The sequence below is a fragment of the Salvelinus namaycush genome, unplaced genomic scaffold, assembly GCF_016432855.1.
Source record: "Salvelinus namaycush isolate Seneca unplaced genomic scaffold, SaNama_1.0 Scaffold131, whole genome shotgun sequence".
Taxonomy (NCBI): domain Eukaryota; kingdom Metazoa; phylum Chordata; class Actinopteri; order Salmoniformes; family Salmonidae; genus Salvelinus; species Salvelinus namaycush.
Window position 1 is genome coordinate 1 of NW_024058020.1, and position 62,500 is coordinate 62,500.

General features: G+C 45.3%; 4 protein-coding genes across 7 annotated transcripts in view; 1 reads left to right on the forward strand and 3 right to left on the reverse strand.

Annotated features, from left to right (window-relative positions):
• Positions 1-7,129: 7,129 nt before the first annotated feature.
• Positions 7,130-31,444, reverse strand: LOC120036343 (nuclear distribution protein nudE homolog 1-like). 2 transcript variants are annotated; one of them, XM_038982825.1, is made up of 9 exons: positions 28,513-31,444; positions 26,868-27,015; positions 26,367-26,520; positions 14,884-15,032; positions 13,794-13,930; positions 11,136-11,384; positions 10,944-11,029; positions 8,307-8,458; positions 7,130-7,178 (listed from the first exon to the last, which is right to left on the reverse strand). In XM_038982825.1, the coding sequence occupies exons 2-9, from the start codon at positions 26,951-26,953 to the stop codon at positions 7,130-7,132; spliced, it is 1,062 nt and encodes a 353-aa protein (XP_038838753.1). In that variant the 5' UTR covers positions 26,954-27,015; positions 28,513-31,444. The 2 variants fall into 2 exon arrangements, with proteins under 2 accessions (XP_038838753.1, XP_038838754.1); XM_038982826.1 differs by having other exon boundaries at positions 28,509-31,444.
• A 1,623-nt stretch (positions 31,445-33,067) lies between these two features.
• On the reverse strand, positions 33,068-43,012 carry LOC120036328. The gene is made up of 6 exons (XM_038982804.1): positions 42,805-43,012; positions 39,409-39,575; positions 37,441-37,551; positions 37,067-37,219; positions 36,414-36,974; positions 33,068-33,619 (listed from the first exon to the last, which is right to left on the reverse strand). Exons 1-6 carry the CDS (start codon positions 42,920-42,922, stop codon positions 33,503-33,505), a joined length of 1,227 nt encoding a protein of 408 aa, XP_038838732.1. The 5' UTR covers positions 42,923-43,012; the 3' UTR covers positions 33,068-33,502.
• On the forward strand, positions 42,102-50,394 carry LOC120036329. 3 transcript variants are annotated; one of them, XM_038982806.1, is made up of 6 exons: positions 47,511-47,688; positions 47,879-48,045; positions 48,336-48,446; positions 48,616-48,768; positions 48,873-49,475; positions 49,559-50,394. In XM_038982806.1, the coding sequence occupies exons 1-5, from the start codon at positions 47,571-47,573 to the stop codon at positions 49,470-49,472; spliced, it is 1,149 nt and encodes a 382-aa protein (XP_038838734.1). In that variant the 5' UTR covers positions 47,511-47,570; the 3' UTR covers positions 49,473-49,475; positions 49,559-50,394. The 3 variants fall into 3 exon arrangements, 2 of the variants coding, with proteins under 2 accessions (XP_038838734.1, XP_038838733.1); XR_005474468.1 differs by lacking the exon at positions 47,511-47,688 and adding an exon at positions 42,102-42,636 and having other exon boundaries at positions 48,873-50,394; XM_038982805.1 differs by having other exon boundaries at positions 47,512-47,688; positions 48,873-50,394.
• Positions 50,395-61,543: 11,149 nt separating this feature from the next.
• Positions 61,544-62,500, reverse strand: part of LOC120036341 (mpv17-like protein) — a 6,166-nt gene continuing 5,209 nt past the window's right edge. Inside the window, exon 4 of the mRNA XM_038982824.1 lies at positions 61,544-62,500. This exon is cut by the window's right edge and continues 1,002 nt beyond it. The gene's annotated coding sequence lies outside the window, so the exon portion shown is untranslated.

Below are 62,500 nucleotides of genomic sequence, written 5' to 3' on the forward strand. Positions count from 1 at the left end.
ACTGGGAGCCGGAGGAGCAGAGCTGGGAATTGAAGGGAATGGTGGGAATTCTGAGAACACAAACAACGTTCCAGAAGAGGACGAGCCTCTGTTCTCGTCCACCCCGTCTCCGGAGGACATCAACGGAACCCTGCCGGAAGAGTAGAGGGACAAAGTCTCACCCCTCCTTTTAAACACTGTCCATCCTTCTTCCTGTCCTTCCCTGACTTCCCTCAATACATCTTTCCATTTCCTGTCCTTTATCCCTCCCTCGTTCCCTCCTTCCATTCCTCCTTTTATCTTTCCCTCCTTCCACTCCTCCCTCGTTCCCTCTCCTTCCATTCCTCCTTTTATCTTTCCCTCCTTCCACTCCTCCCTCGTTCCCTCTCCTTCCATTCCTCCTTTTATCTTTCCCTCCTTCCACTCCTCCCTCGTTCCCTCTCCTTCCATTACTCCTTTTATCTTTCCACTCCTCCCTTCTACCCTCCCCTTCCATCCCTACTAAAATTCTTATACCCCGCCCCCTTTTAATGCATCACCTGCCTGTGACAATAGCTTTGATTGTGTCACCAAAATGTCAAAGTATGAGCTGTTTTAAACTGAATTTATATCTTATTTCAGATGTCATAATATATATCTGAAGTTATATCTTATTGCAGATGTCATAATATATATCTGAAGTTATAGTTTATTTCAGATGTCATAATATATATCTGAAGTTATCTTATTGCAGATGTCATAATATATATCTGAAGTTATAGTTTATTTCAGATGTCATAATATATATCTGAAGTTCTTATTGCAGATGTCATAATATATATCTGAAGTTATATCTTATTGCAGATGTCATAATATATATCTGAAGTTATATCTTATTTCAGATGTCATAATATATATCTGAAATTATCTGATTGCAGATGTCATAATATATATCTGAAGTTCTTATTGCAGATGTCATAATATATATCTGAAGTTATCTTATTGCACTTAGACACAAAATATTGTTTTTCTCTCTATGCATATTTATTTTATTATATTTTCAAACAGTGGCTATATGTTTGAAGAAACGAATTCTTTAATCTGGGAATTTAATGTGAATTGATATAGAGTAAACCCATGGACAATACTTTCTAGAGATAGATTTAATCAGATATCAGGCTGTGTGCTGTGTGCTGTGTCTTTCATTCATAATGAGTTCCTTACTGACGCACACACACACACTACAGTCCTACTACTACTACTGCTATGATCTACGTTGATTTTAGGTTCACAAAATTATATTGCTACAATCATACTAGCCTCATCCCAGATCTGTTTGTGCCATCATGTCAACAGACAGACTGGTAGCCCGGCTACAATAGTCTACAGAACACAGACAGACTGGTGCCCGGCTACAATAGTCTACAGGACACAGACAGACTGGTGCCCAGGCTACAATAGTCTACAGGACACAGACAGACTGGTGCCCAGGCTACAATAGTCTACAGGACACAGACAGACTGGTGCCCAGGCTACAGGACACAGACAGACTGGTGCCCAGCTACAATAGGACACAGACAGACTGGTGCCCAGCTACAATAGTCTACAGGACACAGACAGACTGGTGCCCAGGCTACAGGACACAGACAGACTGGTGCCCAGGCTACAGGACACAGACAGACTGGTGCCCAGGCTACAATAGTCTACAGGACACAGACAGACTGGTAGCCCGGCTACAATAGTCTACAGGACACAGACAGACTGGTAGCCCGGCTACAATAGTCTACAGGACACAGACAGACTGGTGCCCAGGCTACAATAGTCTACAGGACACAGACAGACTGGTGCCCAGGCTACAATAGTCTACAGGACACAGACAGACTGGTGCCCAGCTACAATAGGACACAGACAGACTGGTGCCCAGCTACAATAGTCTACAGGACACAGACAGACTGGTGCCCAGGCTACAGGACACAGACAGACTGGTGCCCAGGCTACAGGACACAGACAGACTGGTGCCCAGGCTACAGGACACAGACAGACTGGTGCCCAGGCTACAGGACACAGACAGACTGGTGCCCAGGCTACAATAGTCTACAGGACACAGACTGGTGCCCAGGCTACAGGACACAGACAGACTGGTAGCCCGGCTACAATAGTCTACAGGACACAGACAGACTGGTAGCCCGGCTACAATAGTCTACAGGACACAGACAGACTGGTGCCCAGGCTACAGGACACAGACAGACTGGTACCCAGGCTACAATAGTCTACATGGATTTTAGTACCACTCAGTGTCAAGGGTTATTAGGCTGAATTGTTTGTGAAAACACCTAAATATATATTTTAAATGCTATAAACTATTTTCAATCACCACAATCGTGTGTTCTTGTCTGTGGATTTTGTTCAACAGCAACAACAAAAAAGACATCTCTTTCACCAAGTCAGTTTTATTGAGGACAGTTGGGTCAGAGACACATTTAACCAAACATGACTTATTAGATACAGGAAGAGGCATCCCAGGATGAAAAACATATTTAATGGAAAAGCTAAATGTGTATATTTTAGTACAGAAGCTTGTGAGTGGCTACACAAAGCAACAACATGACATCTCATTGGGTGTCCATCTCTGTGACTTCCTGATTCAGAGAAACAAGACACACCCCATCCATACAGGGAGGTTTTTAAAGCTAGAAATGTTTCAAATGATAGTTTCATACATTCTACCCCCTGAGCAACAAGCAGTAACACGTAGACAGCATCCACTCCCATTTTAAACACACAGAACATTATATTTTATTACATCCTATATTATTATTAGTACCATTCAGGGAAAAAGTAAGAACCCAAAGCAAGTGAATCAACCCTTACATGTATTTTGTAACATAAAACACTTCCCCCTTCATCACAGAACAAGGTTACTTTCAGGGTTAGGCTCAGTTCCATTTCAATTCAGTCAATCCTGGAAGTAAACTGACGTTCCAATTACAAATGTCTCAATTTAAAAGTGTATTTCAGTTTACTTCCTAAATACTCCTGGATGGCAAAAGTACTGAACTGAACAGCCAACTAATAATATTCTTCTCTTTCACTTTTCCTCATTTCCAAACCCAGTTTATTTTTAAAGAAGCACCTAGCTCTGGGCAGTAGGTAAATCTGTAAGGATTGGATAGGTATAAACATGGTGAATACTTCACCTAGCCTAATCAGAGGACAAGGTGGAGGTGTTATTTACCATATTGCGTTGCTACTCCCATCTATCCAACCGTTTCAGATCTACTACATTTGCCCGAGGACCTAGGAGGGTAGTTGGGGCTAAATATTAGTTTGTTTGGCATTAAGTCTATGACACTATATCATTGGCTAGAACTGAATGGGCTGAGGTGTATTACCGGTACCTGAGCAGTAGAAAGAGACCTATTTAATAAGGTCAGACCACACAGGTCCCAGCTACACAGAGAGACATCTTTAATAAGGTCAGACCACACTGAGGTCCCAGCTACACAGAGACCTCTTTAATAAGGTCAGACCACACTGAGGTCCCAGCTACACAGAGACCTCTTTAATAAGGTCAGACCACACTGAGGTCCCAGCTACACAGAGACCTCTTTAATAAGGTCAGACCACACTGAGGTCCCAGCTACACAGAGACCTCTTTAATAAGGTCAGACCACACTGAGGTCCCAGCTACACAGAGAGACATCTTTAATAAGGTCAGACCACACTGAGGTCCCAGCTACACAGAGACATCTTTAATAAGGTCAGACCACACTGAGGTCCCAGCTACACAGACATCTTTAATAAGGTCAGACCACACTGAGGTCCCAGCTACACAGAGACCTCTTTAATAAGGTCAGACCACACTGAGGTCTCAGAGTAAGGCACAAAGCTTCACCCAACAGGGTATAAACGACTACGTGCTGTTCATCAACATACGTATGACAGTATTTGAGTGCATCCATAAATGTATAGTACCCTACTTTTGACTGGCTCCTACGACTGAGTAGTCTGCCCTTACTTTTAACTGGGGGAAAAAGAAGGGCCCTATATAGGGAATGGGTTGGTATTTAAGACACAAGCCTGTCATCACAGAATGAACCAACCAATACATAGGGGTGAGAATGATCAACCAGGTATTCAAACCCACATACCCAGGCCATTGAGTGCCTTTAGAGACTGTGTTAGCCCACTGAGTTAAAGCCAAGGCATTACCCTAGGGAGCTAACGCGAGTCTTCAGATCTCAGGCAAGGTTATTCACCATGCAGGGATTGTAACCCCAGTGGTTTACCCTTGGGGGTAATTGGCCCATCCACAGGGACTACTTGAGAAGACTCATGAGACCACAGGCTTACTGGTCAAAGACTCATGAGATCACAGGCTTACTGGTCAAAGACTCATGAGACCACATGTGTAACAGTATAACTTTAAACCGTCCCCTCGCCCCGACACGGGCGCGAACCAGGGACCTTCTGCACACATCAACAACGGTCGCCCACGAAGCATCGTTACCCATCGCGCCACAAAGGCCGCGGGCCTTGCAGAGCAAGGGGAAACCCTACTTCAGGTCTCAGAGCAAGTGACGTAACCGATTGAAATGCTATTAGCGCGTACCCGCTAACTAGCTAGCCATTTCACATCCGTTACACATGCTTACTGGTCAAAGACTCATGAGGGGGTATAGGGCAGAGCATGGAGTACATTACATGGTGGTGTTCTGTACAGGTTGTGAACCACTGGTTTATCCTAGCCAAATAACTTCTGTTACACTTGCGCCTGCAATATACAATGTCTTAAACACTTGTCATCTTGAATGTGTTAAAAACCCTGAGATTCCAAACCACAGTGGCATTCATAGGGTTGAAAAATTCAATTCCGGTAACTAAAAAAAAAAAAAAAAAAGGATTTCCAGAATTCCTGGTTGGAATGTTGTATTTCTTGTTTATTCCTGCTTGATTCTGTGAATCTTCTAACCCTGATTTATGGAAAATGTGGGAACTTTGAGAAAGTTAGCGGAATTTTGCAGCCCTAGTCCTTCACAGGTAAGGCCGTTGCATAACAAAAATACATCTTGACTCCCCTCTGTGCAACATACGTGGCTGTCTGAGTTCATATCCAAATATCAACATGTCCACGTACAACTATAAAATACGGCTTCAATCTCCACGTGGATTACTCATGGATTGTTCATTCATTCAAGACTTCTACTGGTAAGAAAATCCTACTGTATTGCTATAGTTTAAACACATTATAGTTCGAGAAGGCATCATTAACTTTGGTAATCTAACTCTGTTATAATATCAGCCTAGCCATGTTGAAGATCTCTATCAGCCTAGCCATGTTGAAGCTCTCTATCAGCCTAGCCATGTTGAAGCTCTCTATCAGCCTAGCCATGTTGAAGCTCTAAAGGTGAGCGCAGACTAGCGTTCAGTCAGGTTTCTACCAGGCTGACATGCCACCATCAGTAGCACCCTCAACACCATAGACTAGGATAGACGGCTCTTGTTCCACGAAGCCGGTTTAAGCATGGGCAGAGCGAGCCATTGAGGACTTTCACCATTTTGAAGTAGACAAGTGGCTGGTACTTGATATCGGTCAGGAAAGGATTACAGAATTCCATCCAGGTCAGTAGGACTGATCAGCCAATGAATTATACTATACTAACATTACATAACTGCAGGTGCCAGTAAATCACCAACCTTGTCTTTATACCTGTTCAGACAACACCCTCCAGGGGGCAGTAAATCACCAACCTTGTCTTTATACCCGTTCAGACAACACCCTCCAGGTGTCAGTAAATCACCAACCTTGTCTTTATACCTGTTCAGACAACACCCTCCAGGGGGCAGTAAATCACCAACCTTTGCTTTACCGTTGAAGAAGAAATTGACTACTTTAAAATTGAAAAATCACTCAATGGCACTGCCCATGCTGTCACAGAAGCCCTCTCTATGCCGAACACATTCCTCAACCTAACCAATCACCCACAGATCTAGGATCAGATTACCCTAACCCCAATCCCCACCCTTAACCATTAGAGGGACAACATCTGATCCTGGACCTGCAGTAAAAAAGTGCAAAGTATATCTATTCCTTACCAAACCTTCTACGCCAACTTTCCTTCTGCCTCCTGACTAGTCCCAAGATGTCCTGTTTTTCCCAGAAATCCTGGCTGAAGGATTCCAGATTCCCTGCTTACTACACCCTGATTCTGGGAATCTTCCAACCAGGATTTCTGTAAAAACAGGGTATTTTTTGGGAAAGTTACCTGAATTTAGCAACCCTACTCCTGACCATCTTAACCCTCCTTCCACTTCCTGTCCTTAACCAGTAGGTGTCACTGTTCACAGTATTATTATTCAAACATTGGTAGACAAAACAAGGGGGTGTATTCAAGTGAAGTAAAATATATTTTTAAATATAATCATCATTATTGTGTGGATAAACATTCATTCCAGTAAGACTTCTTCCTCCATAAAACAACAAAAGGAACAAAAACAGAACACATCAAATGTAACAACAAAACACGTGCCGTCCTGTAGCGAGACACTGTGGTTACGTCTCAAATGGCACCCTATTCCCTACATAGTGCACTACTTTTGACCAGAGACCTATAGACCCAGGTCGCACCCTGTTCCCTAGATAGTGCACTACTTTTGACCAGAAATGGGTCCGCTACAGGTTAGTCCCAACAGGAAGTGCCAGAGCCATAAGCCCCGCTCCTAGAAGCTTCGCTCAGTGCTCGATAAGAGACCCCCAGGGCAAAGCATCCTGGGTAAAGCGCAGAGGAAGGAGTACCGTTGATCCGTGACGTCATCAAAGCTCCTCAATGGCGCTCTAGAAAAGTTGATATCAACACTGACGTTCCATGACGTTCCATTGCATTAAAGGGTGAGGTTCTGTCTCAATGACATTCTAGAACAGTTCTAGAACTCTAGACTCACATCCGTGATGTCCAGTGATCTGGTCCATTCCATTCCAGAGTGAGAGCTGTACGCAAGCACATTAAACCCCATTGAAAGCTGAAAGCTGGGATACAAGCCTGGTGACCTAGGGAGACTGTGCTGGGCAGGGACATATTACCACCATTCGGTGTCTAGTGAATACGACCCTGATAGATATGTAGGGAGGGGTTGATGAGGTGTGGGGCTAGGGTGGGGGGGCGGTGGGGGTTCACAGAATAATTTTGGGTCCTGGTCCGAAGTCTAACATCTTCACCATTCTGTAACACACAACAGAAACAGATTACTTTAACAGCACACTACGACTAACAGAATGTTTCAGACTTCAAATCAGGCTATTTTCAGCCATTTTGTTCGGACTCAATCCCAGGCTATTTTCAGACTGTCCTTCCCCAATAGGCCTTGCTGTAGGTTCTTGGGTTTGACTTGTGTTAGGATAAGGATCATCATTGTTCATTAATATCATGTAGCCTACCTAATCAGCTTTATATTTGTTCATTAGGTTGTAGGCTACGACTAATGGAATATTTTTTTTTAATGTATTGGTCTTCAGTGTCCATTTCATTCTCTGATGGGCCGTCGTGTGCCGGGCTGTCAGGTTCCAGTTTAATGTAATACACACTAAACAGATCAGAATGTAGATCCCTGACAGAGTAAATGTCTGTTACAAACTAAACAGATCAGAATGTAGATCCCTGACACACTAAATAGATCAGAATGTAGATCCCTGACACACTAAATAGATCAGAATGTAGATCCCTGACACACTAAACAGATCAGAATGTAGATCCCTGACAGAGTAAATGTCTGTTACAAACTAAACAGATCAGAATGTAGATCCCTGACACACTAAACAGATCAGAATGTAGATCCCTGACAGAGTAAATGTCTGTTACAAACTAAACAGATCAGAATGTAGATCCCTGACGGAGTAAATGTTTGTTACAAACTAAACAGATCAGAATGTAGATCCCTGACACACTAAACAGATCAGAATGTAGATCCCTGACGGAGTAAATGTTTGTTACAAACTAAACAGATCAGAATGTAGATCCCTGACACACTAAACAGATCAGAATGTAGATCCCTGACGGAGTAAATGTTTGTTACAAACTAAACAGATCAGAATGTAGATCCCTGACGGAGTAAATGTCTGTTACAAACTAAACAGATCAGAATGTAGATCCCCGACAGAGTAAATGTCTGTTTACATTACTTGATTCAATTGTAGATAGGCTATGAAATGGTCAAGTCATTGGTTAAGTAACAAATGGCACCCTATTCTCGAGTGCACTACTATTAACCAGGGCCTATAGGGATTAGGGTGCCATTTGAGATGCAGTCATTATTGAGCTAGTCGTAGAGCTAGCTATAGTTGATCCCCTCACCCTTTCTCGTAGAGTCCGTTGGAGGTGGATGGTGTGTCAGAAGAAGTGCCTCTCTGGATGGGTGGCTCCCCCTGTCCCCCAGAGGGGGTACTGCAACCAGGAGACTGTTCATAGACAAACTCCCTACAGGACGCGAGTTTAGACTCCAGGTTCTGAAACCACAGGCATGGATGGATGGATGGATACAGGCGCAGGCCGCAGACACACAGTTATGTGTTTGTGATATCGTGATCAGAGGGGGAGACAGAACAGTATTGTGATATACATGAATGTGTTGTGATCAGAGGGGGAGACAGAACAGTATTGTGATATACATGAATGTGTTGTGATCAGAGAGGAAGATAGAACAGTGTACCCCAAGTCCCCCTTATTTAATGTCACTTGAATATAGGCTATTCAATAAAACACCAGCTTGATTTTGGTTGAATTTGAACATTTTGTTGTTTTGAAGCTCATTTCAAGTCATTCTACGTAGTTTAACAAAACTCAGGGAGGCTATTTAATGATAATAGATTTAGAAAATAAAAGTCTAGACCTGATTGCCCCAAATGTTACTCCGCTACCAATTATGTTTTATTAGAATTATTTATATTAACCCTCAATTTAATTACGCATACTCTTTTACAGAAAGTGATTCGATCAATTGATAGCGACAGTCACATTGTATCAGATGACTTTCCCAACCAAAGTCCAATTTCTCTGACTCCTCCACTTTAGAAGGTCGTAGCTCAGCTTCTGAATGTCATAGCGACAAACCAATATATACACCCATGTACATCAGGGCCACATCTTCTTCTGCCATTTTACTGCCTGTTGCTAGCCTAAAGCATTTCACTGCCTGTTGCTAGCCTAAAGCATTTCACTGCCTGTTGCTAGCCCAAAGCATTTCACTGCTAGCCCAAAGCATTTTACTGCTTGCTGCTAGCCCAAAGCATTTTACTGCTTGCTGCTAGCCCAAAGCATTTTACTGCTTGCTGCTAGCCCAAAGCATTTTACTGCTTGCTGCTAGCCCAAAGCATTTTACTGCTTGCTGCTAGCCCAAAGCATTTTACTGCTTGCTGCTAGCCCAAAGCATTTTACTGCTTGCTGCTAGCCCAAAGCATTTTACTGCTTGCTGCTAGCCCAAAGCATTTTACTGCTTGCTGCTAGCCCAAAGCATTTTACTGCTTGCTGCTAGCCCAAAGCATTTTACTGCTTGCTGCTAGCCCAAAGCATTTTACTGCTTGCTGCTAGCCCAAAGCATTTTACTGCTTGCTGCTAGCCCAAAGCATTTTACTGCTTGCTGCTAGCCCAAAGCATTTTACTGCTTGCTGCTAGCCCAAAGCATTTTACTGCTTGCTGCTAGCCCAAAGCATTTTACTGCTTGCTGCTAGCCCAAAGCATTTTACTGCTTGCTGCTAGCCCAAAGCATTTTACTGCTTGCTGCTAGCCCAAAGCATTTTACTGCTTGCTGCTAGCCCAAAGCATTTTACTGCTTGCTGCTAGCCCAAAGCATTTTACTGCTTGCTGCTAGCCCAAAGCATTTTACTGCTTGCTGCTAGCCCAAAGCATTTTACTGCTTGCTGCTAGCCCAAAGCATTTTACTGCTTGCTGCTAGCCCAAAGCATTTTACTGCTTGCTGCTAGCCCAAAGCATTTTACTGCTTGTTGCTAGCCCAAAGCATTTTACTGCTTGTTGCTAGCCCAAAGCATTTTACTGCTTGTTGCTAGCCCAAAGCGTTTTACTGCTTGTTGCTAGCCCAAAGCATTTTACTGCTTGTTGCTAGCCCAAAGCATTTTACTGCTTGTTGCTAGCCCAAAGCATTTTACTGCTTGTTGCTAGCCCAAAGCATTTTACTGCTTGTTGCTAGCCCAAAGCATTTTACTGCTTGTTGCTAGCCCAAAGCATTTTACTGCTTGTTGCTAGGCCAAAGCATTTTACTGCTTGTTGCTAGCCCAAAGCATTTTACTGCTTGCTGCTAGCCCAAAGCATTTTACTGCCTGTTGCTAGCCCAAAGCATTTTACTGCTTGCTGCTAGCCCAAAGCATTTTACTGCCTGTTGCTAGCCCAAAGCATTTAACTGCTTGCTGCTAGCCCAAAGCATTTTACTGCTTGTTGCTAGCCCAAAGCATTGCGGATTTATGCATAATTTTAGATCTGTATAAACAAACTGCAAATTGTAAAAATAAAATTATAATAATAATTACCCCTCAAATAAAGGATGGTCCCGCGCCCCCCCACCAAATGTTGATGACCCATATGGAGGTTGGGAACCCCTAGTGTAGTTGTTGTGTAGTGTGTAGGTGGGTAGTTGGGTAGTTGTGTAGTGTGTAGGTGGGTAGTTGGGTAGTGTGTAGTGTGTGTATAGGTGGATAGTTGGGTGGTGGGTAGGTGTGTAGTGTGTGTATAGGTGGGTAGTGTGTGTATAGGTGGGTAGTTGGGTGGTGGGTAGGTGTGTAGTGTGTGTATAGGTAGGTAGTGTGTGTATAGGTGGGTAGTTGGGTGGTGGGTAGGTGTGTAGTGTGTGTATAGGTGGGTAGTGTGTGTATAGGTGGGTAGTTGGGTGGTGGGTAGGTGTGTAGTGTGTGTATAGGTGGGTAGTGTGTGTATGAGTATTAGAAGACAATCATCGCAGACCTTTAATGAACATCATCTTACCCCGACTTTCCTCAGCAGTTCTCCTACGATGTTGAGAGCTGAGATACGTGTCGACGTGGTGAGAGGAGCACCTGATAGGCCATCGCCTGAACACACCCACAATCATAAAAGAGCTTTACATCTCCTGGTGTGATCCGGGAATTTAATGAGTAGACACATTCTACACATGAACACAAACACGGGGGCACTCACCTCTGCTGTAAGAGGGTGGGGGGGTGGTGAAGGGGCTTGCTGAGGGGTGGGGGGGTCTGGAGGGAGTGGAGAGGAGGGATGGAGGGAGAGCAGGAGGGGCGGTATGGAGGGATGAGGGCGGTCGTGTGGATGAATGGGAGGTATGGAGGGATGTTTTGTCCTCCGTCTTGTCTGAGGAAGAGTCTTTGGTGACAGTGAAGGACGGTCGTCTTTCCTGCTTCTGTTGGACAGCCAACTCCTGTCTTAGATCTAAGACACACATAGAGAGACAGTAAGAAAGCCTGTCCCTTTAAGAGTGACTGATGATGTCATAGCTAGCACAGCTCTGAGGGATCATTCCATCCCTGGTTCAGCCCCCTGCGCCTGTGGAGAGGAACCTCCGGCTTGGAACATTATTATTTCTAATTAATCACACACACAGAACCACCAGTTAACCAGACCAACGGGACCGCCAGTTAACCAGACCAACGGGACCGCCAGTTAACCAGACCAACGGGACCGCCAGTTAACCAGACCACCGGGACCGCCAGTTAACCAGACCACCGGGACCGCCAGTTAACCAGACCACCGGGACCGCCAGTTAACCAGACCACCGGGACCGCCAGTTAACCAGACCACCGGGACCGCCAGTTAACCAGACCACCGGGACCGCCAGTTAACCAGACCACCGGGACCGCCAGTTAACCAGACCACCAGTTAACCAGACCAACGGGACCGCCAGTTAACCAGACCAACGGGACCGCCAGTTAACCAGACCAACGGGACCGCCAGTTAACCAGACCAACGGGACCGCCAGTTAACCAGGCCAACGGGACCGCCAGTTAACCAGACCAACGGGACCGCCAGTTAACCAGGCCAACGGGACCGCCAGTTAACCAGACCAACGGGACCGCCAGTTAACCAGACCAACAGGACCGCCAGTTAACCAGACCAACAGGACCGCCAGTTAACCAGACCAACAGGACCGCCAGTTAACCAGACCAACAGGACCGCCAGTTAACCAGGCCAACAGGACCGCCAGTTAACCAGGCCAACAGGACCGCCAGTTAACCAGGCCAACAGGACCGCCAGTTAACCAGGCCAACAGGACCGCCAGTTAACCAGGCCAACAGGACCGCCAGTTAACCAGACCAACAGTTAACCAGACCAACAGGACCGCCAGTTACCCAGACCAACAGGACCGCCAGTTAACCAGACCAACAGGACCGCCAGTTAACCAGACCAACATGTCCGCCAGTTAACCAGGCCAACAGTTAACCAGACCAACAGGACCACCAGTTAACCAGACCAACATGTCCGCCAGTTAACCAGACCAGCAGGTCCGCCAGTTAACCAGGCCAACAGTTAACCAGACCAACAGGACCACCAGTAAACCAGACCAACAGTTAACCAGACCAACAGAACCGCCAGTTAACCAGACCAGCAGGTCCGCCAGTTAACCAGGCCAACAGTTAACCAGACCAACAGGACCGCCAGTTAACCAGGCCAACAGTTAACCAGGCCAACAGTTAACCAGGCCAACAGGACCGCCAGTTAACTAGACCAACAGTTAACCAGACCAACAGAACCGGCAGTTAACCAGGCCAACAGGACCGCCAGTTAACCAGACCAACAGGACCGCCAGTTAACCAGACCAACAGGACCGCCAGTTAACCAGACCAACAGGACCGCCAGTTAACCAGGCCAACAGGACCGCCAGTTAACCAGGCCAACAGGACCGCCAGTTAACCAGGCCAACAGGACCGCCAGTTAACCAGGCCAACAGGACCGCCAGTTAACCAGACCAACAGGACCGCCAGTTAACCAGACCAACAGGACCGCCAGTTAACCAGACCAACAGGACCGCCAGTTAACCAGACCAACAGTTAACCAGACCAACAGGACCGCCAGTTAACCAGACCAACAGGACCGCCAGTTAACCAGGCCAACAGGACCGCCAGTTAACCAGGCCAACAGGACCGCCAGTTAACCAGGCCAACAGGACCGCCAGTTAACCAGACCAACAGGACCACCAGTAAACCAGACCACCAGTAAACCAGACCAACAGAACCGCCAGTTAACCAGACCAACAGAACCGCCAGTTAACCAGACCAGCAGGTCCGCCAGTTAACCAGGCCAACAGTTAACCAGACCAACAGGACCGCCAGTTAACTAGACCAACAGTTAACCAGACCAACAGAACCGGCAGTTAACCAGGCCAACAGTTAACCGGACCGCCAGTTAACCGGACCGCCAGTTAACCGGACCGCCAGTTAACCAGGCTAATGGGACCGCCAGTTAACCAGAACAGGACCATTAATTCATAACACAGAGACACATGAACACTGTCCCAGCCTGATGTCTCAGCCTGCAGCACAAGACCCACACCGCCTTACACCTACAGTTGTATATAGAGCCAGAGCTGAATGGAACGCTTTACCAATCCAGATTTCTCAGGCAAAAAGTAAAGACCATGTGACTGGACAGGAAATAGAAAGCATCAACTGACTGTTAAATGTGTTTCCTGTCAGGTATTTTAATTGTCTGTATTGTCTACTTGTTAAATGTTTGTAAAGTCTTCATTTGTAGTTGTAATGTCTTATTAATTGGTGTTGGACCCCAGGAAAATTAGCTAACATGACGGCGTTAGCTAAATGGAGATCCTAATCCTAGACACACCTCTGGCTTCATCCTTCAGTCTCTGAACTGACTCCAGTAGGTTCTCCTTCTCGTCCAGCTCACTCTCCAGGAAGGCATTCCTCTCTATCACATGGTTCATCCTCTGTTCAAAGTCCTCCAGAGACATGATGGTAGCCCTGATGGAGGGGTGACAGAGAGGAGGAAAAGATGAATAGGTAGAGTTGGTGTACATCATTTAGAACCATTCTCTACTCTACATGTAAGAATCCTGCCAGTGAGATGGTCCAGGGAGTACAGAGAGAAAAAAAGAGAGGTGCTTATGATATAGGGGTCTCTCCAGGTCTTCATTCATTAGCCTGCTCTAGTTACACCTCCCCCTCTTGGATCTCTCCAGGTCATCGTTAGCCTGCTCCAGTTACACCCCCCCCCCTCTCTCTCTTACCTCTTGGATCTCTCCAGGTCATCGTTAGCCTGCTCCAGTTACACCCCCCCCCCCCCCCCTCTCTTACCTCTTGGATCTCTCCAGGTCATCGTTAGCCTGCTCCAGTTACACCCCCCCCCCCCCCCCCTGGATCTCTTCAGGTCTTCGTTAGCCTGCTCCAGCTACTACCCCCCCCCCCCCCCCCTCTCTCTCTCTCTCTTACCTCTTGGATCTCTCCAGGTCATCGTTAGCCTGCTCCAGTTACACATCCCCCCCCCCTCTCTCTCTTACCTCTTGGATCTCTCCAGGTCATCGTTAGCCTGCTCCAGTTACACCGCCCCCCCCCCCCCCCCCCCCCTCTCTTACCTCTTGGATCTCTCCAGGTCATCGTTAGCCTGCTCCAGTTACACCCCCCCCCCCCCCCCCCCCCCCCTGGATCTCTTCAGGTCTTCGTTAGCCTGCTCCAGCTACTACCCCCCCCCCTCTCTCTCTCTCTCTCTCTTACCTCTTGGATCTCTCCAGGTCATCGTTAGCCTGCTCCAGTTACACATCCCCCCCCCCCCCCCTCTCTCTTACCTCTTGGATCTCTCCAGGTCATCGTTAGCCTGCTCCAGTTACACCCCCCCCCCCCCCCCCCTCTCTCTCTTACCTCTTGGATCTCTCCAGGTCATCGTTAGCCTGCTCCAGTTACACCCCCCTCCCTCTCACCTCTTGGATCTCTCCAGGTCATCGTTAGCCTGCTCCAGCTCTCTGATGTATTTATGGAGCTGGTCTCTGATGGCCGTGGTCTCAGCCAGGTCTTCTTCCAGAGTAGAGATCTGACGGTACACCTCCGAGTGCTGCCTTTCATACTTCTCCTGGAGGGGGTAGGGGGCAGAAGTGGTCAACAGTAGTACACGGTTGTGTTTCTCAACTCCTCCAGTACCCCAACTCCTCCAGTACCCCAACATTGTTTCTCAACTCCTCCAGTACCCCAACTCCTCCAGTACCCCAACAGAGTTTCTCAACTCCTCCAGTACCCCAACTCCTCCAGTACCCCCAACATTGTTTCTCAACTCCTCCAGTACCCCAACAGAGTTTCTCAACTCCTCCAGTACCCCAAGAGTTTCTCAACTCCTCCAGTACCCCAAGAGTTTCTCAACTCCTCCAGTACCCCAAGAGTTTCTCAACTCCTCCAGTACCCCAAGAGTTTCTCAACTCCTCCAGTACCCCAAGAGTTTCTCAACTCCTCCAGTACCCCAAGAGTTTCTCAACTCCTCCAGTACCCCAAGAGTTTCTCAACTCCTCCAGTACCCCAAGAGTTTCTCAACTCCTCCAGTACCCCAAGAGTTTCTCAACTCCTCCAGTACCCCAAGAGTTTCTCAACTCCTCCAGTACCCCAAGAGTTTCTCAACTCCTCCAGTACCCCAAGAGTTTCTCAACTCCTCCAGTACCCCAAGAGTTTCTCAACTCCTCCAGTACCCCAAGAGTTTCTCAACTCCTCCAGTACCCCAAGAGTTTCTCAACTCCTCCAGTACCCCAACATTGTTTCTCAACTCCTCCAGTACCCCAACATTGTTTCTCAACTCCTCCAGTACCCCAACATTGTTTCTCAACTCCTCCAGTACCCCAACTCCTCCAGTACCCCAACATTGTTTCTCAACTCCTCCAGTACCCCAACATTGTTTCTCAACTCCTCCAGTACCCCAACTCCTCCAGTACCCCAACTCCTCCAGTACCCCCAACAGAGTTTCTCAACTCCTCCAGTACCCCAAGAGTTTCTCAACTCCTCCAGTACCCCAAGGGTTTCTCAACTCCTCCAGTGCCCCAAGAGTTTCTCAACTCCTCCAGTACCCCAACATTGTTTCTCAACTCCTCCAGTACCCCAACATTGTTTCTCAACTCCTCCAGTACCCCAACATTGTTTCTCAACTCCTCCAGTACCCCAACATTGTTTCTCAACTCCTCCAGTACCCCAACTCCTCCAGTACCCCAACTCCTCCAGTACCCCCAACAGAGTTTCTCAACTCCTCCAGTACCCCAACAGAGTTTCTCTACTCCTCCAGTACCCCAAGAGTTTCTCAACTCCTCCAGTACCCCCAACATTGTTTCTCAACTCCTCCAGTACCCCAACTCCTCCAGTACCCCAACTCCTCCAGTACCCCAACAGAGTTTCTCAACTCCTCCAGTACCCCAATTCCTCCAGTACCCCAACAGAGTTTCTCAATTCCTCCAGTACCCCAACAGAGTTTCTCAACTCCTCCAGTACCCCAACAGAGTTGAGAAACTCATCCAGTACCCCAACAGAGTTGAGAAACTCATCCAGTACCCCAACAGAGTCTCATCTCCTCCAGTACCCCAATGTTTCTCAACTCCTCCAGTACCCCAACTCCTCCAGTACCCCCAACTTATCAACTAATCACCAAGCCCTCAATGAGTCGAATCAGGTGTGTTTGTTCGAGGCTAATCTATGCGTTTCAAATGTAGAACCTAGGAGTATGGGCCCTGTTCTATAGCAGTACACTATATGGGGAAATCAGACGCATAAATAGTATCTTTATAAGACTTAAGTCGACTCCTGTGTTGTTCACAACAGGGCGATGGTAGTGTACAACAACCACCACAGGGCGATGGTAGCGTACCACAGGGCGATGGTAGCGTACCACAGGGCGATGGTAGCGTACCACAGGGCGATGGTAGCGTACCACAGGGCGATGGTAGCGTACCACAGGGCGATGGTAGTGTACAACAACAACCACAGGGCGATGGTAGTGTACAACAACAACCACAGGGCGATGGTAGTGTACAACAACAACCACAGGGCGATGGTAGTGTACAACAACAACCACAGGGCGATGGTAGTGTACAACAACCACCACAGGGCGATGGTAGTGTACAACAACCACCACAGGGCGATGGTAGTGTACAACAACCACCACAGGGCGATGGTAGTGTACAACAACCACCACAGGGCGATGGTAGTGTACAACAACCACCACAGGGCGATGGTAGTGTACAACAACCACCACAGGGCGATGGTAGTGTACAACAACCACCACAGGGCGATGGTAGTGTACAACAACCACCACAGGGCGATGGTAGTGTACAACAACCACCACAGGGCGATGGTAGTGTACAACAACCACCACAGGGCGATGGTAGTGTACAACAACCACCACAGGGCGATGGTAGTGTACAACAACCACCACAGGGCGATGGTAGTGTACAACAACCACCACAGGGCGATGGTAGTGTACAACAACCACCACAGGGCGATGGTAGTGTACAACAACCACCACAGGGCGATGGTAGTGTACAACAACCACCACAGGGCGATGGTAGTGTACAACAACCACCACAGGGCGATGGTAGTGTACAACAACCACCACAGGGCGATGGTAGTGTACAACAACCACCACAGGGCGATGGTAGTGTACAACAACAACCACAGGGCGATGGTAGCGTACAACAACAACCACAGGGCGATGGTAGCGTACAACAACAACCACAGGGCGATGGTAGCGTACAACAACAACCACAGGGTGATGGTAGTGTACAACAACAACCACAGGGCGATGGTAGTGTACAACAACAACCACAGGGTGATGGTAGTGTACAACAACAACCACAGGGCGATGGTAGTGTACAACAACAACCACAGGGCGATGGTAGCGTACAACAACAACCACAGGGCGATGGTAGCGTACAACAACAACCACAGGGCGATGGTAGCGTACAACAACAACCACAGGGCGATGGTAGTGTACAACAACAACCACAGGGCGATGGTAGTGTACAACAACAACCACAGGGCGATGGTAGTGTACAACAACAACCACAGGGCGATGGTAGTGTACAACAACAACAACAGGGTGATGGTAGTGTACAACAACAACAACAGGGTGATGGTAGTGTACAACAACAACAACAGGGTGATGGTAGTGTACAACAACAACAGGGTGATGGTAGTGTACAACAACAACCACAGGGCGATGGTAGTGTACAACAACAACCACAGGGCGATGGTAGTGTACAACCACAACCACAGGGCGATGGTAGTGTACAACCACAACCACAGGGCGATGGTAGTGTACAACAACAACCACAGGGCGATGGTAGTGTACAACAACAACAACAGGGTGATGGTAGTGTACAACAACAACCACAGGGCGATGGTAGTGTACAACAACAACCACAGGGCGATGGTAGTGTACAACAACAACAGGGTGATGGTAGTGTACAACAACAACAACAGGGTGATGGTAGTGTACAACAACAACAGGGTGATGGTAGTGTACAACCACAACAACAGGGTGATGGTAGTGTACAACAACAACAACAGGGTGATGGTAGTGTACAACAACAACAGGGTGATGGTAGTGTACAACAACAACAGGGTGATGGTAGTGTACAACCACAACAACAGGGTGATGGTAGTGTACAACAACAACAGGGTGATGGTAGTGTACAACAACAACAACAGGGTGATGGTAGTGTACAACAACAACCACAGGGCGATGGTAGTGTACAACAACAACCACAGGGCGATGGTAGTGTACAACAACAACAACAGGGTGATGGTAGTGTACAACAACAACAGGGTGATGGTAGTGTACAACAACAACCACAGGGTGATGGTAGTGTACAACAACAACAACAACAGGGTGATGGTAGTGTACAACAACAACCACAGGGCGATGGTAGTGTACAACAACAACAACAACAGGGTGATGGTAGTGTACAACAACCACAGGGTGATGGTAGTGTACAACAACAACAACAACAGGGTGATGGTAGTGTACAACAACAACCACAGGGTGATGGTAGTGTACAACAACAACCACAGGGTGATGGTAGTGTACAACAACAACAACAACAGGGTGATGGTAGTGTACCACAACAACAACAGGGTGATGGTAGTGTACAACAACCACCACAGGGTGATGGTAGTGTACAACAACAACAACCACAGGGTGATGGTAGTGTACAACAACAACAACCACAGGGTGATGGTAGTGTACAACAACAACAACAACAGGGTGATGGTAGTGTACAACAACAACAACCACAGGGTGATGGTAGTGTACAACAACAACCACAGGGTGATGGTAGTGTACAACAACAACCACAGGGTGATGGTAGCATACAACAACCACAGGGCGATGGTAGTGTACCACAACAACAACAGGGTGATGGTAGTGTACAACAACAACAACAACAGGGTGATGGTAGTGTACAACAACAACCACAGGGTGATGGTAGTGTACAACAACAACCACAGGGTGATGGTAGTGTACAACAACAACAGGGCGATGGTAGTGTACAACAACAACAACAGGGTGATGGTAGTGTACAACAACAACAGGGTGATGGTAGTGTACAACAACAACAACAACAGGGTGATGGTAGCATACAACAACCACAGGGTGATGGTAGTGTACCACAACAACAACAGGGTGATGGTAGCATACAACAACCACAGGGTGATGGTAGTGTACAACAACAACAACAGGGTGATGGTAGCATACAACAACAACCACAGGGTGATGGTAGTGTACAACCACAACAACAGGGTGATGGTAGTGTACAACAACAACAGGGTGATGGTAGTGTACAACAACAACAGGGTGATGGTAGTGTACAACAACAACAACAGGGTGATGGTAGTGTACAACAACAACAACAACAGGGTGATGGTAGTGTACAACAACAACCACAGGGTGATGGTAGCATACAACAACCACAGGGTGATGGTAGTGTACAACAACAACAACAACAGGGTGATGGTAGTGTACAACAACAACAACCACAGGGTGATGGTAGTGTACAACAACAACCACAGGGTGATGGTAGTGTACAACAACAACCACAGGGTGATGGTAGCATACAACAACCACAGGGTGATGGTAGTGTACAACAACAACAACAACAGGGTGATGGTAGTGTACAACAACAACCACCACAGGGTGATGGTAGCATACAACAACCACAGGGTGATGGTAGTGTACAACAACAACCACAGGGTGATGGTAGTGTACAACAACAACCACAGGGTGATGGTAGTGTACAACAACAACCACAGGGTGATGGTAGTGTACAACAACAACAACAACAGGGTGATGGTAGTGTACAACAACAACCACCACAGGGTGATGGTAGTGTACAACAACAACCACAGGGTGATGGTAGTGTACAACAACAACCACAGGGTGATGGTAGTGTACAACAACAACAACCACAGGGTGATGGTAGTGTACAACAACCACCACAGGGTGATGGTAGTGTACAACAACAACCACAGGGCGATGGTAGTGTACAACAACAACCACAGGGCGATGGTAGTGTACAACAACAACCACAGGGCGATGGTAGTGTACAACAACAACCACAGGGTGATGGTAGTGTACAACAACAACAGGGTGATGGTAGTGTACAACAACAACAGGGTGATAGTTAGGCCATATTCATCAAGACAACCCAGAATATCTCTTCAGTTACACAGGGTATATGAAATATACAGTCAAGTGTTCCCAGCAAAGACAGATAACAGCCAGCAGTTCAGCCTGACAGTCTGTTAGGGAAATGACCGGATGACAAGACGAGCTCACTTAAATTTCTGCACCATCTCAATTATCTCTGCATGCAAATACTCATGTTATCCAGTAGCCATGTCAGTCTAATGGGCCTGCAGAGTCTAATCTTTGCTTCCTCAATTTCTCTCAAAGCTCATTGGAGGAGGGGATACAATGTCCCTCCCTCCTCTAATGAGCTCTGAGAGGAAACAAGAATTTTGACAGCTAGTACCTTTTTCACACACAGCCTAGGTTTGGTAAGAGATATAGACAGGATGCTATAGCTTTTGTAACTTCCTGTCTGACTCAACCGCTGGCAGCGTGCCACAGGAAGTACATCCATCAGGAAGTGAGAGTCAGACATCGTCAGCGGTTCCAAAGTGACGTCACCTCAAGCACAGCCACTAACGCCCCCGTACCTCTGATTCAGAGGGTTACATGAGGAAGACACATTTCAGTTGAATGCATTCAGTTGTACAACTGACTAGGTATCCCCCCCTTTCCCTTTACAACTGACTAGGTATCCCCCCCTTTCCCTTTACAACTGACTAGGTATCCCCCTTTCCCTTTACAACTGACTAGGTATCCCCCCCTTTCCCTTTACAACTGACTAGGTATCCCCCCCTTTCCCTTTACAACTGACTAGGTATCCCCCCCTTTCCCTTTACAACTGACTAGGTATCCCCCCCTTTCCCTTTACAACTGACTAGGTATCCCCCTTTCCCTTTACAACTGACTAGGTATCCCCCCCTTTCCCTTTCCAACTGACTAGGTATCCCCCATTCCCTTTCCCTGTACAACTGACTAGGGATCCCCCTTTCCCTTTCCAACTGACTAGGTATCCCCCTTTCCCTTTACAACTGACTAGGTATCCCCCTTTCCCTTTCCCTTTACAACTGACTAGTTATCCCCCCCTTTCCCTTTACAACTGACTAGTTATCCCTCATTCCCTTTCCCTTTACAACTGACTAGGTATCCCCCTTTCCCTTTACAACTGACTAGGTATCCCCCTTTCCCTTTCCCTTTACAACTGACTAGGTATCCCCCCCTTTCCCTTTACAACTGACTAGTTATCCCCCTTTCCCTTTACAACTGACTAGGTATCCCCCTTTCCCTTTACAACTGACTAGGTATCCCCCGTTTCCATCCACAGCTATGCAAAGTCATAACGAAGAAGAAAAACATCTAAAAAATCCTGACAGCTGTGATGGAAAGAGGAAGTTTCAGTAATAAAATAATTAAAAATACAGACAGACTCTGTCACCAATTGGATGGAAACCTACCAACCGACAGTCCCTCAATTAGCCTGTCAGCTACCTGTATTTATTTTTGGATTGTAAGGTAGTCTAGCAACCAGCTATCTAAACGTGTAGTAATCAAGGTCTAATTACTGACCGGGGGCCCCCATTGATTTTGCTAGTCAGTCTCACTCAGATATCATATTAAGAACAGCAAACATTTCTCTCCACCCAACGGCAAAATGTGTACGATAGCAAGAAATTAGCGGTAAACTGCTGATTGTTCTCTGCCTCGTGGCAAAATGAGTAAAATGACATGAAATTAGTTATAAAACTGCTGAATCTCTTCTCTGCCTCGGGAGGTCTGGAGTGCACACCTCTTGTGATGAATATAGTCCCTCATCACACACACACACACACACACACACACACACACACACACACACACACACACCCCTGTCCCATGGAGAGCTCTCTAGACCAGCAGCCTTCATATCATCCTCAGAGATAGCAGGCTCATAAACACTGGCCCAAACAGTCAGCTGGCTGATAGGAAAATACCTATTCAAATACAACTGGGACTGCAGGCGTTGCATCAGACAGACCCGGGCCACGTTCAGTAGCAAAACGTTGTCGAACATTGAAAACGGTCCCTTCCTGCCTCTGCCTGAACTGTGCTCTTTGGAATGTCTTGCCCGTAAAAGCCAAACTCAATATCCACGTTGACTCTCCCTCGTGTCACTCTGCTGCTGAGCTTGATGGACTGTCTTGACCTGAAGTTGACAGGTCAACTTGTTGATGTCCCCCCCCCCCCACCCCACCCCCCCCCCGTGGGCACATACTTGACCTGGTCATCAGTGACCCCATCAACAACATGCAGGTCTATGACCTCGGTGTGCCTGACCACAAGGTTGTCTCACTGGACTTGACATTCCTTCCCCCTCTAACCAAGTCCAAGCATCGCATACGTTGCCAGAACTAGATTTTTTTTTGGACCCAGCCAGCCTGTCAGTGGATGAAATTGTGGAGTTCTACAACCAATCCCTGACCAGTGTGCTTGACCCTTCACGCCCCCATAAAAATACAGGACATCACATTCGCTCACTCAGCTCCCTGTTAAACTCCATGTCACGAACCGGCTCCTAGCCCATAACAAAGAGGGGAACAACGTGGAGATAATAGAGTGAACTATATACAGTTAACAACGGTGTGTGTAGTCAGTTATCAGTGGTGTAAGTGAGTGGTTGCATGCACAGATGGTGATAATGATGGGTGTTGAGAGGTGCCAAAACAAACAAAACAAAACAGTCACAACCAAAAACAATAGAGTGTCTGCGTGGAGAGAGTCTCCTCAATGAATGGGGAGAAAGGTGTATTTATCCCCGGGACATACCCGGGCCCAGATGTGTCCCATTTCACTGATGACCCTCCCAGCTCCGCCCACCAACATCCTATTAAGGATAACAAGAGCAAAGAGAAAGAATTCGGCAGACAGAGTGGGAGGGTCGTCACATCCAGAACTGAAGAATACTAAATCCATTGGCTGCATCCTGGAGCGTCTCAGAAACTTGGGCCTCACCATCCTTTTAAGACCACTGGCAACAGCCCCCTTCTGAAGCCCGCCCTGGATCCAGAGGTGCTGGCCAATTACAGGCCAATATCCAACTTCTCCTTTCTAAGGTGTTGGGAAAAAAGTGGTTGATGTACAGCTTCAAGGCCATCTCAATCAGAACCACCCATTTGAGAAGTTCCAGTCACGTTTCCGGCCGGCCCACAGCACTGAAAAACGGCCCTACTCAGGGTCACCAACGACCTGCTGATGGCGGCTGATGCCAGCTCCCAGTCTCCGGATCCTCCTGGACTTGCGTGCAGCTCTTGACACGGTCGACCACCCCACCCTCCTGAAATGCCTCCGGGACACCATTGGACTGTCTGGACCAGCTCTGAGCTGGTTCCACTCCTACCGCTCAGACAGGACTGAGTACATGTCGCTAGGTGGGTCCAGGTCCCAGACCCACCACCTGCGGTGTCCCACATGGATCTGTTCTTGGACCCATCCAGTACATGCTCCGCCTTGGATTGTGTGGAATCTCCTTCCACTGCTATGCTGTTGACACCCAGCTGTAGGCGTCAACTGCCCCCAAGTCCCTGTGATGCACGTGCTCGTCTGAACACCTGCCTTGAGGAGAGATGAGGGCATGGATGCAGCAAAACGTCCTTCAACTGAACAGCAGCAAAACAGAAGCCCTACTAGTTGGCAGCCGCCACCAGGTCCAGCAGGCACCAATAACACACCTCACCATTACAGGACAGAACATCCCTCTGTCACCCCTCAGGTTCCAGTCTGGGTGTAAAGCTCCATTCCTCCCTGACCTTTGAGAGCCGCATCAAACAAAAGTGTAAAACGTCATTCTATCACCTCAAGAACATTGACTAAACTCAGTCCCACCCCCTCACTCAGTCTGATGCAGAGAAGCTGGCCCATGCCTTTATCTCCTCAAGGCTGGACTACTGCAACACACCCTTCACCTGGATCCCTGGCAGGAATCTCCAGGACAACTACAACACACCCTTCACCAGGATCCCTGGCAGGAGTCTCCAGGACTACAACACAGTCTTCACCTGGATCCCTGGCAGGAGTCTCCAGGACAACTACAACACACCCTTCACCAGGATCCCTGGCAGGAGTCTCCAGGACTACAACACAGTCTTCACCTGGATCCCTGGCAGGAGTCTCCAGGACAACTACAACACACCCTTCACCAGGATCCCTGGCAGGAGTCTCCAGGACTACTACAACACAGTCTTTACCAGGATCCCTGGCAGGAGTCACCAGGACTACTACAACACAGTCTTCACCTGGATCCCTGGCAGGAGTCTCCAGGACTACTACAACACAGTCTTCACCAGGATCCCTGGCAGGAGTCTCCAGGACTACTACAACACAGTCTTCACCAGGATCCCTGGCAGGAGTCTCCAGGACTACTACAACACAGTCTTCACCAGGATCCCTGGCAGGAGTCTCCAGGACTACTACAACACAGTCTTTACCTGGATCCCTGGCAGGAGTCTCCAGGACTACTACAACACAGTCTTTACCAGGATCCCTGGCAGGAGTCTCCAGGATCCCTGGCAGGAGTCACCAGGAGCTCCAGTACATCCAGAACAGCTCTGTCAGGATCCTGATGAGAGTGAGGAAACACCACCACATCACCTCCATCCTGGCATCTCTGTCTCAACACCATCCCCTCCATCTTGGCATCTCTGTCTCAACACCATCTCCTCCATCCTGGCAGCACTGTCTCAACACCATCTCCTCCATCCTGGCAGCTCTGTCTCAACACCATCCCCTCCATCCTGGCAGCTCTGTCTCAACACCATCACCTCCATCCTGGCAGCTCTGTCTCAACACCATCACATCACCTCCATCCTGGCAGCTCTGTCTCAACACCATCACCTCCATCCTGGCAGCTCTGTCTCAACACCATCACCTCCATCCTGGCAGCTCTGTCTCAACACCATCACCTCCATCCTGGCAGCTCTGTCTCAACACCATCACCTCACCTCCATCCTGGCAGCTCTGTCTCAACACCACCACCATCTCTGTACTGGCTCCCAGTCTCATTCCAGATTGAATTCAAAGCCCTCCTGCTGACTTCCCAGTGTATTCATAACAATGCCCCTCCTTATCTCAAGGAACTGCTCTCCCTCCATAACTCCACCCACAGGTCAAGTGATAACCTGCTCTCCCTCCATAACTCCACCATCAGGTCAAGTGATAACCTGCTCTCCCTCCATAACTCCACCATCAGGTCAAGTGATAACCTCCTCCCCCTCCATAACTCCACCCTCAGGTCAAGTGATAACCTGCTCTCCCTCCATAACTCCACCCTCAGGTCAAGTGATAACCTGCTCTCCCTCCATAACTCCACCCTCAGGTCAAGTGATAACCTGCTCTTCCACGCCCCCGGGATCAAACTCCATCCCTCGGGGGATCGGGCTGTCAGCTCAACCACCCCTAGACTCTGGAATGCCCTCACTGACCACATGAAGGCACCACAGACTCTGGGGGTTCCTTTAAAAACAGGCCCAAAGACCTTTCTCTTTTGGAAGGGTTTCTGTTAACATCTGTGCTCCTTGGTGTCCTTGTCCCTTGTAGCATCAGCGGTGTTCTTGTGTCTAGATGTGCCATTTTTTTTGTTATTTTGGGGGATTTAGATTATTCTGTATAATGAGAAGAGCTTTACAAATGTAATAAATAATAATATTATAATGAAGGGCTTGATAAGTTGAATCAGGTGTGCTAGTTGTGTAATAGTTAAAATAAATGGAAGGGCTGGGGGTCCCTGAGTAGAGGTTGGAAAACTCTGCTCTAGACTCGAGTCAAGTCAACAGTTCTTACCTTGTAGTTCTCCAGTTCCATGTGTAGCCTGTTGTTCTGTGTGATGAGTTCTCGGTTCTGTGTCTCACACTGCTTGAGTTCAGTCTCCAGTTCCACCTCGTAGTCACGACTCATCTGCTGGAACTCCTGCAGCTCCTCCTGCACCTCCTCAGCCCTGGGAGAGGTTAGGGGTCATGATGGTGGTCGTGGAGTAACAGAGGACACTACGGTTTAAGCAGTATACCTGTGGGTACCTCTGCTGGGGCCTGGCAGACTGCTCCTTTGTGTGTGTGTATATATGTGTGTATATATGTATGTATGTGTGTGTGTGTGTATATGTGTGTGTGTATATGTGTGTGTGTACCCCTGTTGGTTCTTGGCCGCCTGTTCCTTTCTCTGTGTGTGTGTGTGTGTGTGTGTGTGTGTGTATATATGTGTGTGTATATGTGTGTGTGTATATGTGTATATGTGTGTGTGTATATATGTGTGTATATGTATGTATGTGTGTGTGTGTGTGTGTACCTCTGTTGGTGCTTGGTCGCCAGTTCCTTCCAGTAGTCCACCTCCTCCTCCAGAGAGACAAACTTAAGGGACTCTGGTTCTCCCATCTCTGCCCACACCACTGGTCACTCTTCTCTCCCCGATGTCCTCTCTTACAGTTCTCCTCTCACTGAGTCAGTAAATGGAAGGAAGTAAGGCGAGAGTCAGTAAATAGGAAGTAAGGCGAGAGTCAGTAAATAGAAGGAAGTAAGGCGAGAGTCAGTAAATAGAAGGAAGTAAGGCGAGAGTCAGTAAATGGAAGGTGAGCGTCCGTTAATAGAAGGTGAGCCAGTAAATAGAAGGTGAGCGTCCGTTAATAGAAGGTGTGTCAGTAAATAGGTGCGAGTCAGTAAATAGAAGGTGAGCGTCCGTTAATAGAAGGTGACTCAGTAAATAGGTGCGAGTCAGTAAATAGAAGGTGTGTCAGTAAATAGGTGCGAGTCAGTAAATGGAAGGTGAGCGTCCGTTAATAGAAGGTGACTCAGTAAATAGGTGCGAGTCAGTAAATAGGTGCGAGTCAGTAAATAGGTGCGAGTCAGTAGGCTAAACTTAGATGATCAACAGTGTTGATACTTTTTCTTCCAAAAGAGATAAAGAGTTCTCTATTCAGCATTTCCAAGTCAACAATGTGCTTCAGGCAAGAAAGGACAGCAGAAAAGAGTTACAGGAGTTTAGTGCAAACTACAATGACATAAGTAAGCCATCACCTAGCTAGCTAAGGAGTGCACTGTCAGTGTCAACTGATGACAATAGGCTGGCTGTCAAACTATAGGAGCGCAAAGAAAAGTAGGACGGCAGGGGTTAATGAACATCAATTTGATTTATAAAGCCCTTTTTACATCAGCCGATGTCAAAGTGCTGAACAGAAACCCAGCCTAAACCCCCAAACAGCAAGCAATGCAGATGTAGAAGCACGGTGGCTAAGAAAAATTCCCTAGAAAGGCAGGAACCTAGGAAGAAACCTAGAGAGGAACCAGGCTCTGAGGGGTGGCCAGTCCTCTTCTGGCTGTGCCGGGGTGGAGATTATAACCTAGAGAGGAACCAGGCTCTGAGGGGTGGCCAGTCCTCTTCTGGCTGTGCCGGTTGGAGAGTTTAACAGTACATGAATATATCATGTTTATTCAAACAAAGCAAATAGACCAATTTGGAATATGACTTGTTTATTTTGTATCTATTGCCATTCTACTCATAACCAAAAGTCTTAAAAGCAGTGTTTGTAAGATTTAAACAATATCTGAACTTGTACATTCAAGTATTTGCTAACTGATGTTTGGTAACAAGCAAACAAGACAGCAAGCAAAAGAGACTGCACTTTGGTCAGAACACAAAAGGGGAAGTGTATTCTCGCCTTCACACCAGTGACAAGCAGTGTCAACTGGATAACGTTAGATCGCTATGCTTGCAATATGTAGTCTCTGATCAAAATAAGTAGCTATGCTCTGGCATTTATTTTCTGCCAATTTTACAATAACGCAACCAGAGTCAGAATTGACAAAACCCAGTTACAAATGTATATGTTCAGACAGCATAATTTGCCTATACAACGAACTATCGGACGAGTCTGTCATAAATTCACGTTACCATCGCGATTTAAACCCCAGTAAATTGACAGTTAATACTAACCTACCTAGGATTGCTTGCGGTGGCTAGCAGCCGGTGCTCCAACAGTGCCGAAAGATGACGGTACCTTTATAACGGAGCTACAAAACGGAACAAAAGTATCCAGCAAATGTTGTCATTCCTTGGCCGAAAGTAGTAACAAAGTTGCCACATGGAACAATGCGAAGGCTGCATATATATATCTCTTTTGTCCAAAGAAGACTCATCGCTAACCCTCCAACCACCGCGATAGTTTAACCGCTCACCATTGGTCGGCTATACTGTCAATCAAGTGTGTAGGGCGATGAATGGCCAATCGCGTTCATGATTTGCCTACGAGGTCGGTTAAATCAAATGCGCTTTAAAGCAAAGAGGAAGAGGCGAAGCGAGAGGTTTCACTCCGCACAAAATCTGTCCAAGAAAATGTTTGTATGGAGGTCAATGAGTGTCGAATTTGGTAAACAAAATATGTAATTTCTAATTTGCTACGTGAGGCTTATATGATATAATAAGGTTTTGTAATGGTTTGGTATTTACAAATGCACTGATATGAGTGAACGCACGTGGCAACTTCGGAAGAAAAAAAACTTTATATCTAGTGCTATTTTTTTTTAGGTGAGGGAGCCCCCCCCAAAAAATATGCAAAGACGTCATCATTTCCCCAATCAAAGTTTGTACCGACAGATGTAGCCTATCATTACAGGGCTCTCCAACCCTGGTGCTCTACTGTGCTGTAAGCATTCACTGCTACCCCAGTTGTAACTAGGCTGGTGCTACAGGGATCATTACAGACATTGGTTCGATTCCAGGCTTTATCACAACCGGCCATGATTGGGAGTCCCATAGGGCGGTGCGCAATTGGCCCAGCGTCGTCCTGGTTAGGGTTTGGCCGGGGTGAATGAATTTGTTCTTAACAGACTTGCCTAGTTAAATAAAGGTTAAATAAAAATAAATAAAATAGCCTGATTAATCTTATAAACCAGCAAATTATTAGAATCAGGTGCGCTAGATTAGGGTTGGAATGAAAACCAACAGGAAGGTAGCTCTCCAGAAGCAGGGATGGTGAGCCCTGTTATAGAATACGCATAAAATGCATCCTCCATTAGCAACGTCTGACTAGGCCCACACATATTGTCTCAAGAACATGTTCTATTGTTAATACCCTCAAACACCAAGTTAGACATACCCAATAAAACAAATAGGCCGTCATCACTGTCCATCGTGAATCGTAATTCTTCAGGTTTTACCGATGAAACGGCATCTGCATGCCAATCGTTTGATTGATCTCAATCCGTTTCATGGGAATATGGATTTCTACCTTCTTGAATGACTGTTTCGTGAGCGAATTACAGCAGATGGTGTTCACTAACTATTAGCCTTTCTTGTATTTTAGTTTCAATCAAAGCGTATATATCCTGCCCAGTGGCTCTTTTGAGTTTGGGCACATTATATATTTTCCCACTATTCAGCTTCAGTTAACCATCCTAAAATCTCCATAGAAATGAGGGTGTTTGTGGTGTAACAGTAACAGGCCTCTACTATGCAACGCTATTATATTTGGTTCTGTTAAGTAAAATAGGCTACTAATTAATCATTGTGATTTTGCAAGACATTGATTCCCGCTTTGATCTAACTTTAGTAAACGAGCACCTTTGTGAGAAGTGATAATCTTCTTATTTGTATTAATAAGTGATGAGCAGGACTATTAGCCGTAAAGCAGCTGATGTTGAGGGTTATTTTAAAGGATTGGAGCGCCCTTCGTGGATCTAAAAGGTCAGCGCGAAATCAATTTTTATTTGATTAGCTTGAACACATGGTTACAATATACCCTATTACAGAATAAAAGAAAAACACAGAGGTTAACTATAATCTAATTTATTTTCATAGACGTAATCATCAAATCAATTAACTAAGTAGTGAACATAAATCATTACTACCTGGAATTGCAGGAAATTCGTTTTAAAACAGCCATAAAATCCATATTTTGGTGTGGTGTATTCACGCATCTCAATAAACTAGAACCTAAATGCACTATTACCCTCCAACTTGGCCCAATTCCCATTTCCCACCCTGACATACCAAGGTAGAAATGCAGGCTACATGTGTGCAATGCAAAGGCCCATTTCGCTACACTCGCAATAACATCTGCTAACCGTGTGTATTTGACCAATAACATTTGATTTGATTTTGGAGGATCGAGAACTTTGGCCAATCAGAACGTTAAAAAACAACAACTAAATTCACCGTGTCTGCTTTGATATTCATAAAACTCCATCGACCCCTCTTGCACAGTGGAACCCAAAACGATATGTTACCACTTGGTTACAGTTACACCGTTGTCCCCGAGGACACCCAACCCAGAGTGGCCACAGCAAAGCCCAGGGAGCCTGATCCTCTCTGGAAGTTGCTGTAGCCCTGCTTGGGATATCTAGCCTATATTGGCTATTGGTTGAGATGCAGAGCCGTTACTCGTCTTTCTCGCCACCACCAGAGAGAAGACCTGTAGGCTGCTGTGCCTACGTATTTATTTGGTTGGTCATTCAATCGTTGTTCATGGAATTTTTGTCGTAATTAAATATAATATATTTCGAATCTGAATACATTTTCGGTGTATTATCGAACTGAAAAAAGTGAGGGAGTGCACCTACCTCGCCTCCTCCAGCACTACACACCTGTTATATCTGAGTTGTGCCTGTTGTCATAGAGATAGAGAACTCATGGGAATAAACCGTTTTAGCATAAGGGCATTCAGTTTCACCATTTTAAAGTAGGGTGGGGATTCCTATGAGTTGGGAGCAATTATCCAATGAAGAAGAAAAATGTACTACTTTAAAATGGAGATATGAGCTAAAAATGGAAGGAGGAACAGACAAGGACAGGTCCGTTCTAGCCTGAGGAACAGACAAGGACAGGTCCGTTCTAGCCTGAGGAACAGACAAGGACAGGTCAGTTCCAGCCTGAGGAACAGACAAGGACAGGTCCGTTCTAGCCTGAGGAACAGACAAGGACAGGTCAGTTCTAGCCTGAGGAACAGACAAGGACAGGTCAGTTCTAGCCTGAGGAACAGACAAGGACAGGTCCGTTCTAGCCTGAGGAACAGACAAGGACAGGTCAGTTCTAGCCTGAGGAACAGACAAGGACAGGTCAGTTCTAGCCTGAGGAACAGACAAGGACAGGTCAGTTCTAGCCTGAGGAACAGACAAGGACAGGTCAGTTCTAGCCTGAGGAACAGACAAGGACAGGTCAGTTCCAGCCTGAGGAACAGACAAGGACAGGTCAGTTCCAGCCTGAGGAACAGACAAGGACAGGTCAGTTCCAACCTGAGGAACAGACAAGGGCAGGTCAGTTCTAGCCTGAGGAACAGACAAGGACAGGTCAGTTCTAGCCTGAGGAACAGACAAGGACAGGTCAGTTCTAGCCTGAGGAACAGACAAGGACAGGTCAGTTCTAGCCTGAGGAACAGACAAGGACAGGTCAGTTCTAGCCTGAGGAACAGACAAGGACAGGTCAGTTCTAGCCTGAGGAACAGACAAGGACAGGTCAGTTCTAGCCTGAGGAACAGACAAGGACAGGTCAGTTCCAGCCTGAGGAACAGACAAGGACAGGTCAGTTCCAGCCTGAGGAACAGACAAGGGCAGGTCAGTTCCAACCTGAGGAACAGACAAGGGCAGGTCAGTTCTAGCCTGAGGAACAGACAAGGACAGGTCAGTTCTAGCCTGAGGAACAGACAAGGACAGGTCAGTTCTAGCCTGAGGAACAGACAAGGACAGGTCAGTTCTAGAAGGAAGGAAAAGACAAGGACAGGTCAGTTCCAGCCTGAGGAACAGACAAGGACAGGTCAGTTCTAGAAGGAAGGAAAAGACAAGGACAGGTCAGTTCCAGCCTGAGGAACAGACAAGGACAGGTCAGTTCCAGCCTGAGGAACAGACAAGGACAGGTCAGTTCTAGCCTGAGGAACAGACAAGGACAGGTCCGTTCTAGCCTGAGGAACAGACAAGGACAGGTCCGTTCTAGCCTGAGGAACAGATAAGGACAGCTCAGTTCTAGCCTGAGGAATAGACAAGGACAGGTCAGTTCCAGCCTGAGGAACAGACAAGGACAGGTCAGTTCCAGCCTGAGGAACAGACAAGGACAGGTCAGTTCCAACCTGAGGAACAGACAAGGGCAGGTCAGTTCTAGCCTGAGGAACAGACAAGGACAGGTCAGTTCTAGCCTGAGGAACAGACAAGTACCGCTTACCGGTGCTGTAGCAGTGAGAACAGAGAAAAGTCTATGACTTGGGTGGCTGGAGTCTTTGACAATTTTTAGGGCCTTCCTCTGACACCGCCTGGTATAGAGGTCCTGGATGGCACGAAGCTTGGCCCCGGTGATGTACTGGGCCGTACGCACTACCCTCTGTAGTGCCTAGCAGTCGGAGGCTGAGCAGTTGCCATAAAAGGCAGTGATGCAACCCGTCAGGATGCTCTCGATGGTGCAGCTGTAAAACCTTTTGAGGATCTGAGGACCCATGCCAAATCTTTTCAGTCTCCTGAGGAGAAATAGGTTTTGGATGTTGGCCCTTACTCATAGTTACTTGTCTTAACCCAAAATAGGTTTACTCCCATATCTGCATTGTTTTTTTTTTTTAAATTGCATGTAGACAAACAATTGACATCTTGATTTTAGATTTTTACTTTCAAAATCTACAAGTAATACCGTTTCACAGAACTTTTTGAAATTGGCAGATTTTTTTGGCTGATTTAAGATAAAACTTCAACACTGTTACGGTCCACACAGATACACTGTACTTCTGGAAACACCTACAGCTAAGGTACACGCTATGCCCTGGGGCCTGGACTACCCGTTTCATCAGATATCCCTGGGGCCTGGACTACCCGTTTCATCAGATATCCCTGGGGCCTGGACCACCCGTTTCATCAGATATCCCTGGGGCCTGGACCACCCGTTTCATCAGATATCCCTGGGGCCTGGACTACCCGTTTCATCAGATATCCCTGGGGCCTGGACCACCCGTTCCATCAGATATCCCTGGGGCCCGGACCACCCGTTTCATCAGATATCCCTGGACAACCCGTTTCATCAGATATCCCTGGACAACCCGTTCCATCAGATATCTCTATGAAGATCATTGAACACTATGAGAAAGGAGACAAGGTCTCATATTATAATATACTCTACTCAACCTTAAGTCCCCAATCAGATTGCATGGGGAAATACTTTATTTAACTAGGCAAGTCAGTTAAGAACAAATTCTTATTTACAATGACTGCCTACACCGGCTAAATCCGGACGACACTGGGCCAATTGTGCGCCGCCCTATGGGACTCCCAATCACAGCCAGTTGTGATACAGCCTGGAGTCGAACCAGGGTGTCTGTAGTGACGCCTCAACCACTGAGATGCAGTGCCGTAGACCGCTGCGATACAGCCTGGAATCGAACCAGGGTGTCTGTAGTGACGCCTCTAGCACTGAGATGCAGTGCCGTAGACCGCTGTGATACAGCCCGGAATGGAACCAGGGTGTCTGTAGTGAAGCTTCAAGACTTGAGATGCAGTGTCTTAGACCACTGTGATACAGCCTGGAATGGAACCAGGGTGTCTGTAGTGACGCCTCAACCACTGAGATGCAGGGTCTTGGACCGCTGTGCCACTCGGGAGCCCTATGGACGTATCCTTCACAGATGAGGAATGGCAAAAACATACTGAGGTCCAATAAGAACGTTGCAAGAGAGCTGTCTCCATTGACAACCATCCACAGGTTCTACTGAACTCTCCTGACTGCTGGGGATGCAACCAGGACAGAGACACCTTGGTGTTCTGGACATGCCCACGTTTACAACAGTTCTGGATGATTCCCTTTGGCCCAAGACTGTTCCTACTCTCAAATCCCTCTGAACTGAAACATGTGGCAAACTACACTGGGGATTGTACACAAACTACCCTGCTCTGTGCCTGCAAAATTATACCCCCCTAATAGAAGAGCCACCTCAGATAGCAGGTTGACGCTTGTCATGATTCTTGTCCTGGAGGCAGAACGGAGCCATTTCCCCTTAGATAGATCAGCTGCAAAGTCCAAATTGGCTACAGTGAATTCGGAAAGTATTCAGACCCCTTCACTTTTTTTTGTTACATTTTGTTACATTACAGCCTTATTCTAAAATGGACAAAATAATTTTTCTTCTTCAATCTACACACATTAACCCAAAATGACAAAGCGAAAACAGGTTTTTAGAAATGTTTGCAAAAAAAATCATCCTTGAGATGTTTCTACAACTTGGAGTCCACCTGTGGTAAATTCAGTTGATTGGTCATGATTTGGAAAGGCACACACCTGTCTATATAAGGTTCCACAGTTGACAGTGCATGTCAGAGCAAAAACCAAGCCATGAGGTTGAAGGAATTATCTGAAGAGCTCCGAGACAGGATTGTGTCGAAGCACAGATCTGGAGAAGGATACCAAAAAATGGCTGCAGCATTGAAGGTCCCCAAGAACAGTGGTCTCCATCATTCTTAAAATGGAAGAAGTTTGGAAACACCAAGACTCTTCCTAGAGCTGGCTGCCCGGCCAAACTGAGCAATCGGGAGAGAAGGGCCTTGATCAGGGAGGGAATCAAGAACCCGATGGTCACTCTGACAGAGCTCTAGAGATCCTCTGTGGAGATGGGAGAACATTCCAGAAGGACAACCATCTCTGCAGCACTCCACCAATCAGGCCTTTATGGTAGAGTGGCCAGATGGAAGTCACTCCTCAATAACACACTCATGACAGCCTGCTTGGAGTTTGCCAAAAGGCACCTAAAGGACTCTCAGACCATGAGAAACAAGATTCTCTGGTCTGATGAAACCAAGATTGAACTCTTTGGCTTGAATGCCAAGCATCACACCTGGAAGAAACTTGGCACCATCCCTACAGTGAAGCATGGCGGTGGCAGCATCATGCTGTGGGGATGTTTTTCAGCGGCAGGGACTAGGAGACAGGATAAAAGGAAAGATGAACAGAGCAAAGTACAGAGAGATCCTTGATGAAAACCTGCTCCAGAGCCCTCAGGACCTCTGACTGGGGCAGGACAACGGGACAACAACCCTAAGCACACAGCCAAGACAACACAGGAGTGGCTTCAGAACAATTCTCAATGTCCTTGAGTGGCCCAGCCAGAGCCCAGACTTGAATCCGATTGAACATCTCTGGAGAGACCTGAAAATAGCTGTGCAGCGACGCTCCCCATCAAACCTGACAGCGCTTGAGAGGATCTGCAGAGAAGAATGGGAGAAACTTCCAAAATACAGGTGTGCCAAGCTTGTAGCGTCATACCCAAGAAGACTCTGCTGTAATCGCTGCCAAAGGTGCTTCAACAAAGTACTGAGTAAAGGGTCTGAATACTTGTGTAAATGTCATATTTCATTTTTATTTTTAAAAAATAATAAAAAATTGCTAACATTTCTAGACCTGTTTTTGCTTAGTCATTATGGGGTATTGTGTAGATTAATGAGGAAAATAACAAATTTAATCAATTTTAGAATAAGGCTGTAACGTAACAAAATGTGGAAAAGGGGAAGGTGTCTGAATACTTCCGAATGTATGTTGTCAAAATTCATACAAACAAAAATGAAGATCAAAAAGCTCATTTAAGGTTAGAAATTAGGGTTAGCAGTGTGGTTAACAATTAGGTTTAAAATCAGATTTTATGACTGTGCCAGCTAGTGAGCACTCTGCAGCGCTGCCTCCAGAACAAGATTCAACACTAACCTGCCCTAAGATTGCATCCCCCTCTTGACCCCCCCCCCCCCCCCTTTATCAAGTTGTGTTGACAGAATGTTAATATTAGTTGAAATAAAAGTTACATTCCCCAAATAATACTCAATTTGTGGAAGGACCCACACACTCGGTCCTCAGCCCTAGGCTCAACGCCAACAAGGTATCCACACTCACTATATCCTCTGTATACTGCTCTACCCCGTCTGTGAAAGGGTGTGACGCACTCTTGGTTGGTAGGAGGTCCATGTCCATCTCAGCTTTTCTCTTCCTTGGAGAAAAGGTCAGTGGAAGGCCTTTATCCTGTGGAACATGGGCCTTCATATCCAGCAACACGCTTCTGAGCTGTGAAGACAGGTCAGTCACGTACTGTTCCTCTTGGAGATGATAAGTGAGTTCTGTGATCTCTTTAAGATATCCTGCACATTGCCTCCGTAACCGCAGCAGCTTCCTAGAGGACCTCTTCTTTCCTCTTACAGATGGACCTTCGTATGGACGGTCAATGTTGGAGTCTCTGGTGGCCTGCTTGGTCTTAAACATGACATTTCTTATGTCACTGTCAGTGGGGTAATAGCGCCTGCGAGTAGGTGGAGGGGGCTGCTCTCCATGGAAAAGCTCTTCCACTACAAAGGTGTTCAGATGACACTTCATTTCAGTCATCTTTCTCACACCAGACAGAGTCAGCTGCTCTATCTTCTCTCTCAGCCTGGCATCTACAGCTTCCCGAACATAAGCTGCCTGTTGGAGAAAGAACACATGGGTTTATCATAAAGGAGTCAGTGGGTAACTTAACCAACACTCTATTATATAGATTCTATAGATATATTTACCTCGCCAACAACTGCATGTGAGCTGTGCTCAGAGAGGGAGGGGAACCTGACGCAGTAGACAACCTCTGCCTTCACGGAGCTGGGTGTTTCACTTAGTGCTGCCTTCAGAGTTTGGGAGGCCTCCTTTTTAGAGCACACTGTACTTTCCTCAATCTAGACAAAAAAAAATGTGGTATTTGTTACATATCTACTGTTACTATGTACAGTGTTAGGCTGATTCACACAGACAGTCCAATTCTGATCTTTTTTCCCTACTAATTGATCTTTTCACCAATCAGATCAGCTCTTTTGCCCATAATTGTAAATGGGCTGCCTGTGTAAACACGGCCTTAGACTTTGACCAACTGTAGGCCTTAAAACGTTTTCATATTTACCTTAAAATCAGGAAAGCGAATAACGTGGGCGATGTTGATTATAGCCTTGCAGTCCACCTTTTTGGTATTTTGTACCAGTTTCCGTTTCTGTAGAAAGGTATGGTCTTCAAGCTATGGAAGATGGCAAAACATTTAATAATAATTTTTAAAAGAATTGGACTTCCAGTACCAGTCAAAAGTTTGGACACAGCTACTCATTCAATTTGTACTATTTTCTACATTGTAGAATAATAGTGAAGACATCAAACCTATGATATAACACATATGGAATCACATAGTCACCAAAAAAGTGTTAAACAATTCCAAATATATTTTTGATTTTTCAAAGTAGCCACCCTTTGCCTTAATGACAGTTTTGCACACTCTTGGCATTCTCTCAACCAGCTTCACCTGGAATGCTTTTCCAACAGTCTTGAGAGTTCCCACATATGCTGAGAACTTGTTGGCTGCTTTTCCTTCACTCTGCGGTCCAACTCATTGCAAACCATCTCAATTGGGTTGAGGTTGCGTGATTGTGGAGGCCAGGTCATCTGCTGCAGCACTCCATCACTCTCTTGGTCAAATAGCCCTTACACAGCCTGGATGTGTGTTTGGTCATTGTCCTGTTGAAAAACAAATGATAGTCCCACTAAGCGCAAACCAGATGGAATGGCATATCGCTGCAGAATGCTGTGGTAGCCATACTGGTTAAGTGTGCCTTGAATTCTAAATAAAATCACTGACAGTGTTACCAGCAAAGCACCCCCACACCATCACACCTCCTCCTCCTCCATGCTTCACTGTGGGAACCACACATGCAGAGATCATCCGTTCACCTACTCTACGTCTCACAAAGACACGGCGGTTGGAACCAAAAATCTTAAATTTGGACTCATCAGACCAAAGGACAGATTTCCACCTTGTCTAATGTCCATTGCTGGTGTTTATTGGCCCCAGCAAGTCTCTTCTTATTATTGGTGTCCTTTAGTAGTGGTTTCTTTGCAGCTATTCGACCATGAAGGCCTGATTCACGCAGTCTCCTCTGAACAGTTGATGTTGAGATGAGTCTGTTACTTGAAGTCTGTTATGCAATAATTTGGGCTGCAATTTCTGAGGCTGGAAACTCTAATGAACGTATCCTCTGCAGCAGAGGTAACACTGGGTCTTCCTTTCCTGTGGTGGTCCTCAAGAAACAGTTTCATCGTAGCGCTTGATGGTTTTTGCAACTGCACTTGAAGAAACTTTCAAAATTCTTTACATTTTCTGAATTGACTGGCCTTCATGTCTTAAAGTAATGATGGACTGTCGTTTGTCTTTGCTTATTTGAGCTGTTCTTGCCATAATACGGACTTGGTCTTTTACCAAATAAGGCTATCTTCTGTATACCACCCCTACCTTGTCACAACACAACTGATTGGCTCAAACGCATAAAGAAGGAAAGAAATTCCACAAATTAACTTTTAACAAGTCACATCTGTTAATTGATATGCATTCCAGGTGACTACCTCATGAAGCTGGTTGAGAGAATGCCAAGAGTGTGCAAAACTGTCATCAAGGCAAAGGGTGGCTACTTTGAAGTATCTGAAATATATTTTGATTTGTTTAACACTGGTTACTATATGGTTACTATATGATTCCATGTGTTATTTCATAGTTGATGTCTTCACTATAATTCCACAATGTATAAAATAGTAAAAATAAAGAAAAACCCTGGAATGATTAGGTGTGTCCAAACTTTCGACTGGTACTGTATATAGCACTTTTGTAGACACCCAAAGCTCTTTACAGTGTACAGGGAAACTCACCACCCTAACCCCATCTACATACTCTTGCAATAAGTGCCATGGGATCTTTAGTGACCAGAGTTAGGACAACCCTTTAAAGTCCCATCTTATTGAGGAACATTCCATTGTTAGTACTTCAACATGATTCTAATTAAATGTTATAAAGTGCATGGTGTAAATGACAGTGATCCGTCTCTGAACTTACTTCCTTCTTGTCTCTTTCAGCAGCATATTTCTCTTTGGCTTTTGTCTGTCTGTCTTTGCCCTGGTGGCATTCATACGTCTTTGTGCCAACAACTTGAAACGGAACACCATTGAATGGGATACTTTTACTCTCCCAGCTGAGTTTTTTCCGTGCCAAAGGCTGTGCATCTGTTAAAAAGGTCAACAATATGATATATTACTATTAGAATGATAGGCTTGTAGGGAAACTAACAAAGTTGCTCTGTCAAATAACTCATCTGTTCTTGAAATGGATCCCTTATGCTGATGATGCACTAGCAATTTTGAGGCAATAAAGTTGAGCATCGTTGCCATGGCAGCATTGGTTGCTGCAACCAATGTACTCTTAAGGAGTGTAGGTGAGTCTACCATTACTCTTTATGGTCAAAGGACCTTATACACTACACGATCCCCAAAAAATGTGGACACCTGCTCGTCGAACATCTCATTCCAAAAATCATGGGTATTAATATGAACTTGGTCCCCCTTTCCTGCTATAAGAAATCTATAAGAAATCCCGCTATGCCCTCCGACAAACCATCAAACAGGCAAATCGTCAATACGGGATTAAGATTGAATCCTACTACGCCGGCTCTGACGCTCGTCGGATGTGGCAGGGCTTGAAAACTCTTACGGACTACAAAGGGAAACCCAGACGCGAGCTGCCCAGTGACGCAAGCCTACCAGACGAGCTAAATGCCTTTTATGCTCACTTCGAAGCAAGCAACACTGAAGCATGCACGACAGCACCAGCTGTTCTGGATGACTGTGTGATAACACTCTCGGTAGCCGATGTGAGCAAGACCTTTAAACAGGTCAACATTCACAAAGCCACTGGGCCAGATGGATTACCAGGACGTGTACTCAAAGCATGCGCGGACCAACTGGCAAGTGTCTTCACTGACATTATCAACCTCTCCCTGACAGTCTATAATACCTACATGTTTCAAGCAGACCACCATAGTCCCTGTGCCCAAGGAAGCGAAGACAACCTGCCTAAATTATTACCGCCCCATAGCGCTCACGTCGGTAGCCATGAAGTTCTTTGAAAGGCTGATTATCACATCAACAGCATCCTCTCGGATACCCTAGACCCACTCCAATTTGTATACCGCCCCAACAAATCCACAGATGACGCAATCTCAATCGCACTCCACACTGCCCTTTCCCACCTGGACAAAAGGAACACCTATGTGAGAATGCTGTTCATTGACTACAGCTCAACATTCAACACCATAGTGCCCATGAAGCTCATCACTAAGCTAAGGACCCTGGGACTAAACACCTCCCTCTGCAACTGGATCCTGGACTTCCTGACAGGCTGCCCCCAGGTGGTAAGGGTAGGCAACAACATGTCTGCCACACTGATCCTCAACACTGGGGCCCCTCAGGGGTGTGTACTTAGTCCCCTCCTGTACTCCCTGTTCACCCACGACTGTGTGGCCAAACACGACTCCAACACCATCATTAAGTTTGCTGACGACACAACAGTGGTAGGCCTGATCACCGACAACGAAGAGACAGCCTATAGGGAGGAGGTCAGAGAACTGGCCGGGTGGTGCCAGAATAACAACCTATCCCTCAACGTAACCAAGACTAAGGAGATGATTGTGGACTACAGGAAAAGGAGGACCGAGCACGCCCCCATTCTCATCGATGGGGCTGTAGTGGAGCAGGTTGAGAGCTTCAAGTTCCTTGGTGTTAACATCAACAACAAACTAGAATGGTCCATCACACCAAGACAGTCGTGAAGAGGGCACGACAAAGCCTATTCCCCTCAGGAAACTAAAAAGACTTGGCATGGGTCCCCAGATCCTCAAAAAGTTTTTCAGCTGCACCATTGAGAGCATCCTGACCGGCTGCATCACCGCCTGGTATGGCAACTGCTCGGCATCTGACCATAAGGCGCTACAGAGGGTAGTGCGTACGGCCCAGTACATCACCTGCAACCCAGGACCTATATAATAGGCTGTGTCAGAGGAAAGCCCGAGCCATAAGACTGCTGAACAATTAATTAAATGGCCACCGGACTATTACATTGACCCCCTCCATTTGTTTTGTACACAGCTCCTACTCGCTATTTATTATCTATGCATAGTCACTTCACCCCTACCTAGATGTACAAATTACCTCTAACCTGTACCCCCGCACACTGACTCTGTACTGGTACCTCCTGTATATAGCCTCGTTATTGTTATGTTATTGTGTTACTTTTTATTATTTTAGTTTATTTGGCAAATATTTTCTTAACTCTTCTTGAACTGCACTGTTGGTTAAGGGCTTGTAAGTAAGCATTTCACGGTAAGGTCTACACTTGTTGTGATCGGTGCATGTGACAAATAGTGTGATTTGACATGATCATAATTGACTGTAGCACATATAAAGTGCCCACAAGCTACCAGTGACTGAAAACACAACACACGTCATCAGAAGTGTCCACTTAACTTGAGGGCTGAGGGGAGAGTGTTTTTGGAATGTAACCGTTATTGTACAATCATTACTGTTGACCAATCACCGATAAAAAAGTGGCTTAGACTTCGGCTAGCCTCTAGAAAAAAAAATTGTTTGCCCGAACCACAGAACCGAAAGGGTAAACCAGACACGTCATAGGGGCTATACAGCTGCAGCGTCCCTTATTAAGAACGTTTTCTCACCACCAAATATGGTAGTGAGAGGAAGTCCAGTCGCGGGTAGTGGGAGCGGATGGAAGTAGCTGAAACTGGGCCGACATTCTGCTAATTTTCTCGTCGATTAAACATCTGATCTCAATACATTGTTCTGTCCAAAAAGTACAATATGTTACGAGCACAGTGCGCTAAGTTTTATAGACTTGAAGCTTTGCCAAAGTTTTAAAAAATTGCGTTTAGGAGTGGAAGGTCGAATTGAGTTTGTGCTTGGCTTTGCCCACTTGCTTGTTCTGCCCACTATGCTTATACTGTAAACAGCACAGATGAACTAACTTCGTTTTGGAAACAATTTCCAAGACGAACAAAAAAGCCAAAATGTCATAATATATGCACGAACTTTTCCGAAATGTTTCGGCTGGGAAGAATCCCGACGCCTTTAGCAAGGGCTTCGGTTCAACGTCCGTCCTTCAGCTGATGACACCGAACATGGAATGACTGAGACGGGCAAACCCCACTCCGTTGCCAGCAACATTGCATAGCAATATTGCCCCCCCAGAAATGGCCAGTGTATCATTAGCCGTCACGTAAGTAACTTAGTTATTTCAACAGTAATTAATGAAAAGGTCTAATTTATTGGGCTAGTGTATCATCAGCTTTAGGTCATTTTAGATGAGTAGCAAAAGTAAGCTACTAGCTACCTCATGTTAGCTATTTAGGCTATATACATGTATATGTTTTTAAAGAAAACTTACCCTTTTGCCCAAAACTTTTGTCCTTTCTCAATGTTATGAATTTCAGTGACGTTTCCAATTCTTGTTCTCGAATGTATTTTGTTATTTGGTCCTCAAACTTGAACTCGTGATATGCCATTTCGAAAATATAGCGTTTTCCACCATAGATATTAAGCAGTGTACTAGCAGTTTCTAAACCTAGAGACGCAACATCGCGATACTTCCGGGAACGGTTGCGAAACAGACCAGGACGACGCCTCGATCACACCAACATTTTTCCCCCCGGTGTTGGTACACCAGAAGTACATTCATTTCCGATGGAACGCTGCGTTTGCATTACAGTATTGCTGAGGCAGTTGTGTGGTGCATAATTACTAAATCTGGAAGGTGAGAATCACCCACCACAATATCATCCACTAGATCTGGAAGGTGAGAATCACTCACCACAATATCATCCACTAAGGAAGGAAGATGAGAATCACCCACCACAATATCATCCACTAAATCTGGAAGGTGAGAATCACCCACCACAATATCATCCACTATAGAAGTTGAGAATCACCCACCACCAGGACAAACTAAGGAAACAACGTTTTTTTTGTGTAACAAAAAGGTAGCATAGTAACGTTTACACTAATAAAGCAAAAATTAGGTTAAGGTTAGGAAAAGGGTTTAGCTACAATTCTACAGTTGTCAACAATGGTTGTCCCTGACATTACCACCAAATCTAGCCACAACGGTAGAAACGTAAACAGACCATCTGTCCCGACATACCATCAGTATCAAAACACCGGTTTACGGTATGCGGGCAATGACCAATCAGATAAGGGAGTGTGATGACGTATACATTTTACAGCCAGAGGTTCTAATTAAAATAAATAAATACAACATTTGTACGTCTTTTTTTGGTGACGTCGATTTATTCCCCTTTCCGCAGTTTTTTTTCTTCTCCAGTTCACCACCCGTACAGTAGGTAGCAGCATGTCCATTCAATTTGTGGGATTGCCTCTCAGTGTGAGTAAGGAGATATAGATTGAAAAAATGTGAGTTTTGTTTTTTGTCAATTTACTATTTTAGTTGTGTGGATGAAGTTAGTTTCCCCCATCACGTATGGATGATCTTTTTACCTTGTATTTTCAACCCCCGTCCAGTTGGTGGTGCAAATACACTTTTTTGGGATGTAGTTTTTGGGATGTGTATTTTTTTGAAATTCATTATTTTATAATTGCAGCACCCTCGGCCCCCCTACTTCCCACGGCTATGGGACAGGGTTAGTTGGTAGGTCATATGTATTTATTTTTTTAAATCACAAAGTGTAATTCATTCAAACTACGTAATAGTAGGCTGATACACAGCCAATACAGTAGGTTGGAGCATGCCCCTAGAACATTTGTTAGAAGAAGAAGAATAACATTTGGCCTCACACTCCAGAACAGTAGGTGGCGCCAAGGGGTTTGTGCTGATTGTACGGAGATTGTGACAGCCGGTTAAATGGTGTCCCTTGACAAGGCAAGAACAAGATGTATGTCAGGAGAAGTGCAGTATTATCATAAGGAGACGTATACTTGGAATAGGGAGGAGGAATGGAGGGAAAACGAGTGGCAGAGGAGGTCTAAGAGAGAGAGGGAGGAAGAGGGTGAGCTTGAGTCGGTGAAAAATGGCGAGAAAGGAGGTGGTAGGTGTGAAGTTCTTGGAGCCCGAGGCACCGAGAGTCAGGATAAAGACGAGTCTGTGACAGTAGGAGTGAAGTTCTCGGAGCCCGAGGCTTGCACCGAGAGTCAGGATAAAGACAAGTCTGTGACAGTAGCAGTGAAGTTTTTTGAAAAAGTGTACCCCTGCCTTTTGGCTGATCCAGTTGTGGTTTCAGGGTGGGTAAAAACAGAGTTGGGTGCTGTGGAATCACTGAGGGTAACCAGAGTGGCCTTGTGATAATTGTTTGTGTTTCTGCTGGTCAGAGGGAGCAGGCACTCCGTGTTAAATGAATGGAGACAAGATGTGAATTGTTTTGCTCTCAAGAAAAGGGCGCCATTGAAAGGAGTGATTACTGGGGTAGAGGTAAAAGCTGACCAACTGAAGGTGAAGACTCCCGGTGTTTGTGATGCTCGTCGTTTGGTGCGTAAGTGTAGAAACAGAAGTCATTGTTCTTTTAGGTTTTGATGTTTAGTCTTTGCCCAACAAAGTGATGTTAAGATATATAAAAGTTCTCCTGTACGAACTTTTTTGCCGACTACATTACGTTGTTACAGGTGTCAAGCTTATGAGCATGTGGCAGCAGTGTGTAGGAGGGAGGTTCCTAGGTGTGCAGAAGGGCATGAAGCAAAGGAATGTGTAGCATTGGGGAAAGTAGTGGTATGTGTTAATTGTAAGGGTGCCCATTGGGCTGGGGATCAGAAATGTCCCGTGCGAGAGAAGCAGGTTGAAGTTTCCAGGGTTATAGTAGTGCAGAAGTTGTCATACGCTGAGGCAGTGAAGAAAGTAGAGGAAGATGGGTCAAGGGGGAGGGATCCTGAGAAGAGTGGTGTGAGTAGTAGATCTGTACCGGTACAGAGGGATAAACCAACAAGTGATTAACAGTTGAAGTCGGAAGTTTACATACACCTTAGCCAAATACATTTAAACTCAGTTTTTCACAATTCCTGACATTTAATCCAAGTAAAAATTCCCTGTCTTAGGTCAGTTACGATCACCACTTTATTTTAAGAATGTGAAATGTCAGAATAATAGAGTGAATGACTTATTTCAGATTTAATTTCTTTCATCAGTGGGTCAGTTTACATACACTCAATTAGTATTTGGTGCCTTTAAAATTGTTTAACTTGGGTCAAATATTTCAGGTAGCCTTCCACAAGCTTCCCACAATAAGTTGGGTGAATTCTGGCCCATTCCTCCTGACAGAGCTGGTGTAACTGAGTCCGGTTTGTAGGCCTCCTTGCTCGCACACACTTTTTCAGTTCTACCCACAAATTTTCTATAGGATTGAGGTCAGGGCTTTGTGATGACCACTCCAATACCTTGACTTTGTTGTCCTTAAGCTATTTTGTCACAACTTTGGAAGTGTGCTTGGGGTCATTGTCCATTTGGAAGACCCATTTGCGACCAAGCTTTAACTTCCTGACTGATGTCTTGAGATGTTGCTTCAATATATCCACATAATTTTCCTCCCTCATGATGCCATTTATTTTGTGAAGTGCACCAGTCCCTCCTGCAGCAAAGCACCCCCACAACATGATGCCGCCAACCCCGTGCTTCACGGTTGGGATGTGTTCTTCGGCATGCAGCCTCCCCATTTTTCCTCCAAACATAACGATGGTCATTATGGCCGAACAGTTCTATTTTTTTCTATCAGACCAGAGGACATTTCTCCAAAAAGTACAATCTTTATCCCCATGTGCAGTTGCAAACTGTAGTCTGGCTTTTTTTATGGCAGTTTTGGAGCAGTGGCTTCTTCCTTACTGAGCAGCCCTTCAGGTTATGTCGATATAGGACTCGTTTTACAGTGGATATAGATACTTTTGTACCTGTTTCCTCCAGCATCTTCACAAGGTCCTTTGCTGTTGTTCTGGGATTGATTTGCACTTTTCACACCAAAGTACGTTCATCTCTAGGAGACAGAACGCGTCTCCTTCCTGAGCGGTTTGACGGCTGCCTGGTCCCATGGTGTTCATACTTGCGTACTATTGTTTGTACAGATGAACGTGGTACCTTCAGGCGTTTGGAAATTGCTCCCAAGGATGAACCAGACTTGTGGAGGGCAAAAAATAAAAAATCTGAGGTCTTAGCTGATTTCTTTTGATTTTCCCATGATGTCAAGCAAAGAGGCACTGAGTTTGAAGGTAGGCTTTGAAATACATCCACAGGTACACCTCCAATTGACTCAAATTTTGTCAATTAGCCTATCAGAAGCGTCTAAAGCCATGACATCATTTTCTGGAATTTTCCAAGCTGTTTAAAGGCACAGTCAACTTATGACCCACTGGAATTTTGATACAGTGAAATAATCTGTCTGTAAACAATTGTTGGAAAAATGACTTCTACATATCTACAAAGTAGATATCCTAACTGACTTGCCAAAACTATAGTTTGTTAACAAGAAATTTGTGGATTGGTTGAAAAATTAGTTTTAATGACTCCAACCTAAGTGTATGTAAACTTCAGACTTCAACTGTATGTTTCAGTAAGATTGGAGTTTTGGCATTTATAGTAATTGTAATCAACTGCAGGCATGGAACGTAAGTCGCAGAAAGTAGAAGTTGTGGTGGCAGCTGCAGAGAGGTCTTTGGGTGTGCGAGACTTGACATCAGAAGAGTTACAGGGTATGTTAAGTGGTGGTGTCCCATCATTACAGGCTGTTGGCCTGAATTTTTTAAAATTTAACTAGGCAAGTCAGTTAAGAACAAATTATTATTTACGATGACGGCCTAGGAACAGTGGGTTAACTGCCTTGGGCAGAACGACAGATTTTTACCTTGTCAGCCTGGGGATTATATCTAGAAACATTTCAGTTACTGGCTCAACGCTCTAACCACTAGGCTACCCTGCCACCCCAATAGTGGAGCATGGTATTTATTATAATTTTTTAATTATTATTTTGTGAGTGTAGTGTGAAATTGTAGGGTATTTGTTATTTTTAGCAAAGTATAAGGGAGTTATACTCCAGTCTAGTAGGTAGCGGTAAACCTCATCGAAGAAGAACAGTAGGTGGCAGTGTATGCATCTAAAGGTTGGATGCGATCCGCCAAACCAATCTCAAAGAAGAAGAACATATTCGCTAACGCCGCATTTTCGAAATGGCATATCTCGAGTTTAAGTTTGAGGACGAAATAACTAAATACATTCGGGAACAAGAATTGGCAACGTCACTGAAATTCGTAACATTGGGAAAGGACAAAAGTTTCGGACAAAACGGTAAGTTGTCTTGTCTTTTTTTTTTTTAACTAGTAACGTTAGCTAACTTTTGCTACTCTCATCTAAAATGATGCTAAGTTAGCTAGCTAGCATAACAGATTCCATTCCAAGCACTCGACCAGAGAGGAACTTTGTTAGTTTCCCTATCATTCTAATAGTAATATATCATATTGTTGGACCTTTTTAACAGATGCACAGCCTTTGGCACGGAAAAAACTCAGCTGGGAGAGTAAAAGTATCCCATTCAATGGTGTTCCGTTTCAAGTTGTTGGCACAAAGACGTATGAATGCCACCAGGGCAAAGACAGACAGACAAAAGCCAAAGAGAAATATGCTGCTGAAAGAGACAAGAAGGAAGTAAGTTAAGAGACGGATCACTGTCATTTACACCATACACTTTATAACATTTAATTAGAATCATGTTGAAGTACTAACAATGGAATGTTCCTCAATAAGATGGGACTTGAAAGGGCTGTCCTAACTCTGGTCACTAAAGATCCCATGGCACTTATTGCAAGAGTATGTAGGTGGGGTTAGGGTGGTGAGTTTCCATGTACACTGTAAAAAAGCTTTGGGTGTCTAGAAAAGTGCTATAAAAGTCAAATGTATTATTATTAGCTGAATGTATTTTTTATTATCTTCGGTAGCTTGAAGACCATGCCTTTGTAAAGAGACGGAAACTGGCACAAAATACCAAAAAGGTGGACTGCAAGGCTATAATAAACATCGCCCAAGTTATCCGCTTTCCTGATTTTAAGGTAAATATGAAAACTTATATCAAGGTCTAGGCCTACTGTTGGTCTGTTTAAAAAAAAAAAAAAAATGTATCAGAATTGAGCTGGATGTGTAAACACAACCTGTGAATCAGCCTAACACTACATAGTAACAGTAGATATGTAACAAATACCACATTTTGTTTTTGTCTAGATTGAGGAAAGTACAGTGCGCTCTAAAAAGGAGGCCTCCCAAACTCTGAAGGCAGCACTAAGTGAAACTCCCAGCTCCGTGAAGGCAGAGGTTGTCTACTGCGTCAGGTTCCCCTCCCTCTCTGAGCACAGCTCACATGCAGTTGTTGGAGAGGTAAATATATCTATAGAATCTATATATGTTGGTTAATCTATATATGTTGGTTAAGTTACCCACTGATCCCTTTATGATAAACCCATGTGTTCTTTCTCCAACAGGCAGCTTATGTTCGGGAAGCTGTAGATGCCAGGCTGAGAGAGAAGATAGAGCAGCTGACTCTGTCTGGTGTGAGAAAGATGACTGAAATGAAGTGTCATCTGAACACCTTTGTAGTGGAAGAGCTTTTCCATGGAGAGCAGCCCCCTCCACCTACTCGCAGGCGCTATTACCCCACTGACAGTGACATAAGAAATGTCATGTTTAAGACCAAGCAGGCCACCAGAGACTCCAACATTGACCGTCCATACGAAGGTCCATCTGTAAGAGGAAAGAAGAGGTCCTCTAGGAAGCTGCTGCGGTTACGGAGGCAATGTGCAGGATATCTTAAAGAAATCACAGAACTCACTTATCATCTCCAAGAGGAACAGTACGTGACTGGCCTGTCTTCACAGCTCAGAAGCGTGTTGCTGGATATGAAGGCCCATGTTCCACAGGATAAAGGCCTTCCACTGACCTTTTCTCCAAGTAAGAGAAAAGCTGAGATGGACATGGACCTCATTCCAACCAAGAGTGCGTCACACCCTTTCACAGACGGGGTAGAACAGTATACAGAGGACATAGTGAGTGTGGATACCTTGTTGGCATTGAGCCTAGGTTAGTAGGGCTGTGTGGATACCTTGTTGGCATTGAGCCTAGGTTAATAGTGAGTGTGGATACCTTGTTGGCATTGAGCCTAGGTTAGTAGGGCTGTGTGGATACTTTGTTGGCATTGAGCCTAGGTTAGTAGGGCTGTGTGGATACCTTGTTGGCATTGAGCCTAGGGCTGATGACAGTGTGTGGGTTCTGCCACCAATTGAGTATATTTTGGTTAGTGTAACTTTTATTTAAACTAATGTTAACATTCTGTCAACACAACTTGATAAAAACATGTTTTCTCATCTCAAGATGTTAAACAAATAAATTACTATAGTAAGTCATTTAGGAAGCATATATATACACACTGTTCCTCTCTTCTGCTGCTACTCTGTACTTTATTTTATTATTGTCTGTCCTGATGCCTAGTCACTTTACCCTGCACATTTATCTCCTTGATCTGGTACTGGTACTTCCTGTATATAGCTGCACATTGATCTGGTACTTCCTGTATATAGCTGCACATTGATCTGGTACTTCCTGTATATAGCTGCACATTGATCTGGTACTTCCTGTATATTGTGTATTCTATTCCTCTTGTTACAATCCCAAAATGTTTTAAACTTTGCATCGTTGTGAAGGGCTGTAAGCATTTCGCGGTTAAATCTACACCCGTTGTATTCGGCGCATGTGACAAATAACATTTGTTTTGAAGTGCCCAAATGAAGTAACAGGGTTGACCTTATGTGTTGACGTTTAATCTTAAATCAGACAATTTCAAAATGTACAATTCTGAACGTTTCTTTGAAACTGTGTACGTTTTACTTGTGGATATTGAAAACAAAACATTGAAAATCAAGATGTACCAATTTGTTTGTCTACATGCCATTTTAAAAACAATGCAGAAATTGGATTAAACCTATTTTGGGTTAAAACAAGTAACTATGAGTAAGAGCCAACATAATGACAAGCTTGCAATCTGTTTGAGGGGTTGGGTGAAATGCTGAAGACACATTTTGGTTGAATGCATTCAGTTTTACAACTAAGTATTCCCTTTCCCTGAATAAGCAACCTGGTCATGGAGCATTTGGTATTATTCTGTACGTAAATCCGAGATACTCCACTTAGTATATGTTTCGTATGGTATATGTTAATCTGGGGATGTCCATCACCCATTCTGTATGACATCTTACGAACTATTATTAATATTATATTTTAAGAATTTGCAAAAAGTATACTATGTTATGAATTCAAGCTAGGTGGGTAATGTTAGCCAGGCTGGGGGTTAGTGGAAGGGTTAGCTAACATGCTAAGTAGCTAAAATTCTAAAGTTATCGATGATGAAATTCAAACTCGCAACCTTTGGGTTGTTTGTGTTATATACACCTACCCATCCACCTGACTTAAGTAACCATATCAAACGTAACATCCAGTGCATTCAGAAAGTATTCAGACCCCTTACCTTTTTCCACATTTTGTTACGTTACAGCCTTATTCTAAAATGGACTAAATTAAATGTTCATCAATCTACACACCATACCCCCTAATGACAAAGGGAAAACAGGTTTTTATAAATTTTGGCTAATTTATTTTAAAAAACCTAAAACTTATTTGCATAAGTATTCAGACCCTTTGTGATGAGACTGGAAATTGAGCTCAGTTGCATCCTGTTTCCATTGAGCAACCTTGAGATGGTTCTACAACTTGATTGGAGTCCACCTGTGGTAAATTCAATTGATTGGACATGATTTGGAAAGGCACATACCTGTCTATATAAGGTCCCACAGTTGACAGTGCATGTCAGAGCAAAAGGTCGAAGGAATTGTCCGTAGAGCTCCGAGATAGGATTGTGTCGAGGCACAGGTCTGGGGAAGGATACCAAAACATGTCTGAAGCGTTGAAGTTACCCAAGAACAGTGGCCTCCATCATTCTTAAATGGGGAAGTTTGGAACCACTAAGACTCTTCCTAGAGCTGTCCACCCGGCCAAACTGAGCAATCGGGGGAGAACGGCGTTGGTCAGGGAGGTGATCAAGAACCCGATGGTCACTCTGACAGAGCTCGAGAGTTCCTCTGTGGAGATGAGAGAACCTTCCAGAAGGACAACCATCTCTGCAGCACTCCACCAATCAGGCCTTTATGGTAGTGGCCAGATGGAAGCCACTCCTTAGTAAAAGGCACATGTCAGCTGGCTTGGAGTTTGCCAAAAGGCATCTAAAGGACTCTCAGAAAAAATTGGAAACAAGATTCTCTGGTCTGATAAGAGTTCAATCTTGGTTAAGCCTGAATGCCAAGCGTCACGTCTGAAGGAAACATGGCACCATCCCGTGGGGATGTTTTTCAGCGACAGGGACCCAGCCAGAACCTGGACTTGAACCCAATCGAACATCTCTGGAGAGACCTAAAAATAGCTGTGCAGCGACGCTCCCCATCCAACCTGACAGAGCTTGAGAGGATCTGCAGAGAAGAATGTGAGAAACTGCCCAAATACAGGTGTGCCAAGCTTGTAGCGTCATACCCAAGAAGACTCTGCTGTAATCGCTGCCAAAGGTGCTTCAACAAAGTACTGAGTAAAGGGTCTGAATACTTACGTAAATGTGATATTTCATGTTTTTTATTAATAAATTTAGCCAACATTTCTAAACCTGTTTTTGTTCTGTCATTATGGGGTTGTGTGTGTGGATTAATGAGGGGGGGGGACTATTTGATCAACGTTAGAATAAGGCTGTAAAGTAACAATGTAGAAAGTCAAGGGTTCTGAACTCTTTCTGATTGCACCGTATCATACTAATGAGTGTCCTGGAGTTCCACGTACTATGCTACGTCTAGTCTTTGAGACCAGGCTGGAATAAGACATCCGATTACCACTTTGCGTTTAGAACGGGCTCACCGTTGGTTTTTATTATAGCTAATAAATAACCAAATCATTGAGGCAATGGAAACGTATGGCCTTTTTGCTCAACTCCTTCGTTCTCGCTCTGTGTTCTCACTTTTGATAAAGATCATATGTAAATGACGAGAGGGAATGTGGATGGAAAATGTGCTTGTATGAAATTCTCCACTCGTGCATCATCATGCAAATGTTTAACGTGGTGGATTCAAAAATAAGTGAGGAAAGTGATACAACCCAATTAAGTTGTGCAAGACGTTATGTATGTAACCAACTCTTTTCTTAATCAACGTGGCAGGTTAGGAGAATGAGGTTATCTTAACCTGCTATGTAAACGTACCATCAGTATTGCCTTGTTCACGTGCTAGGAACTAATCAACTCTGAAATGGCGACTTGCAAAGTGATGTAGCTGAAGCGGCAGGTAACCTAGTGGTTAGAGCGTTTGGACTAGTAACCGAAAGGTTGCTGACAAGGTCAAATCTGTCGTTCTGCACCTGAACAAGGCAGTTAACCCACTGTTCCTAGCCCGTCATTGAAAATAAGGATTTGTTCTTAACTGACTTACCTAGTTAAAAATACACGTGCTGCGTTGAACATAGTAAGTGATAAATATCAGACTTTCCTAGTTCCGACTAGCACGTGAACACGGGATAATGCCGCCACATTGGCATACGTGTCAGCACACTCCATCTGATTGGTCGGGTAGATGGGCCTTGGGGTGTGTTAACTAGCGACGACCGATTCACTGGTACTGTAATCATTTTTCAACAGGCTATTTATTGATGACTTTAGTGATAATAATCTGATCCTAGATCTTTAGGTAATAAAGTTACTTTTTTTAGGCCTCAATGTGATCAGTGGAATACATTCCTATGTCCTACTCTTCTAGCAAGCCTGTCCATTTTGTTATGAGCCTGTCCAATTTGTTATGAGTCTGTCCAATTTGTTATGAGTCTGTCCGTTTTTAAAAGCAGCCCAGAATATTTCAAAGCAGCCCAGAATATTTCAGTCACTATCTCAGATGTGGGCTAGAAAATAGACAGGTTGCGGTTATGCAATGATCTTTGCCTATCCATGTGTTGTCTATGTCATATGAGGAGACCATGCATGCCTAAACATATTGCTGAAACTGTTAGGGGACAGTGAGATTACTGCATGCTGAAACTGTTAGGGGACAGTGAGAATACTGCATGCTGAAACTGGTAGGGGACAGTGAGAATACTGCATGCCTAAACATATTGCTGAAACTGTTAGGGGACAGTGAGATTACTGCATGCTGAAACTGGTAGGGGACAGTGAGAATACTGCATGCCTAAACATATTGCTGAAACTGTTAGGGGACAGTGAGAATACTGCATGCTGAAACTGGTAGGGGACAGTGAGAATACTGCATGCCTAAACATATTGCTGAAACTGTTAGGGGACAGTGAGAATACTGCATGCTGAAACTGGTAGGGGACAGTGAGATTACTGCATGCTGAAACTGGTAGGGGACAGTGAGATTACTGCATGCTGAAACTGGTAGGGGACAGTGAGAATACTGCATGCCTAAACATATTGCTGAAACTGTTAGGGGACAGTGAGATTACTGCATGCTGAAACTGGTAGGGGACAGTGAGAATACTGCATGCTGAAACGGGTAGGGGACAGTGAGATTACTGCATGCCAAAACATATTGCTGAAACTGTTAGGGGACAGTGAGAATACTGCATGCTGAAACTGGTAGGGGACAGTGAGAATACTGCATGCCTAAACATATTGCTGAAACTGTTAGGGGACAGTGAGAATACTGCATGCTGAAACGGGTAGGGGACAGTGAGATTACTGCATGCCAAAACATATTGCTGAAACTGTTAGGGGACAGTGAGAATACTGCATGCTGAAACTGGTAGGGGACAGTGAGAATACTGCATGCTGAAACTGGTAGGGGACAGTGAGAATACTGCATGCCAAAACATATTGCTGAAACTGGTAGGGGACAGTGAGAATACTGCATGCCAAAACATATTGCTGAAACTGGTAGGGGACAGTGAGAATACTGCATGCCAAAACATATTGCTGAAACGGGTAGGGGACAGTGAGAATACTGCATGCCAAAACATATACCAATACAAAATGTTGCTGACAGTGAGAATACTGCATGCCAAAACATATACCAATACAAAATGTTGCTGACAGTGGGGGGACTGCATGCCAAAACATATACCAATACAAAATGTTGCTGACAGTGGGGGGACTGCATGCCAAAACATATACCAATAAAAAATGTTGCTGACAGTGAGGGGACTGCATCTGCCCCGCTGTTTCGTGGGGCAGATGTCTCCACCTGTAGCTGAATGTAAGAAACTACAGTTAAAATTGAATATAGCATTCTGTCAAGATTATTTTTGACCATTTCAATGAAATAATGAGAACTCTCATATCTTAAACTTTAAATCACTTTATTTGACCCACTGTTAATCTATCCATTTATACAATGGGTATATTTCTACAAACCATCGTAATAAAATGTGTTAGTCATTATGACCAAGGCATTTCCATTCCATTTCCATCATCATTATAGTCAAAACACACATGGATCATCATTATAGTCAAAACACACACTTGGATCATCATTATATTCAAAACACACTTTGCTTTGAAACAACAAATTATAAAATCCCAATGTCGATGCATTCATTGGGACCGTTTCAGATGAGCAGTATTGCATTCTCCATGTCGGCAGAGTAGACAGTAGGCCTTCTCCAGGGCCTGTCCAGAAACACACAAACAGCCCAGAGGCCTAGGCCACAGAGAGTATACAGTAGGCCTTCTCCAGGGCCTGTCCAGAAACACACAAACAGCCCAGAGGCCTAGGCCACAGAGAGTATACAGTAGGCCTTTTCCAGGGGCCTGTCCAGAAACACACAAACAGCCCAGAGGCCTAGGCCACAGAGAGTATACAGTAGGCCTTTTCCAGGGGCCTGTCCAGAAACACACAAACAGCCCAGAGGCCTAGGCCACAGAGAGTAGACAGTAGGCCTTTTCCAGGGGCCTGTCCAGAAACACACAAACAGCCCAGAGGCCTAGGCCACAGAGAGTAGACAGTAGGCCTTCTCCAGGGCCCTGTCCAGAAACACACAAACAGCCCAGAAGCCTAGGCCACAGAGAGTAGACAGTAGGCCTTCTCCAGGGCCCTGTCCAGAAACACTACATGAACTACATGAAGTGGTTAGGCCATGGATAGAGGGGTTAGGGGATGTTTCTGGACAGGGCCCAGCCAGGTTCTGTGAGTTCAAATACTTTATTTTCCAGGGGTCAGAGGTCAGCCAAGCAGGGATGTCTGGGTAACTTTGTGCCTTCAGAGATTACCAATGTGATCCTGGTTAATCCACACGCTAACTATCAGCAGGCAGGGCCCCATACTGTTCTCTCTCTCTCTCTCTTTCTCTCTCACACACACACACACACACACACACACACACATAGACGCCAAGAGAAATCTACAGGATCTGCTCTCTCTCTAAATAGAATAGATGATGTTTACACTACAGTAAACCATGAAGTCTGGGCCACCGTGTGGCATCACCACCAACAGCAGATTAAACAGATCAGTGTCTGTGTCTTCACCTGTCAATCACAGACGCATAGCCTGCATGGCACCCTATTCCCTACATAGTGGACTACTTTTGACCTGGTCCATGGCACCCTATTCCCTACATAGTGGACTACTTTTGACCTGGTCCATGGCACCCTATTCCCTACATAGTGGACTACTTTTGACCAGGTCCTTGGCATCCCTATTCCCTACATAGTGGACTACTTTTGACCAGGTCCTTGGCACCCTATTCCCTACATAGTGGACTACTTTTGAACTGGGTCCTGATCAAAAGTAGTGCACTATATAGGGAATAGGGTGCCATTTTGGATGCAGGCTTAGTGACCTTCAGTACGAGAGAAGTTGAGGTCAAAATTAAGTTGTTTAGCTTCACGTCCACCACACTCAGGGCTCAGATTACGGGGTTGCCGGGGATTCCAATAACACAAGGTAAAATAACACTGCACTTTGATTGATGCTCCTGTGTGGTTTATTGAAACAATGTGAGGACTGGGAACACACTGTAACAAGACTCCCATTAGTGGCCATCAGAGACATTTAGAGTTGGGACATTGACGTAGCATTTACATGACACCACAAGATTCTAAGGCAGCCATTTTGGCTCCCCGTTAAACATTTCACAGGGAATATTTAAACAATACTATATAACTGGATGTCTAGAATTTAGAACAATGTTCAAAGTTCTTTAAAAGCTGGCTGAGCTTTTCTAAATATATGGCTCTGCTGTCCACTTCATTCACCGCCCTTTGACCTCCTCCTACTGCGCAGCACCCTGACTGTGTGATCTATCCAGGTCAAGGCAGTGGCACCACTGTCAGAGTACATTGTGTTCCACACCAAGATAGCCTGGGTGCCAGTCTGCTTCTGCTCTTCTGCCGACTCCTCCTGGAGTTGTCATGCCAACGATGACAACGGAGGAGTAGGCCAAATCTCAACCAGATCTGGGACCGGGCTAACGCCAAGCAGAGCTGTAACTCACAACGTTGGACTTAATGGACAACATCACACGCCACTCATAGTCAACCGACAACAGTCTTCGCCAACAGAGCAAGAGATGAGTCTGTCTCTCCATGACAGTTTGCTTTACATCTCAGTGAAGGTGAAAGTCACTGATGTATTCCAGCCAACATGCTACACCAGTGGTTCCCAGTTCTGGTCTTAGGAACCCAACGGGGTTTTCCCCCCGAGCACTAATACACTTAATTCAACTAATCAACAAGCTTTTCATTATTTCAATCAGGTGTGTTGGTGCTGGTGCAAAAACAAAAATGGTTCCCAAGGACCAGGATTGGGAAACACTGACTACTACGTTATGGTGAGCCTTCACTCTGCCGACTACTACACCATGTTATGGTGAGCCTTCACTCTGCCGACTACTACACCATGTTATGGTGAGCCTTCACTCTGCCGGCTACTACACCATGTTATGGTGAGCCTTCACTCTGCCGACTACTACACCATGTTATGGTGAGCCTTCACTCTGCCGACTACTACACCATGTTATGGTGAGCCTTCACTCTGCCGACTACTACATCATGTTATGGTGAGCCTTCACTCTGCCGACTACTACACCATGTTATGGTGAGCCTTCACTCTGCCGACTACTACACCATGTTATGGTGAGCCTTCACTCTGCCGGCTACTACACCATGTTATGGTGAGCCTTCACTCTGCCGACTACTACACCATGTTATGGTGAGCCTTCACTCTGCCGACTACTACATCATGTTATGGTGAGCCTTCACTCTGCCGACTACTACATCATGTTATGGTGAGCCTTCACTCTGCCGACTACTACACCATGTTATGGTGAGCCTTCACTCTGCCGACTACTACACCATGTTATGGTGAGCCTTCACTCTGCCGGCTACTACACCATGTTATGGTGAGCCTTCACTCTGCCGACTACTACACCATGTTATGGTGAGCCTTCACTCTGCCGGCTACTACACCATGTTATGGTGAGCCTTCACTCTGCCGACTACTACATCATGTTATGGTGAGCCTTCACTCTGCCGACTACTACATCATGTTATGGTGAGCCTTCACTCTGCCGACTACTACACCATGTTATGGTGAGCCTTCACTCTGCCGACTACTACACCATGTTATGGTGAGCCTTCACTCTGCCGACTACTACATCATGTTATGGTGAGCCTTCACTCTGCCGACTACTACACCATGTTATAAACTCAGCAAAAAAATAAATCTCACAGATCTTAATTGTAAAGGGTTTAAACACTGTTTCCCATGCTTGTTCAATGAATCATAAACAATTAATGAACATGCACCTGTGGAATGGTCGTTTAGACACTAACAGCTTACAGACGGTCGGCAATTAAGGTCACAATTATGAAAACTTATGACACTAAAGAGTCCTTTCTACTGACTCTGGAAAAACACCAAAAGAAAGATGCCCAAGTGCCCTGCTCATCTGCGTGAACGTGCCTTAGGCATGCTGCAAGGAGACATGAGGACTGCAGATGTGGCCAGGGCAATAAATTGCAATGTCCAATGACGCCTAAGACAGCGCGAAAATCGAAAATCAAGCGAAAATCACACCTGCGGGACAGGTACAGGATGGCAACAACAACTGCCCGAGTTACACCAGGAACGCACAATCCCTCCATCAGTGCGCTCAGACTGTCCGTAATAGGCTGAGAGAGGCTAGACTGAGGGCTTGTAGGCCTGTTGTAAGGCAGGACCTCACCAGACATCACCGGCAACAACGTTGCCTATGGGCACAAACCCACCGTCGCTGGACCAGACAGGATTGGCAAAAAGTGCTCTTCACTGACGAGTCGCGGTTTTGTGTCACATGGGGTGATGGTCAGATTCGCGTTTATCGTCGAAGGAATGAGCGTTACACCGAGGCCTGTACTCTGGAGCAGGGTCGATTTGGAGGTGGAGGGTCCGTCATGGTCTGGGGCGGTGTGTCACAGCATCATCGGACTGAGCTTGTTGTCATTGCAGGCAATCTCAACGCTGTGCGTTACAGGGAAGACAGCCTCCTCCCTCTTGTGGTACCCTTCCTGCAGGCTCATCCTGACATGACCCTCCAGCATGACAATGCCACCAGACATACTACTCGTTCTGTGCGTGATTTCCTGCAATACAGGAATGTCAGTGTTCTGCCATGGCCAGCGAAGAGCCCGGATCTCAATCCCATTGAGCATGTCTGGGACCTGTTGGATCGGAGGGTGAGGGCCAGGGCCATTCCCTCCAGAAATGTCCGGGAACTTGCAGGTGCCTTGGTGGAAGAGTGGAGTAACATCTCACAGCAAGAACTGGCAAATCTGGTGCAGTCCATGAGGAGGAGATGCACTGCAGTACTTAATGCAGCTGGTGGCCACAACAGATACTGACTGTTACTTTTGATTTTGACCCCCCCTTTGTTCAGGAACACATTATACCATTTCTGTTAGTCACATGTATGTGGAACTTGTTCAGTTTATGTCTCAGTTGTTGAATCTTGTTATGTTCATACAAATATTTACACGTTAAGTTTGCTGAAAATAAACGCAGTAGACAGTGAGAGGATGTTTCTTTTTTTTGCTGAGTTTAGTAACAAGATGCACAGCATTAGTCAACAATCTCACACTGATTTCTTGTTCTGACATATGCTAAAATATATATCATGATGTTAATGTCCTGTGTGTCTACACTGTACATGTGGTAGTTCTCCATAATGTATTCCATTGGAATAATAATATGGTACAGTATTTGGAGGATAGAAGATTTAGTCTAGGATGTAATCCGCCTGCTCTTTGTCAGCATTGTATCTTTTAAAGGCAATGTTCCCTTGTCGCGGAGACCGCATTAATGGTGAACGCTACGTACGTCAGCTCATTGAGAAATTGATTTTAAATGGCGCTAAGGCCGACAAAGCTCGATCATTTGAATCCTGATCTTAGCCTATGAGGTTTGAGGCTAATATACCTCTGTCGGTACAGTAAGTATCTCTACTAACTTGATAACTCCTACTTTAAGAGGCAAAGAAAAGGAGGTATGACTTGACCTTGGATTTTATTTCTATCTATTCATTCAACGTATGTCATAACACAACTCTTCTATGAAACAGTGAACACAGGTAGCGAATGTTGAGTATTTGTAATATTAATACTACTTAAGTAGATTATACAGTAGGGTTGAACAACATTTACAGAAATCCAGGTAAGAGTATCCCTGGATTTCTTCCTCTATACCCTTCAGATTCCAGGAATATTTCAACCGGGATTTGTGGAAAATTCTACAGTAAGGTTTGACTTAAGTAAAGAATGTTACAGATCTTCAGTACCTTGATGGGATGCAAAGTTCCTGACACTTTCCCAGATTCCCAGGGTTGGAAAAACAAAAAACTGGAATTGGCAAGGAATAAGGAGGACATCCGGGAATCGTCCAATGGGTATTTCTGGAAACCCTAGGAATTTGGGGTATTTTGCAGCCCTAATGGTACACCTCTTGTTCATGGATATATGTACATTATAAGGTAACCGGGTCGATGGCAACCTAGTAGGTTCAAATAAATATATAGACAATTCAAGTAACAGGACAGGATAGCACTTTATCCTTCGATGGTCAATCTGGAAGACTAGTTATACAACACTTGAGCAGTACCATTCAACAGTTGGGACACAGCTACTCATTCTATGGATTTTATTTTATTTTACAATTTTTTATATTGTAGAATAATAGTGAAGACATAAAAACTATGAAATAAATATGAATCAATGCTGTGTTAAAAGAATTAAACAGACTCTTCAAAGTTGCCACCCTTTGCCTTGATGACAGCTTTGAACACACTTGGCATTCTCTCAACCAGCTTCATGAGGTAGTCACCTGGAATGCATTTCAATTAACAGGTGTGCCTTGTTAAAAGTTAATTTGTGGAATTTCTTTCCTTCTTAATGCGTTTGAGCCAATCAGTTGTGTTGTGACAAGGTAGGGGGTGGTATACAGAAGATAGCCCTTTTTGGCAAAAGACCAAGTCCATATTATGGCAAGAACAGCTCAAATAAGCAAAGAGAAACGACAGTGATTTAAAGGCACACTTAACCAGCATGGCTACCACAGCATTCTGCATAGATACCCCATCCCATCTGGTTTGCGCTTAGTGGGACTATCATTTGTTTTTCAACAGGACAATGACCCAACACACCTCCAGGCTGTGTAAGGGCTATTTGATCAAGAAGGAGAGTGATGGAGTGCTGCATCAGATGACCTGGCCTCCACAATCATCCAATCTCAACCCAATTGAGGTGGATTGGGATGAGCTGGACAGCAGAGTGAAGGAAAGTAGCCAACAAGTGCTCAGCAAATGTGGGAACTCCTTCAAGACAGTAGGAAAAGCATTCCAGGTGAAGCTGGTTGAGAGAATGTCAAGAGTGTGCAAAGCTGTCATCAAGGCAAAGGGTAGCTACTTTGAAGAATCAAAAATATATTTAGATTTGTTTAACACTTTTTTGGTTACTACATGATTCCAAATGTGTTATTTCATAGTTTTGATGTCTACATTATTATTCTACAACGTAGAAAATAGTAAAAATAAAGAAAAATCCTTGAATGAATAGGCGTGTCCAAACTTTTGACTGGTACTGTATAAATATATACATACATACACACACACACACACACACACAAAAAGCCACAAAAACACACACAGTTTCTCTGAGTAAGAACAAACTAAATCTAGACCAGAACATGAAGGGCTCTTGTTACCAACAGAAGGCACAACCGATGGGACATAGAAATTGAGAGCATAGAATAAACACATTTTAAATATATACATGAACATCAAATACACACCCTGAAGAACATCTCTGCAAATCACAACATCTAACACCACCTCTCCCTGAGGAACATCCCTGTAATCACAACATCTGACACCTCCTCTCCCTGAGGAACATCCCTGCAAATCACAACATCTAACACCACCTCTCCCTGAGGAACATCCATGTAATCACAAAATCTAACACCACCTCTCCCTGAGGAACATCCCTGTAATCACAACATCTAACACCACCTCTCCCTGAGGAACATCCCTGTAATCACAACATCTGACACCACCTCTCCCTGAGGAACATCCCTGTTATCACAACATCTGACACCCCCTCTCCCTGAGGAACATCCCTATAATCACAACATCTGACACCACCTCTCCCTGAGGAGCATCCCTGTAATCACAACATCTAACACCACCTCTCCCTGAGGAACATCCCTGTAATCACATCATCTAACACCACCTCTCCCTGAGGAACATCCCTGCAATCACAACATCTAACACCACCTCTTCCTGAGGAACATCCCTGTAATCACAACATCTAACACCTCCTCTCTCATCCACCCAACATGTTTGTCTTACAAACAACTCCAGGGGCCGTAGATGTATGTATCAAGCGTCTCAGAGTAACTTGTTCTGTTTCACGTAATGTATTGCACTTCTACACCTGTACAGTCTGAATGTCTGGAAGTAATGTGTTCCGTGTCCGACTGTGCTTTCTGGGTTGCCCTTGACGGGATTGATAAAGTTGTGTTGAATTGAATCAGTGATGTAACGTTTGTAATGT

What these genes read in the sequence shown, in the direction of transcription:
- LOC120036343 (XM_038982825.1), bottom strand. Translation starts at nt 26,953, where the DNA reads ATGGGAGAACCAGAGTCCCTTAAGTTTGTCTCTCTGGAGGAGGAGGTG. An exon ending in TGGAACTGGAGAACTACAAG is followed by an intron (nt 15,033 to 26,366) that starts GTAAGAACTGTT and finishes TACCCCCTCCAG; the next exon opens with GAGAAGTATGAAAGGCAGCA. An exon ending in GACCTGGAGAGATCCAAGAG is followed by an intron (nt 13,931 to 14,883) that starts GTGAGAGGGAGG and finishes CCCCTCCATCAG; the next exon opens with GGCTACCATCATGTCTCTGG.
- LOC120036328 (XM_038982804.1), bottom strand. Translation starts at nt 42,922, where the DNA reads ATGGCATATCACGAGTTCAAGTTTGAGGACCAAATAACAAAATACATT. An exon ending in CACATGCAGTTGTTGGCGAG is followed by an intron (nt 36,975 to 37,066) that starts GTAAATATATCT and finishes TTTCTCCAACAG; the next exon opens with GCAGCTTATGTTCGGGAAGC. An exon ending in AGCAGTATACAGAGGATATA is followed by an intron (nt 33,620 to 36,413) that starts GTGAGTGTGGAT and finishes CCTTTCTCATAG; the next exon opens with TGTTCAATGATCTTCATAGA.
- LOC120036329 (XM_038982806.1), top strand. Translation starts at nt 47,571, where the DNA reads ATGGCATATCTCGAGTTTAAGTTTGAGGACGAAATAACTAAATACATT. An exon ending in TCCGCTTTCCTGATTTTAAG is followed by an intron (nt 48,447 to 48,615) that starts GTAAATATGAAA and finishes GTTTTTGTCTAG; the next exon opens with ATTGAGGAAAGTACAGTGCG. An exon ending in CACATGCAGTTGTTGGAGAG is followed by an intron (nt 48,769 to 48,872) that starts GTAAATATATCT and finishes TTTCTCCAACAG; the next exon opens with GCAGCTTATGTTCGGGAAGC.